This window comes from Nuphar pumila, chromosome 7 (genome assembly GCF_984573655.1).
Source record: "Nuphar pumila chromosome 7, dmNupPumi1.hap1.1, whole genome shotgun sequence".
NCBI lineage: Eukaryota > Viridiplantae > Streptophyta > Magnoliopsida > Nymphaeales > Nymphaeaceae > Nuphar > Nuphar pumila.
In genome coordinates, this window is record NC_143255.1 from 21357517 (window position 1) to 21429605 (window position 72089).

The 72089-nt window shown below is 37.2% G+C and overlaps 1 protein-coding gene across 2 annotated transcripts; it reads right to left on the reverse strand.

Moving 5' to 3' along the window:
- Positions 1-35351: 35351 nt before the first annotated feature.
- LOC149831470 (AMSH-like ubiquitin thioesterase 1) lies at positions 35352-55535 on the reverse strand. 2 transcript variants are annotated; one of them, XM_090012086.1, is made up of 14 exons: positions 55254-55535; positions 45139-45203; positions 44833-44908; positions 44568-44759; positions 43807-43916; positions 38589-38694; positions 38474-38520; positions 37720-38044; positions 37478-37567; positions 37325-37387; positions 37153-37227; positions 36027-36089; positions 35746-35798; positions 35352-35657 (listed from the first exon to the last, which is right to left on the reverse strand). In XM_090012086.1, the coding sequence occupies exons 1-14, from the start codon at positions 55365-55367 to the stop codon at positions 35483-35485; spliced, it is 1554 nt and encodes a 517-aa protein (XP_089868212.1). In that variant the 5' UTR covers positions 55368-55535; the 3' UTR covers positions 35352-35482. The 2 variants fall into 2 exon arrangements, with proteins under 2 accessions (XP_089868212.1, XP_089868213.1); XM_090012087.1 differs by lacking the exon at positions 36027-36089 and having other exon boundaries at positions 55254-55534.
- Positions 55536-72089: the final 16554 nt, after the last annotated feature.

Below are 72089 nucleotides of genomic sequence, written 5' to 3' on the forward strand. Positions count from 1 at the left end.
AGGATGACCAAGACGACGATGCCACTGAACAGGGCTGAATGAATGGTCCACTGTAGCATGAACAGAACCCATTGGATGATGTAGGTAGTAAATTCCATTTTCTTCATAGCCTCCACCAATCTTCTTCTCCGTCAGCAAATCCTGAAAATGACAACCCATTGGATCAAATATTACTCTACAATTTTGTTCTTTTATAAGGCAACTAACATAAAGTAAACTTTGAGGAAAGTTTGGAGCATGAAGAGCATTTTTCAACTGTAATGAGGATGATATAGAAATATTTCCCTGACCAACAACCGGGGAGGAGCTCCCATCGGCTAATGAGACTCCAAGTTGAGCCTTAATGACCTTTAGATCTGAAAAAACACGAGAATTTCCACACAAATGTCTGGATGCACCAGAGTCAATAACCCACTTACTATCATTCGGATGGAGATAATTCTCGGTTGAATAGGCAATACCAGCTACAGGAGAACTGGAACTCAAAGGTCGGAGAGCAATCAACTCATCATATTCCGCACGACTAAGGGTGATACTACTTTCATTTGCAGTGATATTCTCTTGTGCATTAGTTGCCTCAATAGTAGTAACATGAGCTTTAGGATTATATGACTTTGATGCAGAAGAGATTGGCCGACCATGCTTATCCCAACAACGATCTTCTAAATGTCCAGATTTTCCACAGAATGTACATTGAAGCTTTCCTCTGCCTCCCATACCACGTCCTCGTCCTCTGATATTCTGAATATTTCCATGGCCATAACTAGATGGGGCAACAAGAGCAGATGTCTCAGTCACAGGCTGAGATTGTGGCAGAGATATCGCAAGTCTACTCAGACGATTGTAAGCGTCAGCAAGAGTGGGAACATCTGAATCAGTCAACATTTGAACTTTTGCAACAAAAAAATCTGAAGAGAGACCTGTAAGAAAACGAGCAACCATGGTTTGTTCTTGATGATCCTTTTGCTTCGAGCAACACAAAGGCCGGTGAGCATTAAGTCTTTCAAACGCAGCTTTGACAGAGGCATAGTACTGGGCCAAGGTCTGATCTCCCTGTTGCAAGTTATATATTTCCTGTTCGACTTGTAGGACACGACTCACATTCATTTCTTGTGAGTATGTATCACGAAGATTGTCCCACATTAGTTTGGTTGTATTATAGTAGATCAATCCATCTGCAATATGGGGTTCGACACTGTTCATGATCCATGACATAACTATGTCATTATCTTCATCCCAAGTAACATATTTTCCCAATTTCTCAATGGGTTCGCCTTCCAACAAAATATGTTTTCGACGATGTCCAGATACCGACATCATAAAAGTTCTGGACCACCTGGCATAGTTGGTTTCATTCAACCTAACAGAAGAGCCATACGAGAAGGGGTTGGCAAACGCCTTATACTCCCCAATATGTTCCATTTTGGAATCACCTTTCGACGTTTCAGCCATACCAAAAAAAAACTCACTTGAACAACAAGTGTTCAAGGAAAAAAAAAATTCTTCAACTCAGCAGGAAACCACTCCTGCTGTTCCACAAAATAAAGATCAATCCAGCAGAAAATCACATTTGCTATTTTCCATGACAGAAGAGTAACTTCAACACTCGACACAACAGAAATCCCGATCCTTGCTGCACCCAAACACATCACCACACATGATAGAATGCAGTCGCAAGACACAATGTTAACTAAACCTGTTGTTCTCCAACATATACGACATGACATCCAGTAAATATCACACAAAATCAGCTTCTACAAGAACTCAACACTTACGGCCACACAAAAAAAAATTCTGTTGCTCCCAAACAGCAGGAACACACCTCGACGAGAATTCAGCACTCACGACAACAGAAAAAAAAATTCTGTTATTTCCACCCATCAGGAATATCCTTCGACAACTTATGAACCAAAACACAACTCGTCATAGCAGCAGCAAGACTCGGCACCACCAGGTCGCAGCAAACTCCCAACAGCGTAGGTAGTCACGAGGAGAGAAAACAAAAAAAACGAGGAGATACGACACCCACAACAGGCATCCATGACGAGCACGAGGAGATACGACCCCCACAGCAGGCATCCACGACCAGCAGATGATACGACACCCACAGCAGATGATACGACACCCACAGCAGGCATCCACGACCAACAGAATGCCAAAAAAAATATTTAAAGTGCTGACCTGATTAGAACATTACTCAGCGTGATCGAAGTTTGATCATGATCATGAAAGCCTCCATGAATCGACTGAGTTCTGGTAGAGCACGATCACACTCCCACGTCACAGTCGATATTTCAATCACGCTCCCACGTCACAGTCGATCACGTTCCCAAGATCGGCTGTAGCTTTGATACCATGTAGAAGATGAACCGAACCTGAGAGAGAGAGAGAGAGAGAGATACGGCTGAACAAAGAAAACAGAAAACTCGATACCTCATTAGGGCTTCTCTCTATATTAAATAGAGAGAGGCAAAACAAAGAAATTACATCTAAGACCTTATGAAAAAAGTATTTCAGAAAACCTCTAATAAAATGTTAAAATATATGTAATTCATATATATATATATATATATATATATATATATATATATATATATATATATATATATATATATATATATATATATATATATATATATATATATATATATATATATATATATATAATACCCGACAGGGGTATTTCTGTCATTTCACAAGTACCCGATAGGGGTACTTGTTTTTCTTTGTTTATTTTTCTCTTTATTTTTTGTAAAATGTATTTTTTATTTTTTTGTTTTTTGCTCACTCAAAAGGGGCCCCACCATGTAGTCGATGGGGCCTCCAACGGTCACATTAGTGACCGTTGGGGGCTCCCAACGACTACATGGGGAGCCCCCTAGGTGGCTCTCCTTTTAAGGCCTCTTGGCCCTCTCCCTCTCCTCCTCTTGTGTATAAATAGGGGTGCTCCCCTCTTGTATTTTTCACTCTTGAGAGCTCTCTCTCTCTTTCAATAAGAGGCATTTATATTTTTATGTTGTGTTGTCTCTTGTGGGTTTGGGTATTAGCCCCTCTTTGTTTGTTCATTAGTAGATGTTGTAAGTGCTTAGTGCACTCTTTGCTTTTCCGCATATTTCATTACATAAAGAACCACTTAACCTAAAAACCACCTATTCTCAACAATAATATTGTAACATATATAAATTTATGATATTTTCAAAATATCACGATATTTTGCCTATAATATCATTTTATGAATTTATAGCTATATTTTCAAAATATCTGTGACTATGGCCATTTATACCTCTAATATAGACAATAAGGTACCATTTGGATGACACCCAAAACCCACGTTTTGGCATGTTTGGGTGACACATTAAAACCTGGCTAACTAAAAAAGGCCCCCCCTCCCAGGTTTGCAACCTGGTTTATCTGAAGCCACCCCCCGCCCCCTCCCCAAGACCCTCTTTCTCTCACCCCTCCCCCCACCTCCTTACACATTGGTGTGAATCCGGCCCGGCTACTTTCCAACTAGTGACCGGCTGGAAAACTCTTTTTTTTCAGCAGTGGTTGTGGCTGTTCGGCCAATTCTCTGCCAGAAATGGTGGACCGGCCATTCTATTTATTTTTTATTTTTTGACCTGGCCAGCCATTTTCCAGCCAGCCATCGGCCGGGAAATGGCTGGCTTAGGGTCGCTCATGCTGAGCGACCCAAGGCCAGCCATTTCCTAGCAGGTGGCTAGCCAGAAAAATGGCTGTCCAACCATTCCCCTTCTTTTTTTTTGAGTTTTTCATGTTAATGGCTGGCCAGCCATTTTCCAGCCAGCCACCGGCCGGGAAATGGCCTCTCCGGTGTCGTCAGGCAAGGGAAACACCAGCCAAGTCATTTCCTGGACGGTGGCTGGCGGGAAATGGCAGGCATTAATTTTTTTGTTTTTTTGGGACCAAAAACCTGAAAACCACGTTTTTGGTCACCCAAACACCTATGTTGGGTTGGTTTTTGGCAAACCAGGTTTGCCAAAACCAAGTTTTGCCCTATGTCATCCAAATGGGGCCTAAGTGAGAATCGCTTCGGCCTTTTAATCCCATTGACAGTGTTAACACAACCTAATATGAGCTTCCTCTATGCAAAACTACCTTATATGGCCTACTATTCCTTACCACTTCAATGATGCTTCAAAAGAATCACCCACACTCACTTTCCAATGATCAACACTGCCTATTTCATTCTTAGTATGTACTTTCCCATATTGCATCTATGAATTACTCTAAGAAATGAGCCCATATGGCCCTTTGAGGGGGGAAAAAGTATTCTTCTCATAGATTTACATTAGATTAAATTATATCATTGATATCATATAATATTTTTATAACACACAACATTTTAAGTATTCTAGTGGATCTTTTGAGAATAGCATCATTTACCAATATAGTGCAATATTATCACAAAATTTGTTTCATTTAAATGGAAGGTTTTCCTAACTCCTTACTTTTCCTAAATCTTAATTTTTTCCTACTATTTATATGATGAGAAAGAACATCATTAATTCTTTCCTTTACTTTGAATTTTTTTTCTATTCTACTGGTGATATCTTCCTAAAAAAATTCCAATAAAATTGTTATTCTTCATTTTCTACACAAATTCCCAATGCCAGTATTGGTCACTATGATTTAACATTAAGATCATTTCATTTAGGCGTGTTTGGTTGAATTATGCTGGAACATTGGACAGTGTTTTAGTCCTAGAGCATCCAATTCCCTTGCCACAGTTTGATTCACAAATATGTCAAGAAGCCACAAGTTTAAGAGGGAACATTATGTCTCAGCAAAAAAGGGCATAGTTCAGGTGTACTTTCAGTTTTTGGCATAACACCCTTTTAAGCAATGCACTCTATTGATTTCCCAATATCCCTCCCAGTATGGTGGATCAAAATTCAGCATTACAGATGGCAGATCTCATGATATTATTATACTTCATCACAGAAAATATTACACAACTTTACTTTGTGCTTAAATATAAGATGTGAATATGCATAAAAAGCATCATCTTTGGTCAAATACCACAACCATAAGGACAGCAACAAAACGGCTTCCTGTGGACATCTAGGAAACACCATTAGACCGATTCCCACCATTAAAAGTCCATAGCAACCCAATGATATCAGAAAGTAGACTGGCAACTAACAATAAATAAAAGGAATTTATAAAATATCAGGTCACAGTTTCTTCAAAAAAGATATATGAGGATAAATAATGCAGTTCAAATCAATCAAGAATATGACACTCACCAAGCATGTATAGCTGTATGAGATAATTGATGATTTCAGTAAGGCAATCCAAATTGCAGATGTGGCCACAAGCAAGGCCATGATCCTAACAAAGAGCTTCATCAGATTAAATAAAAAGATTGCTCTTGTTGGTAACCTTTGGACTGTAAAGGAAAAGGTAAAATATGTTTTGGTTAAATCCAGTTGGAAATAAGATCATCATACACATTTTGCAAGCAAGAAGTAGGATGATAATATATTTTCTGTCATCAAAGAGTACATCAACAACACCATACAGCAGGAAGAGCTAAAGCATTTCACATGATTAAAACTCAAATACCTGATTCACCAAAGAAGTGGCATCAGTTTACTAAGGTCTTATCTTGCTAGAGGCATGTAGCTTGTTCAAACTTAAAATCAACCTGCCAAGATACATTACAGATATAAAGACTATGATTTGAAAATTTTAGTTTGTCAACATTCACAAGGTTCGAAGGACAGGTAACAGCACACATCTAAAGTTAATTCCTTTAGACTAACATTATCAAATGTGTATCCAACTTATTAGCTGGATTTCTATTTTATGGTAATGCTGTTTTTTTTTTCTCGGAAGAAAAGAAAATGGTAAAGCTGAAATCATCTTACAGAAACTCCAAACATTATTCCAAAATTGGACAGGTTTCCACATTACATAAACAAAAGTGTCTCTAAGAAACTTGCATTCTCAACTAAATTTTGATCACTTTCCAATATCTAGTCAGACCAGAACTTAGTGGGACTTCTGGTAAGCATTGTTCATCCAACTTACTAGATGGAATTTATTGTAATGCAATAAATTCTAAATAGAACTCCCTAATAGATTTGCAATTTTGCATGTGAAAATCTTGGCACGTTTCCGCCACCTTAAAAAGAAACATTTAATCGCAAAAAACATTTCACTGGGCCTGAATCCCAACTAAATTTGGGCCTCTTTCAGAATACATATAAATCATATATATCTCAGTGAAATCTATATGGTAGCTAAATTCTCATAATTATACAAGTTCAAAACTACCATGAAAATGAGATTCTCACTACATCAACTGGAATGTACAGAAGTTCAACATGGGCCTGAAGATCCAACCAAAATTTCTCTATTGGGCAGTTATGGTAGTCCAAAAGACCTCAAGAGTTCCAGGCAACACAAACCAATATCACCATTCAAGATATCAAGAGATAGCCAACACAGACGTAATATCCAGAAGGCACCCAAATCAGAGAATTGGCTTATGCCATTGTGTACAACTTTTGTGATCGCCCATATCATTGCATGGTTATTGAAATTCCTCTTTTCTAGTAATACTCAAGATCGGTCCTGCAAAGAAACTTTGTTTTACATCTAATTTATCACTCGACTACATAATACCCATCGTACAGACAAACCCACGAGAAAAAACGCAAAATCAACCATCCAAAAGATGAATCCTTCCCCACTTATTCACCTCGTCAACTACTTGAGAGAGAGAGAGAGAGAGAGAGAGAGATGGGACTTACCAGTCAGTTACCGCACCGCTGCCATCTCCCAACGGCTCACGGAGACGCTACACCGGAGAACGTCACCGCCAGCGGTTAAGATGAAAAAAAAAAGGAAACACAAAGCAAAAAAACAAAAGTTAATTTCGCAAGAAATTAAAAATACCTCGACATTTTGGAGATAAGTAGTCACAAAAGATAATGTCGCAAAAATAATGAAGTTTTTTGTATCGTTTCCTGAAATTCTCGCGATATTTGTCACACTGACCGCAAACTCGCAAAGGGTGTTTGGATTTGGAACTATGGATTGTGATCCATTTCTGGTGCAGCGGCCTAGTGGGTCCATTGACTCCATTCTAGGTAGGGGTGTGGTTTGGTTCGAACCCAGGTGGAACTAGACTTGGACCTGGTTTTCGGGTATAGTATCCAATTCAGACTTGGGTCTAATATGGTCTACTATAAGAAAAACCATACCCAGACTGATAAGAACTATATGAACCAGACCCGGACCATACCCGGTAAAACCATATTTTTTATCATTTGAAAATTTGCGGGTCTTAATAGGAACTCGGGTTGGGTCCGGGTCTGGTATAAAAATTTACAAACTATACCCGGCTCCATGTATTAGTCGGACCTTCGAGTCCAGACCCGGGTCTTAATCGGGTCCTATATTTATCACCATACCCAGACCCTATAGGGTTTGGTTCAGGTCGGGTCCGGGTAAACCCAACCCGTTGACGGGTCTAATTCTAGGCCTCAGTCTGATTTGGATCTAGAATGTGGTTTCTTGTGCAAGTTAGATCCACTGTCACAAATAACATTAGAAATTATTGTTTTTTTTGTCCTTCAATGATAAAATAACCCATTCTTAAGTTTCGATGCTTTTCCCTGCATTTGTTTGATTTTCTAAAGAAAGTGTAATTTTAGAAATTTCCGTATTAGCAATGAGACTTCCCACAGTCACCTAAAAAATTTTCCAAGTTCCCCAAAGGTATTCCACCTTGAATGGGATGGAATTCTCAGTCCTGGAATTTAATTACTTTAATCCATCTGCCTCATACAAGCCAGCCTAGCCAAAATCAACTAGCCCTCAGTGGTATATGCATCTCTTCTTTTAGGCCCTGTTTGGAAACTAGGAGCTGGGACAGGAGTTAATTGCATTTGGCAAAAACTTGGTCAAATGGTCGTTTGGAAACTGATAGTTGGGATGAGCGTTTATGCATTTGGGATGGGAAGTGAGGTCCTCTCACCTTTGTATTTACACTAAAGAATGGAATCCACATCTATCACCTTCAAGAGGTGGTAGCTGCCAAATCAAGAATTTGGCAGTTCCCACTTTCTCAAATGGCACTTCTTATCCCAGCTACTAGTTTCCAAACAGGGCTTTAACCAACTTATTAGGTTAAGGGCGTTTGCACTTCTTTCTAGATAGGGATGGTAAACAAGCCCAACGAATAAACATGCATTGACCCAGCTCGGTTCGATTACAGCCAGTCCTTGCTTGGGCTCAGCTTGTCTAGCTTGCGCAAACTGAGCCGAGCTCAAGCTCACACCAGACATGCCGAACATGAGTTGGCTTGTTAAGAAAAAAAATCCTCCTTATCTACATGAGACCACAGTGAGAATCTAACCTTTGACCATATTGTTACATGCAGACCTGTATAACCAGTTTTTTGACATATGAGATACATAAACCTTATATAAATTACATAAATGAACCACACGCTGAGCCGAGATGAATATCCATTGTTCATACTGGGCTCGCTTAGACTACAATCTGCTCGTAGCTGGGCATGCTGAGCTCTTAATTTTGATGAGTTCAAATGAGCTTTCTATGAACCGAACTAAGCCTAGTTTTGAGCTGCTCAGTTTGTTTACCAGCCTTATTTCTAGGGGTAAGGCTTTAGAATTGAAGTACGTGCCTTAATGTATTTTGAGTTGAGCCCCAACTGGTGCATTTCTATTTTAGCTTGAGTTGAAGAGATGAAACAAATTTTTTTTTTTTTGGAATGGGACATGAGGACACATAATTTTTAATTTTTTATCAATAAAAAACTAATTTTTGAATATTTTAACATTAAAAATGACTTTTTTAAAATAAAATTAAAATATAATACATGTTGGTGTCCGAGAGTGTCCGTTCATGTCACCAGGGACACAGTGAAAATGGCGTGTACCTGTGACATAGATGATAACCATGCACAAGTATCCAATGCTCAGAACAATACCACATCAAATTTTGAGTATTCCCAACGGATTGGGAATTCTATCTCCGATTTCATGTGAAAGCAAACAATGGAGCTGGAAATTCAAAATCCAGAATTCAATGTATTAGGAATTGCAACTCCTAGAAACAAAGTTGTGAATTGTTAATATGATAAACAAAAGGCTGCAAGTGGAAATCCAAGTTCCGTGATTATTTGGACTAGGAATTCCAACACCCATAGAATTTCAACAAGCAATGTATTCAAATGCTGACTTGCAATGTGTTTGGATTCAAGGAGTCTGGAAATGCCAAATTTCAATAGTAAGCTGTTTCGAGTTCCCATTTATTGCAAGCTAGGGATGGCCGCTCCAGCATTCACAGAATGGAATACCTCGTGTTATATTTAAAATTATGTTTTTTTTTAATATTAGAAAATTATGTGTATTTAGAATCTTAAAGTTTATAAAAGTATATTAAAAACAGATATAAAAATAGAATATAATTGAAAAACATTAAAATCATAACAAAAGCATGATATATTGAAAAAGGACCACTGCAGGGGTCGCTCGCTTGGCCAGCGGCATGGTTGTGAAGGTGCTGAAATGAAGACACCTGATCAAACACCCCCGCTGGTGCACAGGTGTGTCCATATCTTTGAGAAGTGGACCATGTAAGGCAGGGTGGTCATGGGGCCCTGTCCAGGGTTTTTCTTCGGCAAGGATTCCTTGTTGTAAAAAAAAAGATATATTTAAAAAATGTGATAGTTTTTAAGATTATCAAGAATTTAAAATTATCATAAATTCAAAACATGTCGGATATTTTTTTGAGAGAAAAAACATGCCAGATATTTCTGACTAAGGTTCCATTAAACCTAGTGTGGCTATCTTATTCAACTTGACTTTATAGGGCTTGGTATCTACACAAATAATTGATATTATGGCTGATCCTAAAACATTCTATACAAATATATATGGCAATTTATAGTCTCACAAATCTCAGAACGACCTACAGCCTTGAAAGACAAATGACTATCTAAATTTGGAGTTTGGGGCAGTAAATAATTAAGTTTTAAGATGATTCAGTCCTATCTGCCTCGCTGGAGACCAGTTGCACCAATTTTTGGGCTTTATCACAACTCACAAACCCTTTTGACGAGCGACAGTCATAAAGCTTGGACTAATTGGGCTGAGGTGGGGCAATTACTTTCAATTTACGGAGAATGATAAACAAGTTTATTTCAAAATTCTAAAGCTTGGCCACGAGTTCTATTTTATTTTGCTTTTCCTATATCACAAGCTTACTTTTTCTAATAAGCCAGTGTGACGCGACGGTCCTTTCTTACCATCGTAAGCCTTTCTATCGCTCTGTCACGAGCATAGAATGCTTCTCAAACCCGTGATGGGCCAAGCTGCCCAAGTTTGCCAGCCTAACGGTCAAAGACCACGTTCCAACACTTTTTTATATGATGAATCATTTTCATTGGCCCTGCACACCACCCCGTGCACAACTGCCTAACGAAAACTGATCAAGCGCATTTTCAAATGCACATTCCATATAGTTCATGCCGCTTAGTGCATAGCCGTCTCATACCAGCTATCACTTTCGAAAGAGGCACACACTTTGCCTTAGCCTTACGTGCCATGAAGCGTATTGCAGCTCCATGCACACGACATAGCAAAACCTTGCCACTAAAGGAACAAGACCTTACGACCCCCAGTCCAAAGACCAGTTGATGATTGAACATTATAACGAAGAGCATCACCCAAACTCATTCGCCGGTGCCTAGGCATTCACTCGCCTAGCCCCGAGTCACCATACTCGGTTGGAATCACCTAATGTGATTCCTGAAGAAACTAGTTGTAACCCACATGCACCCCTGTGCGTCCAATCACTACGCGTGGGAAACTCTTGCAAGCTGAGAGGTCCTTAACCAAATCTCCAAAGGCAACATCCTCTGATCTATTGACACTGCTTAACCAAACAACGCTCCATGTCTGTGCCACCATACAACGATGCACTAACGATGATACTGATGCTTATCACATGTTGTGCTACCACTGTACGTCACCGATCAAGCGAACACATACCATGCATTCCTACACTCGATGCATTTTCCACTCAGTAGAGTTCCACACTGCATATGCCATATTTCGAAAGATCGATCCGAGACATTCTCCCCCACCCAAAACCATTATCGTCCTCGACACTGCTGGTGAAGGTAAGAACACAGTCTTCACTGATATGTCAGTTTTCCTTTCTACTTATCTTTGGTTTACTCTTTTTCTTCAATCTACTCAACTTGTTCTAGTTTACATCTACCATCACAACAACCTTTAACACGACAAGTCCCATTCTTTAATGTACTTCTGATCACTTAGACAATGGTCTTCTGCTTTATCAACATTAAGCATTCTCTACTCATGAGACCCCAGTGCAGTCTCAAACATAAACGGGTCATCCTCGCTCGCACAACAAACTTGTCATCTTTATGCTCATGGCTGAGGTGCCTTTCAACCCCAGCAAGAACAATTCCAAGTCGTTTGTGGTCCTCATAGAGAAAGACGACCACCAATGCATGTCGCAGAGATATCAACTCCCTTAGGCACCAACTTGTGGTTTTCCAACGGTCCAAACTAGTTTTCAAGTGTTACACACAATAAACAATAAGGTCTCCATGAATCTTTCTGCTCTTATGCCAATTTATCACGAGCTTACTCTTTTCACCGTGCACCGATCAAGAAGTATGAGGAACCATTCACCATCACTAAGAGAGTAGGCAAGCTGACATACAAGCTGGACCTGCCCCCGAACTTCAAGGTACACCTGATATTTCATCTGTGCAACCTAAAACCGTTCTATGCAGACGAGGGGGATTCGAAACGTAGTGTGCCAAAACGCGCTCCTATTCTATAGAGGGCCCTAATAACACAACGAGGTGAGAAACGCCTCAACAAGATCTTTAGTCACAAGGTCAACTACTTAGGAGAAGCGAAGAAGTATTTTATGCAGTGAGAGGAGACAATAGAACCGACGTGGGAGCCAACATTCTAGATGAAGAGATGCTATCCATATAAAGTCAGGGCTTACCATGAAACAGATGGCACCGAGGGTGATGCATGTTTTGAAGGGGGGAGCATGTTCCCTTGTGACCTACTTTGTACAATTGTGTCTAGAGTCTGTTTTGCTTTGGTTGAGTTATGATGTAAGTGTTGAGCCACTTGTAACTTTCTTCGGGCCACCCTTGTATCTCGATTTAGGTTGATCAATACCCTAAAGGGTTAGCCTGTAGATCTGAACTGTAAGTTGCCCTCGAGCAAAATAGTGAATGAATGCAAATACGTTAAGCTTTCTTTGTTCACCCTCGTTGTGATTACCTTCAAGTGATTGTAATTTTTCTCCCTCTCTTCTCTTTTGCTCTTTTGCACTCTCTATACTCAAAGCTTCTGTAGTGGCAAGCGAGCGATCAGATAGGCTTGCGGTTGTAAGAAAAGGATCGTCGCGTCGCACTGGCCTGTTGAAAAAATAGGCCTGTGACAACCTAAATGGTTAGAAAAATAAAGATAAACTACCATCTCTGTTTGTTATGTTCATGACTATAATATTTTTTTTCTCTACTTGTTATGTTTATTAGAGAGGAGACTTTGGTTTTTATAAGATGCAGATTCAAGACTATTTGTGTCATAAGAAGTTGTGTCAGCTCCTTAGAACCAAGCAACATATATGAAACATGAAAATTAAGATCTATTGGATAGACTAGCACTGGGAGTTGCATGATTGACGTTGGCCTAAAACGTCGCGTTTAACATCAAGAATGAGAAGACCACAACTGTTCTGATGAAGGCACTTTTAAACATGTATGAGAAATCATCAATGCCGAATAAGATATTTTTAATGTGTCATTTGTTTAATATGAATATGGTTGAAGGTTCCTTTGTTGCAGACCATATCAACGAATTCAACATCATTATGAGCTAGTTGAGTTTAGTTGTATTAGGCCCTCCTCAAGGTTTGGTTAGATCGGTTAAGAGTTCAGACCTGAAGGGAATCTTGGACTAGCAACATATGTGTGCTCTAGTCTGAGCCTGACGAAAGCGAGATGATCGAACCTGAAGTTCTTAGCCCTCTGAGGCTGGGTTGAACGTGTTTGGGGTGCAGACCCCCACTGGACACGATGGGGTAGAGGTCATGGTGTAGGTTTTAGGTGGTTCTAAGAAAAGACCTAAAAGATAAGAAAATTGAGTAGGCTAAAAATGACTCTGGAGGCTAAACGTGAAAAGGTTTCAGTTTAAATTTGATATGAACTGAACTAAGGACTTACTGGATACTTAGGGACATGTGTCAGGGTTAGGATAGACTGTTGGAGGTCAGAGATCACTAAAATAGGTTGTTGGATAGCTGGAATGCTCAAACAGTAAAAATTACATGTTTTGTCAAATCGACTAGAGGGAAAAAGAGAGAGAGAGAGAGAGAGAGAGAGAGAGAGAGAGAGAGAGAGAGATTAAGAAACTTTAATATCATATTCAATTATGCATAAAGGGAAAACCCAGACCTCTATTTATCGATGAGAGGCATAAGATAGAGTCTCTATCCAATCAACTTATCCTAAAGCATAAAGACTTCTACTAGAAAATAAAGACTGAGTTAAAGACTATAGAGTCCTTCCTTTGACAAGACTCCTTCTCTAAAAAGGACTTCGCAAAAAAATAAATCAACTAAAGACTATTTTATAATTAATTAACTATTTAATTAACTTTGATCATCTTCTAGACTAGGGGACGCCCTTTAGAACTCTCCAGTATGACACACCTTCCTAGGTGGGCCTCACCGGGTAGCTCTACTTAGTTTTGGTGTAGATAAATGTTAGAGACTTTTTTTTTTGGTATGAACACGTGTTTTTTAACTTTTTTATATGTGAGGATGATACACCAGCTGCCATATAATCATAGACCCCATAGATAAGGTGAAATCACCCCTTATGGGCATAAGGTAGTGTTTGGGATTTAGAGCGCAGATCCTGGGGCCTCTCTTATAAAATCAGGCCATAACAGGTTGATATCAACTTTAAAGATGAGGTTCAAACATTGATTTTGTTGTCCTCTTTGCTGGATAGCTGGGCTGCGACTGTGACTATTGTGAACAGTTCTTCTAATTTAAACAAGTTAAAGTTAAATGAAGTCAAGGATCTGATTCTAAGTGAAGATATTCATAGAAGGGAATCAAGTGAATCATTGGGTTCTACCTTGAACATTGAAGGCAGAGGAAGTATAAATCAGTGAGGTCAAGATCGTGGTAGGTCTAAGTATGCAAGAAAGAATTGGTCTAGACCCTGAAGTAAGCAAGAGGGTCCTAGTTGTTGGAACTGCGAGAAGAAATGTTACTTAAAGAGAGATTGTAAGGTACCTAAAAACTAAAATTAGAACCAGAATGGAAATTTTGTTAATGCAACAATAGAGGCAGTTCTCGATGCCCTAATCCTGAGTGTTGACAACCTCATTAATTCTTGGATTATAGAGCATCCTTCTATTCGACCTCATACAGATAAGGTATAGATAGTTATGTTGCTGAAAATTTTAAAAAAATTTATCTTGCAGATAATGAACCTTTAAATATTGTGGAAAAGAGTGATGTCTGAATTAAGACTGCTAATGTCACCCTATGAAAGTTGCATAATGTCAGGCATGTTCTAGGCTTAAAGAAAAATTTAATCTATATGAGATAACCTGATGATGAATGGTACATTATAACCTTTACAGGTAGATCCTAAAAAATTATCAAAGGTGCTATGATTGTGTCAATAAACAACAAGATGGGTACCCTTTATACGACCACAAATATGAGATACATTGTGACAATCACTGATTTAACCTTTGATTTTAAAATTTTGGCATTGTAGACTTGAGCATATGAGTGAGAAAGGGATTAATATATTTTAATTAAAGGAGAAGTTATCTGTCTTAAAGTTTATGAATGCTTGTCTTCATGAGGATTGTATCTTCAGAAAGAAGAAAAGAGTCAGTTTCTCGAAGGCTTAAAGAAAACAAAAAATAGAAAAGCTAGAGCTTGTGCATATAGATATATGAGGTATTGCACTTGTACCATCCATTGAAGGATCACACTATTATGTAACCTTTATTGATAACTCTACTTGAAAGGTATATATTTATTTTTTCAAAAATAAATCTAATGTGTTCTTTACTTTTAAGAAATGAAAAAGTCAAGTTAAAAATGAGTTGGAGGTAAAAATAAAGTATTTGAGCTTTGATAATGTGGGTGAGTACAATAGCAAAGAATTTAAAAAGTTTTATGCAGTTAATGAGATTCGAATGAAAAAGACAATTACAGGAGCCCCACAGCATAATGAAGTTATTGAACGCATGAATAGAACCTTGAATGAACGTGTTAGAAGCTTGAGGACATATATTAGATTATCCAAAATATTTTGAGCTGAAGCAGTGAGCACAACAACTTATTTAATCAACTGAGGGCCTTCTATTCCTTTGGACTTTGAACAAGTAGAGGAGGCATGGACATGAAAATAGGTAAATTTGTCATACTTGAAAGTTTTTTGTTGTTTTTCACATGTGCATATAGATTCTAATGATAAAGATAAGCTGGATCCAAAGTTTTAGAAGTATTTTTTATTGGATATAATAATAAAAATTTTGGATATCAGTTATGGGATGATCAGAATAAAATGATTATAAGAAGAAGAAATTTTATATTCAATGAAAATGTCTTATGTAAAGATAGATTTATTGCAAAATCTAACAATGTAGAAAATGATGACCAAATTGAATTGGAGAGATGTGGCAAAGAGAGTTCAGGAGAATCCTGAAAATATTATGCCACAACTAGAACATAGCACACTTATGATGGAGCTAAGAAGATTATTTAGAGCATCTAAACATACTCAATGATATTCTCTTTCTTTGTATTACTTACTATTGACTGATGGTGGTGAGCCAAAATATTTTAGTAAAGCAATTCAAGTAAGTGATTATCTCTAGTGGGAGCTAATCATGGAAAGAGAGATGAACTCATTACATGCAAATTAGACATAGGTTATAATCCAACTGCCAAGGAAAAAAATGGTACTATATAATAAATGGATTTATCGAATCAAGAAAGGACATGATGACAACAAGAGATACAAAGTGAGGCTGGTTGTGAAAGGATTTCAATATAAAGAAGGTATTGACAATATTGAGATTTTCTCTTATGTGGTTAAATTAATTACAATCAAGCTTATATTGAGTATTGTTACAGTTGAAAACTTGCACTTAGAGTAGAATTAGATATGAAAACTACTTTTCTTTATGGTGATTTGGAAGAAGACATCTCCATGGTGTATCTAGAAGGGTTTATTGTGCAGAGTAAGGAAGATATTGTGTGCAAGCTAAAATAAAAGCTTGTACGACTTGAAGCAAGCCTCCAAACAATGGTATCAAAAGTTTGATGGATTCATGTGTAACCACGATTTCATGAGATGTCAGACGAACCATTGTTGCTACCTTAAGATGTTTGATGATTGCTAAATTATTATGCTCTTATATATAAATGATATGCTCATTGCAAGATTTAAAATTTAAGAGATCAATAAATTGATGCAGCAATTATCAAAGGAGTTTGCAATGAAGGATCTAAGAGTTGCAAAGAAAATACTTTGGATGAAAATTTTTTGAGATCAAGAAGTTGACTCTTTGAAGTTGTCTCAAGTAGATTATATTGAAAATGTGTTAAGCAGGTTTCGTATGTAGGATGTAAAACCCATGAGTACTTCTTTGGCAAGTCATTTCAAATTATCAAAAGAGCAATCACCTAAGTCAGATGAAGATTATGAGTATATATCCAAAGTTACATATGTTTCAGCAGTTGGCAACTTAATATATGCTATGGTTTGTACCTGGCCAGACATAGCTCAAGTAGTGAGAGTCATGAGCAGGTACATGACATCTCTAGATAAGCAACATTGTGAAGTGGATCCTTCAATACTTGAGGGGTACCACAAACATGACACTCTGTTTTGACAAAAGTGACATAATTTTGCAAGGCTTTGTTGATGCAAATTTAGGTAGTGATGATGACAATCATAAAAGCATCATAGGTTATGTTTACACTTTGGTTGACACTGTTATAAGCTGGGTCTTTCAGCTGCAGAAGATTATGATCTCTCCACCACTGAAGCTGAATATATTGTTGTTACTGAAGTCAACAAGGACATGGTCTGATTGAAAATTTTTCTGAAAGAGTTTGTCAAAAAGTAGAGCAGTAATGTCATTTTCTGCAATAGCCAAAGTGTGATTAATCTAACAAAGAATTTAGCATTCTATGCTAGAATAAAGCAGATAAAGTATCACTTTATTGATGATTTGTTGGTTGATGGGGCACTGACACTCGAGAAGGTCGTGGATGAGAAAATCTGACAGATATGTTGACCAAGATAATTACTGTAGAAAAGTTGAGGTTGTGTAAGTTGGCCTTCATGAATAGTAGTTGGAGGCATTTCATGAAAGAAAAAATAGTATTTTTTTTCTTTCCTGCCTTCACTTTTTCTGCCTTTTTCTTACTTCCAGACGTTCCCTAGGGGAGCATTTCACTCCCACTAAGGGAAGCCTCTTTCCTTTGAGGCACTTTATTATGAAGCTCATTTTAATAGAAAAGTTGCCCTTTTCATTTATTTTGTGGGGTCCCAACATATATATTTTTTATAAATACTTTTGTCTCTCTTTGTAGAAAAAAAGGCTCTATTTTTTATGCAATTAAGCTTCTTTGATAGGAAAGGACACATACAAATGCCTCCTAAGCTTAAAACATGTCTAACAAATGGTTAAAGAAGCAAACAGTCAATGGTTTAGATTCTAAGGAGCATTAAGGGCACATTTGAAAGTGAGAAAGATATAGGAAAAGTGAAGAGGGAAAGAAAAAAGGAACTTTTTTCACCGTTCCAAACACGTGAGAGAATTTTTCTCTGATAGAGTTTTTCTAAAAAGTATATTTTTTTTATAGGAAACATTCTTTTAAAGGGTAAAAGGATGTTTCCAAGAAAATTTTGTGGGCTCTTACTCTCCATCTCACCACCCACCACCATTCATCTTCACCACCACCACCACCACCTCTCGGTCATGGGAGGCCCGTGACCAACCACTGACAAAATCCCAACAGGTATTGGGTAGTAGTTGTTGCCATCCATGATGGACGGTAGAAGGGGTTGAAGATAAGGGAAGTGGACAGGGGTCGGGCGGTTCGTTAGCCGGCGGCCAGCCATTGCTGGTGGTAGGCCACTAGGATGGGTCTGACATGCAGCCGCCCATCCCGCACTCATGGGTGCCTAGGGTCACTTGGCTCATGTGGGTCTACCTCTTCAGCTTCATTGTCTTCGCTTTCGTGGTCACCAACAAGGGCACAAGAGAGGCGGTGTCCAGGCGTGGGTACAAGGAGTACCGACTGCGAGGCCACTCCAACTGGTTGCAGAAGAGGGTGAACGAGATCCAAGAACTTGAAGAAGATCACGAGCTGCCTGCAGGACAGCAAGGTCTGTGAGAGTATAGCAGGGTGAGTGAGCCCGATCTTGTCGCCTTGCAGCATCAACGCCTTTGGGAGAAGCTCCTTGGTATGCCGAATAGAGCGGTGGTGGAGAAACTTCACCACTACCCTCCTCTCTCTCATTTTTCAAGATTTTCTATTTTATTTTTCTCACGCTATACAAACAAGTAAAAGTTTTTCGTTTAGAAAAAATATCATATCAAAACTTCTTATAAGAAATTTTTTTTTTCTTATGAGAATTTTTCTCGCTTTCTAACGTAACCTGAGGTAAACAAAACTTGGTAACATAGACAGACAAACGTTATCAGAAAGCCTTTCTATTGATTCCAGTTTATTTTGCCAGTTTGTTTTTGCACTAAGGTAACATAGACAGACATACGACACTAAGGTAGAAAATTTATGCCAGTTTGTTTTTGCACTACGTGAGGCAGCCTAGAATGCATTTACAACTTATCCTTTAAACTCTGCAGCATGACAACAACCAGAAATACCCACAAAAGAAAGAAGAAAACAATAGATTCAGCGTTATAAAAAAGCCTTTCTATTCTTCTCCTTCCTGCAGAGGAAATACCCAAAACTGAACAAACTGCTCCTTCCTCTGGAAATGTAAGGTGATGGCACGTTCAAACCTGGATTGATCTTAACACCATTGTTGTATTCCTTCTGCTTCGATGTCCATGGTTTTTTCCCCTGCTTAGCCGGAGTTTCCGTTGGTGGTGCCTTCTTCGTGTTCGTTCCAACGGACTTGCTCCTTGTCAACCTGCTCAGAGAAGAGAGGAAACCAGACTTGCTGATTCTGCTGCAATCCAAGCTGCTGCTTCTGCTGAACCCCCAGAAGGATTTTGATGCCATCGGCGCCGTATCTGGCTTCTTCATGCTGCCGGGGACTTCTTTCGGGCTCTCCAGTCTCGAACTCGGCGGCAGGGATGACAGGGGAGGTGTGCAGAAGGGTGCAAGAGGAAGGATCTTCCCGTTGGAGAAGAGCTGATCGGCTGACGATGAGTAATTCTGATCGGGGATGCTAAAATGGAAGTCACTGGAAGGAGATTCTAAGAGGGAGGAGTCTTCCCGGGGTTCGCCGAAGCGGTCAGTCTGTGAGAGATCGCCGGAGAAGGAGATCCGGGGGCTGATGGTCCAGCCCGGATTATCAAAACGCTTCTCTAATGCCATCCAAAGATGTTGCAGACAACTCAGAAAAAGTTCAGCATAGAAACTTCAATATGGGTTAAAGTAAAGAAGTTTGAAGAGAATTATAAGCAAGATACCAGGAAGAGAATTTAATTAATCTTTTTCAAGAGAGGATGGAGAAGGTGAAAAATTGGAAGCAAAGGTTTGGATTAAATGAGAGTTGCAGAAGGTTATATATGTTTATCTGCACTTTTGGATATGAAAAGTGGAGAGTTGGAGGGAAAAACTCAAAAGATGGGAAGATTTTGTTTAGTGGGTGAAGATGCGAGAAACAAAAAGGAAGCACTGATGGTTGTTTTAACTAAATTGGCAAACATGGTAACTGGAAAAACAATCAGGAAAAAGGAAGAAGCAGATCTGAAGTTTCAGGAAAGAAGAGAACAGTAGCTTTGTTGCAGAGAAGGTGAAATCTCTCTCTCTCTCTCTCTCTCTCTCTCTCTCTCTCTCTCTCTCTCTCTCTCGTGTGAAGAACAACGTAAAATTAAAGATTAAAGAGTGTCCACGGAGTGCATGCCACAATCAATAAACAACTACGCTCTCTCTCTCTCTCTCTCTCTCTCTCTCTCTCTCTCTCTCTATATATATATATATATATATATATATATATATATATATATATATATATATAAGGAAATGAAAACTTACCGGCCCAATAGAAAACCTCCCAAACCTACCCAACAAAAAATATTTAATGAATTCTTGGTGTTTTTTTGAAATTCTGACCTGAAAATGCATTTGATTGATTTAGGAGAAATAAACACTTGGATCATGTATTTTGGATGAAAAAATGGTATTTGGACCCTAAAAATTTAAGAAATTGTAGGTCATTGACTTTTGAAACCTTATAAAAATATATTCATGCATCAGAATCAAATGCTTCAAGAACTGATTCCTATAAAAACAAGCTCATAGATCAAATCTGTAAGGTCAGAATTTAAAAAAACAAAAATCTGATAAATGTTTCTTATTTGGTTAGGTTTGGGAGGTTTTCATTCCCCTGTATATATGCACGTCTTAGTTTATTTCATGAATGTCTAACATATCCCTATCACTTGTATTTGGATGCCACTAACCGAATGACAAAATTGGGGGAGTTGATTGTATGCACACAAACTGTCCATGGAATTCTGTGTGTTTGTAAGCATTTGATACTACGCTTAGGTGCTGCAAAGCTGCTTTTTAAATGGCATCCAATCTCATCCCTAAGATCTCGCTTAAACTTTTAAAATTACACAGACAAGCACATTTACTTAAGAAAGGCCAAGCAGACGCAGATATTTATTGTAAAATAAAATTCAGTTAGAATGATTTGGAACACCCCTGAGTTTATCTTACTATCATTCAAGATAACAAAATTCAGGGGGTTCTTTATTTCAGACCAGCAAGCATAAAATTATGGACATTTTTTCTATGTGGTCACCATTCTAAGTCCATGTATGAAAACAAATATTAGGAAGTGAACATGAAGGATGAATATTTGCTACTAATGAAGGAAGAGAACTATTGATGTAGAAATGGTAGGTGCAGGTTGAATCGACTCAATCTGACTACATAGATGTATTCAACATGGTTTGTTCCTTAGACCATGTTTTTCTGATATACAAACAATACTATTTGGGCCATTAAATTTTTGTACATTGTGGGCCGTTGATTTTTTAAAAGCCTTGGAAAACCTACTTGCATTTCAGTCACATGATTAAAAAACCATGTGGAGTACATTTTTTAGGTTCTTATTTATAAAAAAATCTTAAAAAATATAATAATATAAGGTGATTTCTTCTCAATAGTTTCATACCTTCATTAGTTCTAAAGATTTACCTGAACATAACTATCTCTAATTTTTCATGTCCTGTTATGAATTCTTATTCTGTCAATTTGCACTTAAAAAGTAAGAAAAGATACATAAATGGGGGCTATCACACTCTCTTGGCAGGGTACTTTTGTTAGCTTAGATATTTAAAGTCCTTCAAGTCGACTGCACATTTGTACTTGCTTAGGGCATTTTGCAGACTTATGAAACCCATATTAGTTGGTTAACCAATCATTAGAAAATGAAGAACCCAACAAAGTCAACTCTCTAAAACTTAATTGTGATGCCTTATATTACCTACAGCTCTTAGATGGTGAACGAGTAGATCTGAAGCACTAATTTGTGCCCACAAGGGCTCAGCACACCTGGTTAGGTCGGTTGGTTTAAGGCTTTAAGTTGAAAGACGTTTGGAGTTTGATACCTCCCCAAGTGGACTAAAGGGAGAGTACTCATGGAGTTTAACACGGCAGATACTGAAACAATGATCAATGGGGGCTCCGTGTGGTTGGTAGGAGCTGTCAGTATACCTCTCTTTGTGGTGGGACGTTGCAAGTTCAAACCCCAGTGGTACGTGAGAGAAGATTGCAGGTTTCCTTTTTCGATGACGAGGCCACACTCCAGGCGGAACCTAGCAACCAGTACGGCGGTAGCACGCTGCACTCGATGGCACCCGGCAACCAGTCCAACTGCAGCACGCTGCACCAGATGAGATGATCGGCGGTCACCGCACGACCTCAGAGAACGAGGCCTCTGCGAGCAAGGTTTTGAGGGCTGAAAAAATTTGGCCAATCAATCCCTGGCAACAACGCCACTACCGGCACCTCCGGCGGCGAATCCGACCTCCGATCAAAAAAGATGAGCATGGTTTTGGGCCTCTATTTTTTTTTTCAATGGCTCAGCCGACGCCGATGCAGGTGATTTCTGGCAATGACCCATCGAAAATGGAGGACCCACTTGGTGCGTTGCTCTTCGCGTCAGGCAGCACCCCAACAACAATGATGAAGGGAACCACCATTTTTTTCACTGGCAACGCCACTCTTGCCGTGAAACTAGGCGGTCCGGGCTAGGAAGAATCCTGCCACCAATGCAGAGAGAGAGAGAGAGAGAGAGAGAGAGAGAGAGAGAGAGAGACGAAAAGCGATCAACGTTACTTAAAAGTGAAACTCAACAAAGCGTTGAGACCCACAAGCACAAACACAACAGCATAGCATGAGAACACAGAGAGAGAGAGAGAGAGAGAGAGAGGAAAAAATTGGGCCACCACCGGTGGTGGTGATTTCTTCTTCTCTACTAAAAAATCGAAGAGGATCGAACCTGCTTCTTTTACTTTTTTTTTTTTGTTAAGTTTTTGCAAATCGGGAACCCTTGCTCAAAATTGCCAGGGAGGCTCACACTCTCAACTCACTTACAATTTGAATGTCTTTCTTTTAACACGCTGTATATCTATATATTTTTCATATTCTTTCACTGTATTTTATAAATTTGTAAGAAGTTCATGTTTTGGGACATATCTCTTGAAGAAATCCCTTCATCCTTAAGAGACATGTCTCTTTGAATTTAAACATTGTAAGTGTAAATAGCCTCAAAAAGTCACCTTACGACCATATAAAGTGGTGGCTTTTCCTCATTGTTAATAGAAAAACATCAATTTTCAAGTAAAATCTATATATGACTTTTGTATTTTTGGCAGGTTCATGACCCTTTCATCATCAACGTACACTAATAGGTCTAAAGCTGGTAAAACCAATGTTATCATTATCGGTTTGTATAGGCAGAAAATCAATATGCTTCACCGGCCTGAATAGGTTATTTTTTAATACATATAAAAAATATTTAAAAATATTGCTTTTAATTATTTTAATAGCTTTAACGCGTGTCACATTTTGATTGACACTGTAATATTTTTTAAGTTATTTTTGGCTGATTCAGAATGATACACTATAATATCAGTATCGGAGTATTCACCTGAATCGTTGGCCAAAAGATACAGGACCGACCCCGATACTGACAACATTGGATAAAACCCTTGAGCTTTCCTCATCTGGTATACCAGGGAGCACACTCACCTTTGATCAGGCAACAAGAGGTGCCCCAAGTAGGGTTTCGAACCATGGTCATGCCATGTCAAATGACAAAGCATGGTCACCCCTAGCCAGAAAAAGCAGAGCCCCCCTTTTGAGCAGAGATGATATACAATTGTGTATGAGTGCAATAGCTGTTCTGACCTTGGAATTAGTTCTTCATATGTTGGATATATTCATGCAGCTCCACAACATGGACCAATCACCAGACGTCACAAATTGACTAATACTTGACAATTCATGCACTAAAATGCAGAATGTGTCATAGTCAAGTGCAGGTACCTCTTGGCTTTGAGAAATCAGTATATGGTTGCAAAGTTGTAATAAATATATTCGTTTTCTAGAAGATGCATGAATGGAGTGGTTTCTTCTATTGGCTTTGCAAAGTCTACAAGAGAAAATGTACAGCTTAGTAAGTAAGGTCAAGGCTTAATTACTACCTTTCATCTACAAGGAGGACTTAAACATGAAGCTTAATTATAAGCCATAACACCAATCAACATGGCATTGATTTGAGTAGGACCAACATTCATCCAATGCTTATCAGATTGCCGATGCATGATCGAGCCCTCAAGTGATCTGACCCATAACCCCCAATCACCTAATGAGCCAATCCTCTCCAAGAGTGTTGGGCCCACATGGTCACTCTCACATGGGATTGGTTCATTGGGTGATCAGATGTGAACCTAGACCAACCTGGATTTGACCCACTTTAAACCATTGACAGATCTGACCATAATTATTTATTACTTTTTTGGCTAAACCGAATCAATCTTAAGTGTGGCTTGTTGATAAGAATGCCAATGGGTCAGACATGACCAGATTTGATTGAATCGGTCATCGTAATAAAGAAAGAAGTTCGATTAGGAATTTTGGTTGGAACCATGCGATTTGATTAGTATATGGAGCTGGGTATAGTTTATGAAATTTCATACCAGATCTAGGTCCAGTACACTAGTTCCAATTAAGATCCACAATTTTCAATATGAAAACTATATATTATTTTTTCATGTATAATTCAGGTCTAGTTTATGCAATCCTTATAGGGTCAGTGTATGGTTTTTGTATGGTAGGTCTTGTAGAAACAGGGTCCAAACCCAGTACCAGCACCTAAAAGTCAGAAACTCATGGGCATCCCTATTTATTCGTCTCTAAATCTTGTAATGCTTTATTTTGAATGTCTTTCACAAGTTTATAATGGTGAGGGCTCCACACACGTGGTAGGTGGGCTGGCTTAAAGAGTTCAAGTTAAAAAACGTTGTAATTTAATACTTGGGTAGTTGTGAATCTTTTGTGATAAGAGCGAAGTTGGGAGTATTACTGGGAGGCACGGTGATCTCATGACTTTTAATTATGGAGGCCTCCACTAGATTCACACTCATCTTGATCTTGATCATGGCTGATGAGAACCCGGTTTTCCCTTGGCTTCCTTTTGCTCGTAGACTGACTACAAGGACTCCGCGCATCTTGATAGTTTCGACTCAAGAAAGTCATGGAGTTGAAGGGACATCATGAGTTTGAAACACAAGGGGGCCTTAGGGCAAATGAGCTCGGTGATAGGTGGTTGTCCTCGATTACAAAAAAAAAAAATTGCTGATAGACTTCTGCAAATTCTGCACGCATGTGTGTGTGCACACGCACGTAGCTGTTGCCTTTAGTGGCACTACAAGAAAAATGCGGATTAGCGACAGATGCTATCCATCGATAATCCTTCGCTAACGTGTTTAGCGATGGATTAACGACGAAAAATGTCCATTGCATAATCCTGGTCGCTAAAATGCGACAGAATTTATCTATCGCCAATCCGTCGTTAAATAATGATTGATTTGGTTTTGTGAAGGAATGTATTTTGTCGCTAAAATTTAATGACAAATACGTATCTGTCGCTAATGTTCTTCGCCAATTTAGTGAGGGATTAGTGACGGATTAAATTCAATCGCAAAATATCGACTGATTTAAATTTGTGAAGGATATTAGCGACAGATACTATCCGTTGCTAATCTGTCGTAAATTTTTAAAAAAAAAAAAAATTAAAAAGTATGAATATCAAGAAAAATTTCTCGTTATACAATTTATATAACCTGTGTATAAAAATAAAGTATACATAAAAAATACATATACAAAGCAGGTGAAACAAATTTAACACAAGTTTTAAGTTATACAAATTTAATAACCCAGTATAGTCCTTGCCAAGTTCTAATTAATTACAAGTACGTGAAATAAATTAAACAGATGAATCTAATCCTCGCCAAGATTCGGGGCATCATCCTCTTCATTGTCTCACTTTGCCCCTTCATCCATGCCTCCATCAGCTCCTCTATGTTGATCATCTCTAGCATCCTACAAGAGAACCAAAATGTTAGTGTTGATAAACAAAATATAATGAAATAAATTATATGCAATGCACCTAATCTAATGCAATTAAGGTAAATGGATGAATGACACATAGACTAGCAATAAAGTGAAGAGCAATAACAAAATTCAGATATGTGTTCTAAGACTGACAAAAAAAAAATCATAGTGATTCAATCATGCAGATATGTGTTCTAAGGTTGTCAAAAAAATGTCGTAGTGATTCACGCATGGATTAATGTTTATAAGGCTGTCAAATAAATGTGTTATGTATCACAATCATGCATATATGTGTTATAAGGCAGTCAAAAAACTTTCATAGTGATGAAATCAAGCTTATATGTGTTCTAAGGTTGTAAAAAAACTTTCATATTGATTCAATCATGCATATATGTGTTATAAGGCAATACAAAAACTTTCATATATGCTAATATCATGCTCATATGTGTTCTAAAGTTGTCATAGTGATGAAAGAATGCTTGTATGTGTTCTAAGGTTGTCCAACCACTTTCATAGTGATTCAATCATACATATATGTGTTATAAGACAATCAAAAAATCTTATAGTGATGAAATCATGCTTATATATGTTCAATCATACATATACTAGCTTGAAATCTAACGACATGAAACAAATTATATGAATCTTTTGAAGCTCATGTTGAATTCAGACGAAGTTCTCCTGTCCCAAAAAAAGTTGCACAACTCATTATGGACAAGGTTGGGAATGGCTACCAGTGAAATTAGTTAAATGATATACCTATCGAAGCAGCCCGTGAAGATGAAGGCTTAGACTGGGTGCTCGACCATTGTGACCTCCACGAACCATATTCTAACAAAAATAAATTTTATTTGGATCAGTTACACAATTCAATATTTTCATTGATACATAATTAAATAAAAAATAACTTCATATAATACATTCAAACATTGCAATACATTCAAATCATCGTAATACATTCAAATCATTCACATCAAACATTGCAATACATTCAAATGATTCACATCAAACATTGCAATACATTCAAATCATTGCAATACATTTCAATATATTCAAATCATTTAAATCATTTACATCAAACATTGCAATACATTCAAACATAATGTATATATTTCAAAATGTATTTCACTAGCTCGAGTATACTTCCTCATCACTTATTTAACTTTCATATTCTTCTTCTTTTTCCCCCTCCTCTTTGTCCTCTTCTTCTTCATTGGGCACTCATCCACTTAGTATATCATTTGGATCACAGTCTTCCATATGTGTGCCATCGAATAATGGAGATATGACATACATACCATGCGACATCGTGAACATAACAGAAGTCATACATATCATCTGATTGATAGTAATCACCCTCTTTAGCAATCTTGACTTCTTGTAACTGATCATACTCGGGGTATAGTTTAGACTTCACCTTGCAAACTGCCCACCATTCATTTCTATCTGACTTCTTTGTATGTTGTTGATCTACCACCAAATGGATTAAATTCATCCGTACATAAATCAAGCCTAACATTTGTCGCTTCCATTGCGAAGGTCTGATGAGTACGATCAAAGTGCTTTCAAGCTTCCGCGTCAACAGGATGTGTGAGCTTGCTTTCATCATGTCGAACTTTATTTGCATGACATCTCATGTGTGTAGCTATCCTCGAAGACATATACAATCGTTGCAATCTATGGGTGAGAGGAAAGTAGCGGAGCGACTTGTATGACACTTCTTTTGACCTCGTACTACCATTGTCCCTTGTCTTTGGCTTGAACTGAGGATGCCTACATGATAGACATGATCTGCTATTTTCTTGATCTTTAAAATACATGTAGTGATTTGGATAAACATCTATCTTTTTATACCCCATACCTAAAGTGTTGACCATAACCTTTGCACAATAGAAATTTTATGACAATTTCTCATCTTTGGGCAACATACACTCTTCACAATAGAGCACAGACGGTCAAAACATGATTGACTCAAATTATATTCAGACTTCAAATTCATTAATTGAAGAACTGCAAATAAGATAGTATGACTCTCACAACCATTCCAAAGTGTTTCATCAACATCTCTAAGTAAATCATAAAATCTACTAGCTGCATCGTTTGGTGCTTCTTCCTCTACCTCAGTTGGTACATCATTAGAACCCATAGCAGAACCCAGTTCTGGAACTACAGCATCAAATATCGAATCTATATATGGATTATTGTGCACCACATCCAATCGTGCATCCAAATTATTCCAAAAATTTTCACCATGAAGCGTCCAATTCTAATAATCACTCATAAAACAGTTACTGTATAGGTGATGTCTAACACCATGAGGTTCTACAAATCGATTGTTCTTACACATCGTGCAGGGGCACCTGATCCGACGTGTGAGATCCATTATACTGACATTTGCCATTGCAAATTCAATAAAACTATCAACACTATCCATATATTCAAGTGATGCATCATTGTCAACTATCATACGGTACATCAATTCACGGTTTGCAGTCATTTTATCCTATGATGTTACTGATATTATCCTAACCAGTTAAAAGATAATCATAAGAATGCTATAATGATGAAAATATCTAATTTATCATGCATTCATGGTGGATGTAATGATTTGATATCACACACACACACACACACACACATATATATATATATATATATATATATATATATATATATATATGATGTCATTCAATCACAAGAACTATGATGCATGCATTGATAACTTAATATTTTCATGTGCAAAACCATTCATTTAAAATATTGATAATTTATCATTCATTTTCATGTGCAAACTCATTCATAACATGATACATTCATTTGAAGTATATTTGCATGATTCAATTTCACATAGAAAGCATAATCAAATTGAAAATAACTTCATGCAAGTATGGATACAGTCACATCAATCATTGAAATATATTCAAATCATTCATATCAAAACAATGTCAAACATATACTTGCAACAAACACACTCTAATATCACGTTAACTACTACCATGACTAGCATGGAATCCGAACTCTAAAAATAAGAACACTTCTATTTTTATACATTAAAATCATGCTCAACATGATCTTCGTACTCCATCAAAGCAATCCTAGATATCCACAACTAAGTGAGTGTGTGAATAAAAAAGTGTTGCATCCAAGAAATTAAATAACATGTGATGTGTTTCCATCACTTACTCACCACGGGTATTTACCCGATTTGCATTGTTTTTTTCTTTGCATTTTTTTATTTCTTTTTTTATTGCATTTTTAACTGCATGCGATGCTTAGCACTAAGCATCGCGCAATTAACTCAGCTACGTACCTGCAAAGCACAAATATACAAAACAATACAATACAATATAAAACAATCTACTGGCGAGAGGGAGACTGTAAGACAGAGAGACAGAGAGGGAGCTCGGCCCCTCTCTGGTGAAAAAAAAACAGGGAGGGGCCGAGCCCCTCCCTCGCATCCCGTAAGATAGGAAAACAGTGAGGGGGGCCATCCTCTCCCTGGCAAAAAAAGAAAAGGGAGGGGGTCGAGCCCCTCCCTCGCATCCCGTAAGACAGGGAGACAAGTTGGGGGCTCGACCCCTTCCTGACAAAAAAAGTACAGGGAAGAAGCCAAACCCCTCTATCACATCTCGTAAGACAGGGAGACATGGAGAGGGCTCGTCTCCTCCCTGGCGAAAAAAGAACATGGAGGGGGTTGATCCCCTCCCTCACATCCTGTAAGACAGGGAGACAAAGAGGGGGGTCGGCCCCTCCCTGGCAAAAAAAGAACAGAGAGGGGGTTGAGCCCCTCCCTCGCATCCCGTAAGACTGAGAGACAAAAAGGGGGCTCAGCCTCTCCCTGGCGCAAAAGGAAATAGAGGGAAAAAGGGGCTCACCGGTCGGCGAAAAAGGAAAGAGAGAGAGAGGAGTCGGGGGTTACCTAAAAGGAGTCGACGTTAGTGTCGGCAGACGAGAGAGACCGGAGTCGGGAGAGGGATATGGGGTGAGGTTGGAAGGGGGTTGCCAGACGGGTCTCCCCGACTAGAAAAATGATGAGAGCGAAAGAGAAGGGAGCAGAGGTGAGAAGGGGACTCAGTCGAAGAGGGAGGTTGACGGGCGGCAGACGATGAGCGGTGGGTGACGAACGATGAACGATGGGTGACCGACGACGAGCGGGGGATGAAAAAGAAAGAAAGAAAAAGAAAGTTACTCGCATTAGAGTTTTACAGGGGAAATTAGCGACGGATTAGCGATAGAAAAATTCCGTTGTGAATCTGTCGCCAAGTAGCGACAGAAAATTCCTGTCGTTGATCCGTCGCTAAGTGGTGATGGAGTTTGAGACGAAAAGTTTTCGTTGTGAACCCATCGCGGATTAGTGACGAATTAGCGATGGAATTTTTTTCGTCCCTAATTCCGCAAATAATTTGGATGTTAATGACAGATAGTTTTCTATGGCTAATCCGTCACAAATTTGTGACAGAACAAATCCATCGCTAATTAGAGTTTTTCTTGTAGTGTGGGCAAATGTCAAGAATAACATGATCACATTTAGCAAATTGTAAAAACAATGTTGCAACTGGGGGTGTCAATGGGTTGGGTTCAGTTCATACCGAGACTTGGATCAAATTTTTTGGTATAGTATCAGGTTCGGACCCAGGTCTAATAACGTCCACTATAAAAAACCATACCTTAACCTGATAAGAACTACATGAACTAAAACTCGGACCATACTTGGTAAAACTATATTTTTTATCATTTTTACATTGAAAAATTGTTGGTCTTAATCGGAACTTGTGTCTGGTATAAAATTTCACAAACTATACTCGGGTGCATGTCTTAATCAGACTTTCGGGTTTGAACCCGGGTCTTTTTATTTATCACCATACCACCAGACCCTATAGGGTTTGGTTCGGGTCGGGTCCGAGTAAACTAGGCCCGTTGACACCCCTAGTTGCAAGGCATATTTGAAACATAAAAAGAAAGAGAAAATGTTTGCTACCCTCGCGGGCTCATGTTTGATATAGAAAATGACCTTTAGATTATGTTCCCGATGTGTATGTTAGATTTTTTGGGAGTTGAAAAATCAATGGTCTATAATGTATCAATTTTTTGTTGAAAAAAGTTTCTAAATATACCTTATTTTGTAAAGTTTTGGTGATTTAATGCTTTCACCAAAAGGGTTTTGAAAATGTTTAGTCTCATGTCTAAGTTTTGGTGCTTTATTTTGTAAAGTTTTAACCTAAACCTTTGACCAAGCTGTATTTGACTTTTCATTTTCTCGAATGGTCTGGCCGTTTGAAAGACTTTAAAAATGCATTTATATAGTGTTTATGGTGCGTTGTGACTATTGAACGGTTTTGAAGGTCCTTGATCGTTGGTTAAAGGCAGGTCACCATTTAAGGTCATTTTCATCCAATCTTCAAACCGTTGAATTTATGACCTTTAATTTTATTTATCACAAAATACTTGTTGGCCTTCCAAAAGTCTATAAATCTCTTCTTTTCGGTTTTTAGTTCATTAGATTTTTTTTATTCTCAAGTTTTGTCTCTTTTTATTTTTTGCTCTCGATTTAGTTTGCCAAGTTCACATGTGAGAGAGGTCACCTGATCTTGCAAAGCAGTGATGCAATTGAGGTCCAAGTCTAGTTGTATCTTGGTAACTCAGACACAAATAAACCCTTTTCACATGTTTGAAAATCCTGAAGTGAAGTGATTGAAGTTCTAAAGATAACAATCTTAAGAACGTGCCTCTAGGCTTAGGATCTCGGTTTTTCAAAAACTTATTTTTGGCCATATATTGTAACAACATTTTTTTTTACTCCAAATGAATACATAGACCGGTAACATTTGATAATGTCAAACTGACCATTCCAAAGAGCTAGAAATCATATGTGTGTGTTGTGTTGACCCAATCGCATCCCATGGATGGATTCGACACGATCCAAACATTAGGAATGAATAATGTATTTTTCAAGAAAAATTATGATTTTATAAGCCAATAAAATATTGTATATTATGGCCACTGATTTTTTAAGGCTTACATAGGGACACCGTTCAACCAAAGGAAGGCTAAAAATTTACATCCGATGTTAATTGACGACGTTCCTTCTCTAACAATCAAGTTTTTCATCGAGTGGACTTTACATATTGAATTTTTATCATTCATTTAGTAAGCGACATATTTTGGATTATGAATTTTTGATGTTTAGATGTGTTTTTGAAAGCGCTAAAGTCAATGGCCCATAATACTTTGTATTATAAAGTTTTAAATGCATTGTGAGTTGTTGATTTTTTACATTTCATAAAACATGCTTATATGTCGTAAAGTCTTCGTGCAAAGCATATTTATTACTAAATAAATTATAAAGAACAAATACATAAGGTCTAATTGATGAGATACTCAAGCATTGAATCTCACCATTGTTAGTTGTAGATTTTGGATCTTCCTTTGGTTGGATGGTCTCTCTCTCTCTCTCTCTCTCTCTCTATATATATATATATATATATATATATATATATATATATATATATATATATATATATATATATATATATATATATATATATATATATATATATAAAGAGTAATGAGTAGGTGCTTGAACGTTAGGCGCTTGATGAGTTTTCCAGCATTTTTTATTTTATTTTAAAATTATGACCATAAGATGTGATCTATGTACTTGATTTTATAGGGATCAGCTCTTGAAGTGTTAGATTCCGACACATGGGTGGGTTTTTATAAGGTTTGAAAAATCAACTGTTCAAAATCTTTGTAAGTTTTTGAGGCTCCAAACATCATTTTTTTTCATCGAAAACACATGATTCAGGTGTGGATTCTTACTAAATCAACCATGTCCAACACATTTATAGGGCTGAAACCACATAAAAAGCACTGGAGAACCACGTTCATCAAGCACCTAACGTTCAATCCCCTACCCATTACTCTATATACATGAGTAGTGAGTAGGTGCTTGAGGTTTTATTTGTGAAGCAAGAAAGAATATGCGGTATTATTTCTTTTATAAAATACTTAATGGCATGCACGTTTATTGTATCCCAAATAAGAAATGACTCATAGCCATAGTAGTCCATGTGAGTGGATCCCCACCTGCCGGGCAAACGTTCCAAGGTGAATTTCCATGTCCCCTCGTCAATGTTAAGCATTTGAGAAGTCTTATTCCAACATCTTCAATTGCAAAATGTAAAAATATCCACAAACATTCCACTATTATTTATTTATTTACTAAATTTTCTTTTGTTTCAATAAAATGGTTTTGGTTTTCCCCCTGGCTACAATTAAATTGTACAATGTTGACATTAACCTGAATTCGTGTCTGAATTTTGTAGCACAACAGGATATGGATATAATATCGGTACAAGCTTAGTGTTTGACTTTTGGGCCCGAACCCATAAACGACCCATATTTTTTCTTATGATCGTAGCTTACATTTTTGGCTGGTCCATGTGGGCCTCAATCACATGTTCTCAAACATGGTCAGTCCATTGGATGCAATTTAGATTGGCCTGAATCACATTTTCTAAGTATATTAGGATCCGTATACATGGATCCCGAACCGTGTTGGAGGTGGAACTGGTACCTTTTGGCTCCTGAAGTTAGTAGTACCCGGACTGGTACCTCTTGGTTTTTTGCTCACAGAGCTTCATATAGATCTCAATATATTTTTTATTTATTACTTGAAGAAACTGCATCTGGGATAAAAGACCTGGTCTCTAAGCCTGCCGTACCTCGTTCCAGAGGCGTAAAACTCGGAGGCTAGGACCCTTGCCCCCAGGTTCAAATTGATATTAGATCTGATTTTGGAACACATCAGTCTGGTATTACCATATTAAATCAGATCCAAATCTGAACTGGGATCTGGTTTCATTTTCATCAAGGTCATATTGGATTAATCTTGATCTAACTTGCAAACTAAGCAAATTAAATAAACATGCCAGGGCCTTTGACTGGCAGGCGGATCTGGATGCAGACCATTTAGGATCCACAAAGGTGGGTCCAAATCTAGATTTACTGGATCCATCCATTTTCAGCTTACTTAGAAGGTAAGTCAAACCAAAACTTTCTTATTAACTCATATTACAAATGCACGGACTGTTTGGCCAATCATGAAGAATAACTTTGAGATTTAATAAAACAAATCTAAATATATAAAAGCAGTTTTCTTTATCTCACATTAAAGTTTGTCTTACCGAACACAGCATTGGGAATGGAATTGGCAGCCCAAATATCCTCACCATTCACAAAAGAATGTTTTTAGCAACTCCATCCTCAACACCACATTTTGGGAACATATGAAAATGGTGTTCCAATCTCAATGCAAGTCTTCCACACAAACCTTGTTCTTATTCATTTGGAAACAGAAACAAGCAGGTTCTAGATTGACTCTAAATTCAATATTGACTAATTCAGAACATATGTTTTCCATACATATGTTTCCCATACCACGAGATGGCTGGATGGTTGGTTCACATCATCATAATCAAAGGGGTCTAGGGTTGGAATCCAACGAGGGTTATCCCCAAGCTTGGCTATCACAGCAGAGGGAAAAAAAAACCCACCCAAGATTTTCATGCCATTTGCACTTGGAAGGGGAAAAAAACTGATGCCAACTTCATTATCAATTATTAATAAACAAATATCAACGGGGGCTCAGCTTGTCTGGTAGGAGCAGCCAGTGCATGTCACCTTGTGTTGGGACATTGCAAGTTCAAATCCCAATGGTAACGTTGTATAACTGGTAGGGGTCTGCCTAACCCTAGCTTGACTTTCAAAAAAAAAACAATTATTAATAGGCAACGCAGCCTGCACACTGTAAGATCTTAATACCATTACACTTTATCCAAACTCTTGTCAACGCAAACGTAAATCCTGTATAGTTTTTTTAATCATCGATACACAGCAGGTAGGAGTCTGCCTAACCCCAGCAGTTTATATCCAAAAAAAAAACTCTTGTCAACTAAATTGTCGATTTACTAAAGGGAGACGAAAGAACACCAGAAAACTGGCATCCAAAGAAAGAAGGAAAAGGAAGAACAAGAAAAAGAGAGACAGGAGAGTGACGGATTTTTTATGGGAGGAAAAAAAAAAGGAGCTACCGTCTAATGCACCCAACCAACCAGAATGAATAACTATAGCAAATTATTTATTTATTTATTTTTGGTGTGGGGGGGGGGGGGATAGTCCAAGAGAACGCCACATTGGCTGCCCTCCAGTTGGTAAAACCCTTGATGTCCCCCCCACCCCCCCAGCCACTGGGGAGTATACCCAGCTTAGACCTTGCAGCAAGAGATGTCACCCGTGGGTTTCAAACTTGTGATGTCCCGTTAACTAGGTGACATTCCCGAGTTGCCCCTACCAGATGAGCAGAGCCCTTGTGGGCAGTTATAGCAAATTAGTAGGGTGAGAGAATGACAAAATTTCAAACCAGCAAAACACAACTCTTTTACTGTAAGTGGTTGCATGACAGTCATCAACATAGGACATATTCAGGGATCATATTACAAAAAATAATGAATAAATAAGGAGTATGTAAGTTATGAATATATGCTCAACGGAGATCAATAACATCATATTTTAAATGGGCATTCATATATACATGCATACAGTGCTCATAGATTGGACTCCCATCTGGTGCTTCATCATGAGGATGAAAGCCTCGCTGCTGGCAATTTCGGATGACTGTGATGCCTCCTGGATCTGACAGCCGAAATATGCCATGGGATCTGTATAACACAATCAAATTGTTATCTCAGAACCAACTGTATATGAAGAATAGAAAACAAGAAGAATGAAACAAAAAATGGTTACTGCCTTGTGGTATCTGTAGGCGCCATGACAATTGCAATTGCCTCTGGCAGCATAATCTGCAAAAAAAAATTGAAGTTTCATAATTGTTACAGTAAACAGGAACTAGCAATCAAGAAACAAGAAAGCAAATGTGTAGTGTGCATGAAAGCATTTTGCATTTAATCATGATTTTCCTACCCCCAGAGGTAATAAAGGCAAGAGGCCTTCCCCATGCGCATGAAGAAATAAAGGCACTAATAACTGCATTAGAATGAAAAATCCCCAGTTCAGGAATTTAGAGTTACCTGATATGAATAATGTGTGTGGAGATCTATTGACGACATAAAGCAGGTCTGTGTAGGATGTGTCTGAAACGCAGCGAAAAGTTAACCACTCAATATGTTCTAAAGAATAATGGTTTCAAATAATGTAACTGAACAAGACAAGGTTGGCAACCACCAACGGGGATGAATTGTCCAAGCAAAGAGAAGGCAAAAGAAGGTAAGGTCCCACAAAATGAAGTAACATATAAAATGTTTCACCTATATTCATCCTTGTAATCTTTGGTTATTAAAGAAGATAATAGATGCTCTAATGCAACAAAATGTAAAGGGTCCTGACAGAGTGCTGTTACAGGTCAATATTGTAGCAAGCTGCACTCCATTATCTCTTTTACAATTTTATTTTAAATATCATTCAAAAATGGTTGTATCTCCTGCATGTCCTATTTACATTTAAATGGGAGGTTGGCATTTAATGTGAACATGTCAGGTTGCACGGAAGGACCTCATGAGAATTATATATCTTCTTTATTGCTGTGAAACTGGAAGAGTTTTACAAATAGTCTTCTGACTGGTAGATTGAAAATTGTGGCAAAATGCACAGAAAATGGGCATCCAGTGAGCAATAACGCCATTACTGGAGTAACCCACATTCATCTTATTGCATTGTCAAGGAATATGCTCATGGCCATTGCTTTCTACTGAGAATTATCATTACCATGAATCTTCATGTGTGTTTCGGTATGTGCAGTTTCAAATGAACTACACCAGTGTCACCGGTCTTCAGTCATCTTGAGAACAGGTTCTTACAACTCTGACTCATGCCAATCCAACTAGGACACCAGTTGCATTACATGTGAATAATCTCTTTCATATGGTTACATTCATTAAAACTGTGCAGCTAAGATAAAATTACAAAAGAGAATAGTACATTAACAATGGTGGTTAGTCATTTTTTTTTCAGTTGCAAAGGCTCTTTGAAACATCCAAAAACATGCAGGTGATGAGATTTATTTTGTTTCAAGAAAGACAAGATTCAAGAGCCCACTATTAACTATGAAATTCATGTGTCCATTATTGCCCAATTAATTTTAGCTTTTATGGAAAAAAACAGAGAAAAAAATCAACTTATTACCATGAAAACACTTACATGAATCCAACCCAGTGGAAAAAGTGACCGCTTATCCTGAACATCATATATCTCCTCTTCATTCATAGTCTGACACTGATTAGTCAAATAATTACCTTATTATGGGGACCACGGCATTCAGAAATTGAGAGAAGCATTTAATGACTATTTAGCATGTTATAAAATGGCTTACTGAATCAGATGTTGACTCCTGCTTTGGAATGATGAGAGATGTAACACAAAATCTTCGGTTTTTCTGCAAAAGAATAAATGAAAGAGCTCTGACAAGTTAACCTAGACTTCTGAAGTCAAACTGTGCAGAAAGATAAATGAATAAACAACTTACAAGTGAACCAGCAAGAACACCACAGGTCTCTAAATTCTTTAAGGTATTTGACTTTGCCAGCCTCATGAAGTCTTCCATCATTTTAAATGACTGACATTTAAAAAAAAGCAGTATTAGAAAGACCAACTCAACCTTACCAAGCAAAAGCAACAAGTGAAAAGTCTACTTCCTAGGATGTGAAACTTGCTGAATCAAATTTTTCTAGTGAAAGATGTGCTTTACAGAAGAAGACAATATCTTACCACATGCAGTTGCAAAGGAGAGTCTGAATTAACTAAACCATCTTGCATTGATTTTGTAGGTCCTGATTGTGCATCACTTACTGGAGAAGAAGCTGGAACCAAGTCTTGAACATCAGCAAGAACAGGTGGAGGAGCAGGTTGCCTGTACATATCAAAATGAAGAGGTTCTTCTATTGAATTGGCAATAGTCATTGGACAAGATTCTTCTGGCACTGGTGTTCCTCGGCCATCATCCAAAGACAGAACTGACTCAAGAATAGACATATCAGTTGTTGAACTGCTTCCCTTCCCTACCAGAGGTCCATCTTGTGCAGGACGAGTGAGGCTGTTTAACCACAAACTTGTTTAAGTACAGGAAAAAGAAAGGTACAACACTTCAAAATGGCCCTGGTAATATAACCAAATGACAAATGCAAATGAACCTGCACCTGTTTGATGTAAGTAAAATAGCAAACATTACAAATGGAATATGACTAAGTAAACTGCATTTTGTTCTACAGACAGAAACCTAATTCCAATATAACATTTGGAGAAGTTCACGAGCTTAATGATAAATGCAATCCTATGATTAGTAAACCGCATGCTATACTCACAGGAAACAGATTAAAAATATTATAATCTTTTAACAGACAGCTTAACTACAAATGCAATCTTACAGAAAGTAAACCACATGCTAAACTCACAAGAGACACATTAAAAACACTTATAATCTTTTAATGGACAAATGACAATATAAAAGTTCAAAGACTCTAACCTTGGGAGCTCAATAGGAGTCAAGTCAAGATTGCTTGGATATTGAATCTGCAGCAATATGACAACTATTAGCACATCTATTGACAAGAGAAAATAAATGAAATTCAAAAGCTTACCCCTCTGTCCATTGTAGGAGCTTGCCATTGTCCACGAAGACCATTTGGTCCAAGGATAGAGTGCCTTGATAATGTCTCTTCCCTTGGCCTTGGCACACTCAATGACCTAGAATTTCAAAACAATTAAATACACAGTTAGGCAAAGGAGGCTTGTGGACAATTTCAGAAGCTACTGAAACTAAATTGAATGGTAATATTTTAGTGAGTCATTTAGGACTTTATAAAGGAATTGTATTCACCAAGCGTCAGATGTAACAATTGAAATTATTTCAAGACAGTAAAGGAAACACATATTATCTCCACATTGCCACTGCCTGGCATGTGCCGTCAAAATTGTACATTTTATTTGAACATGCATAACTTAGCCTTCAAAAGTAGTAATATTATATTTGTTATCACATTCAAACTTTGTCTTTTGATGCTTACATATTTCTTCATTCTCTTCAACCTCTACACCTCCACATAAAGTGTAATAGTCAATATGTATACATACAATGGAACACTGAATTTGCTATCAATAATTGCAACCTTAACGGGGTTAAGTGTATGCTAAAACTAAGCCCACATTGTTAATTGAAACCAATGCCTAGTCTAAACTCAGACATCCTCACACACATTTGACTTGCTTATGACTCTGTCAAGTCAAAATTCACTTATATATATATATATATATATATATATATATATATATTCTTCTAGGCAGAATTTATAAGTAAAGAAGAATAATATACATTTTATTTCACTCAACGTCAATCCAACTTCCACCCTTTGACCTAGACATAAATCAGCACTTGCACTACCTCGCAAATAAACAACAGGAATTCATGATCGGTTCTACCTTGTGACCTACAGATAAATCCTTTCCGACTTCCTTTTCAACTGCATGGTAAAGTTCTAGATGAACCTGTGCAGTTGCCACCTTGTATGTAGCATTTTATGGATATTACAGCCTGCTAAGTTCCTTGGTTCTTGAGTATCCAACTGGGATGTAGGTTCCACATGAAAAAAAAAACTGGGATGTAGGTTGATTTGCATATAAAATCAAAGAAGAGCTCAAATCACAGCCCCATATGTAGCAGATCACTTTTTTGGATAGGCTAGATGTTCCTCCATCCACAAAACAAGCTGCTATATCAGGCATCTTTTTGCCAATTTCAAATCTTAGGTTACTAAACACTACACATTTATGATATATATGTTGCCAAAACCCTCTCTGTAGCCAGTTGAAGGCTCTTCCTTAAAATTAATGTCATAAAGATTGGAACCATATTGAATATAGACATTCTAGTGATTGAGACAGCAATATCAATATTCCTTACAACTGTGCACGTCTCATGGGAGCACATACTCTACCTGGTGACCTAACTATCTTGACAGTATGATATTCAATTTACAGCATCAAGAAAACTCTACTTCATTGCAAGAAATCATCATAGGCAGAGGAAGTCTATTTTTTCTCAGAAGTCAAGCAAGATACAATTTATTATTAAACTAAAAGATGGGGATGGGTACTTCAGGAAAAAACAGAAAGAGCAAAGATCATCAAAGAATTAAGAAAGGTTATATAACTGTACTCAAGACCATTGACTTATGAGAAACTTCATTTGTAAGTGTGTGGCAAGAGTGTTTGAGATGACATTTTTGGTAGTCAGCCACAAACATGGCATAAACGAGAAACATTGGAAGAAGAAGAAAGCAATAAAGGTGACCAATATCTGAATTATGAAAAGGCAATTCTACATGTTTTGTTGTGTAATGCGAGTTACACCTACAACAAAGAAGAAATAATTTCTTGACCAGCAGTAGGCCTGAAAAAGTAAGAGCTGGAGTTGATTATGGACACATGTAATGAAAAGAAAGCGCTTGCTGAAATGAAATCCCTTCCATTTTTCATTAGCACCGCCACATTTTGTAACAGTGAAAACATGAACTGCTGGAGATTTGATGTTTGAGTTTTGTTTAGGAGTCATTATGTCACTACTCATGGATGCAGACCATGTTTGCATCGGATCTGACAATACCATGAAATGTACATCTGTGAGTCCCCAGGCAACATTGACATCGATACTTCAAGAGAACATACAAAGGTATGGAGCTTATTTGATGCATCATCAGAGGTTACTATAACCATATGCACCAAAGATTGAAATATTTACGATTTATCACATTTCAATCGCTTTTTTCTTAAAAATAAAAAGGAAAAATACAACAGCAAAAAAAAATTATTGCTAAAGTGTAATTATTATGATATCATCAAATTCAATTATTCAAATACATGTTCAGATTTTTCAAACCAAATTTTTCGATAATTGTACCAAGAAAAACATTATGTAATATCATCATGGAACAATAACCATCAAAAGAATGATTTTTATTACTTTATTCAACTTGCATTCATGTTTACATGTCCCTATACATCAAAAAAATATTTCTGCCATTTCTTTTTATCAAAACCAATGTCACATGGGGACAGGTGTGGAGGAGGGTACAACACGGCAATTCCAAAAAATGTGGGTATGGGGACACGGCTATATATGTATGTATATATAAGTGTGTGTGTGTGTGTGTATATATATCACATAAATAAAAAATAAATTCAAAATAAACTGAATATAATCTAAATATATATGCTATATCTAAAATATATTATATACTGAAAATATAAAGTTATAAACTGAAAATATAATTATAAATTATAAATTATAAATTAAATACAAACTTGTATGTACGACACGGGTACGGAGTTTCATGATATTAGTTACATTATGCACTTTACAACATTGAAAAACATATTAACATGACAATATGGCTAGTGAAATATATGCTTTTAAGTTGTCATAGGGACACACCATTTTGGTGGTGTGTCTCCCATGACACAAGCGGACACGTGGAAACTGACACGTACAGCCAATAATTTAATATTATTTTAATTTTTAATGTTTTAATATTATTTTAATAAAAAAACATTTTTAATATTAAAATATCAAAAATAGTTTTTATTGACTAAAAAATTTTAAAAATGTGTCCTTGTGTCCTATTTGTCAAAAAGTTCTCCAACTTTCGTGTCGAATCCGCGTCACGGGTCCTCATGTTGACATGTCTTTGTGACATAGATTTTAAGTTATGCAATTTTGATCTTTAAATAGGTTCTACATGAATGGCATAAAAAAATGGCACATATTGTACCAACATAACGTGACAAGAGAATTGGACTGTGCATCAACTCCAAAACATGCTTCACATTTATGAGCCATGATGGCAAAATCATACAAGGTATAGCACATGGATCTATGACTTCTTATCTATGTCACACGGATACGGATGCAGGAATGGGACATATTTGGATATGATTGGCATTATACAACAGTCACCATAAATCAGGACAAAGACATGGCCACACACATACACTATATATATATATATTCTTAATCTAAAGTAACAAAACATGAATGTCATCTCAAGTGCAAATTCTTGAACAGTAATTCTAAATTACTATAATTAAATATCAAATAATAAAACTAAGTTGAGATTGAAATGTAATATAATTGATGACAAATTTAAAAGAAAAAGAAATAGGTAAATACACCAGTAATAAAGATCATAAAAGGAAATAAAGTTAATGACATAATGTTGACTGTGTCCGTGATGCAGAGCAGGACCCGATTGGATAGATACCACGTGACCCAGGTGTGGCCCAGAAGCCCGATCCACCACAAAGGATGGGGACCCACGGGTCCGATCCGATCACAGGTACGGTGCCCCTGCGTACCTACTCCAGGCGTGGAACAGTCCGGACGTCACGGATCCAGCAGCAACATGAAGATGACCCGGATCACAACTCGGGTCCAAGACTGGACCCGCGACCCGGATCCAGCAGCAGACTTTAAAAACCCTCTCCTAGGGTTGCGTGGAGCAGAGAATATTCAACTTTTGCAGCAGCTTTTCTCCTTTTCCCTATTGCCTGTTTCCCTTTTCTTTACGGTTATTCATTTTATTGCTCAGTTCATTGTTTCATTTGAAGTTAAATTGAAATAAAAACAAGCCTCACTGATTTTCGGTGGGCATTCTTCTCAATTTCTGCACATCGCACGACCGTGAAGGTCGTGCCTTCGTCAGCCGCCGTCAACGAACGTGAAAGTCACTCCCCGCGCTGCATCAGTCCGACATTAATTTAACTGTATCCATGAAATGTCCTAGTGTGTCCGTTTGTCGTGTAGTGTCAACACGGGATACACATGTCAAGTGAAGCATCCGTGTGACATAGCTTCTTATAGATGGTATGGAAGCATCTCTTGTAACCATCCCTCCCCAAGCTAGCCCTTTGGTACTGAACTAGCTTACCTGTCTTGACTCCTGGTTACAAATATTCCCTTCAATGGTTTGAACTTCTAGAGAACAGTGAAGCTTAGCCAAGTCATTCATATAGCAGTCTCTTTTTCTTTAATATCGTAATATTACTTCAACTACTATTACTGTGCTACTACAGCATCTGCATCCAACCATGCTCTTGATAATTGTTTCAAGCCATGGATGCTCTTGCTCAACTTCTAAAAACAAAGCCTATTTCTCACTCATTCAAAAAAGCAGCAGATGGTGTCTTACAAATGCTCATACCTTTCTCAGCCTTTTGGCTAAGATCAAGTTTCTTACAAACGTTCCTTTTATTTTACAAAGATGAATCATGAAATGTATTCCTAAGGTTAAACCGATACAACAAGCAGGTAATTTGCAGCGAAAGAAATCACCACTAAAACTGAGATCACCTCAGAAAATAGTGAAAATGTGTCAGGGATTGAGTGCAATCCCTCATAACTAACCATGCCTTCTATTAGATGTCAATGCACAATTATATGCTTACAAAGGAATGATAAGGGCAGGTATGATTGGGGAATGCAGATCATGAGGGAGAGTGAGTGAATGGGATAGCAGAAGATAAATTCTAAACATGACCTAGAGCTTTTCAACTTTAGCAATCAACTCTACAAAAGAATTAGGCTTCCCAGTTGTCCAACCAAATTGCAAGATTTTTTTTGTAACAAGGGGCAATGGACAATTCATTGAACCTCCACGTGTATTCATTGATTTACATGATAAGCACAAGTTTCTGACATTCAAAGGAGAAGAAAGTGTTGAACAGAAACCAGAGAACTGCCACAAGTCACCTTTTCAAAGAACAATGACCGACCTAAATTTCAAAAGAAAGATATTAGGCACTTACATTTTGAGCAGTTGATTTTCTATTTGCTTGGGTTGCGAGAGCTTATCCCAAGTAGTCTCATAATGCTTCTGTGTAATCAGAGGTAGTTCAGGTTGCCAAGCTTGGCTTATCTGCAATCATACATAACATGGTGCTGATAAGCAAGGGCATATCTGAGATACTTCAGGTTGCCAAGCCCAGGATTTTATAATGCATTTGTTGTGTTCACTTTTTGACCTTTTTCTCAAGCAATTATGGGGTCACTAAGATTAAAGTCTCAACAACAATGCCACATCGTGGCGCAGCAATGACTAAAGTAAAAGAGAAGAAATAAAGGTTTTATTAATATTTTTTCTCAAAAATGTAAAGGATATATGGAAAAGTAAGTTAAATTTTGAAAAATATAAAGGATAAGAGAGAATATCAAATATAAAAAATAAGAAAAAATTAAAGATTAAAATATCATTATAAAATTGTGTGATTGTTGCCATAATATCTTGATATCTTCAAATTTCTGATATACTGAAAATGTCCTGATATTTTACCTTTTTAAGCTTTTTGTTATATTGTAAGAATAGTGTGATATTTTCAAAATATGGGCTATTTTCGTGAAAATGTTCAAAACTATGAGTAATGCAGGCTTTCTTGTTCATTATCCCTTTTTCTTTATTTATTTTTTGAACATTGAAAAAAAAAATCATTGTGCTCAAAGCAGTGACTCTAGTGGAGGACAATACAGGAAATTCAAGATATTTTATTTTTGTGATGAACACGGATTATACCTGTCTGGTTTCATAATTTGCAAGACCGTGCTTTGTCACTGGAGGCCACTCAAAAGAAGAATCCATAGAGACATTTTGTTGGACCTGACCCCAGCTATCAATCCGAGTGGTATGCTTTCTGTTCAGCTCCTCTATTTGACGCTGAACAACTGGTTTCAGTGTCTCCAGTTCATTCAATATATCCAGTAATTTCTACAATATACATGGGTTAGAACCAAAAAGCCCAGCTCAGCTGTGGATAGGAACATAACAAATCATAGCACACCTTTCTATATAAAGCCTTTTCCCTGGGCAGAGAACTCTGGTAATCTTGATGGCATGGTATGGTCTCAGTGATCAAACTAATATTACAATATGAATAAAATTAGACAGCGTGTAGAGTAAGAATCAAACAAATACAAAAAAGCACTGTCAATATATAATCATTTTCTCAGTATCAAATTATCAATCAAATACATCACTTTGGCCACTGCCATTAACTGCTCTTGAAGATTTCACAGGTTTGAAAGTTTTCATGACAGTGAAAAATAATAATTCCAGGTGACATGTAAGACAAAACAGTTGTCCACACCTTGAAAATCTAATAAGCAGTACATATAGATCAATCAGATTCTTCTCCTCTCGGTAAATATTAACCTGCAAAATATTGATAACACAATTGCTTCATCAGCAAAGAGAAATTGGCCATGATAAAAATATGTGCACGCACGTGTGGAATCACATAGTGAAGAAAAGAATGTCAGACAATAGACTGTAAGAATGATAAAGCAAAAAATACAATGGAAGCTTAGAATCACTCTTTGCAAGCAATATTTAGTACCATTACTAAAACTTCAGAAATGCTCTCTTTCAATTCCAACCTTCTAAAAGGCAACATAAAGGGTTAAAGAATCATTTTTCTGTACCGAGTACTAAGAGATTTCTAATGTCTAGAGGAAAAACATATTTTATAATCCAAATAGGATACATGACTAACACAAGCAATCAAACTTAAAATGAGAAAAGAGTAAGCTAGAAAGGATAAGATAACTGGACATTGGCAAATCTTATTGAACAAGTGTACGTGAAAAACAGAAATAGGTGAGTAAAATGTAGATGGAGAAGGCAAAACTAGATACTCATGGGATAAATTAAAAACATTGAGCATGACAAGTACAAAGTAAAATGATATAGAGATATGTCACATAGGTGCGGGTGTGGATACAGGTGCAGGTCGGCGATGCGGCACTTTAAAAAAACTTGGTGAGGGGGTGCGGAGAGGGTATATATATATATATATATATAATTTTTAACAGTTTAAAGTTAAAACTAATGAAATAACTAATAAAAGAAGCAAACAATGCTTAAACCAAAAGTATATCATATACAATGTCCGTGAGTCCTTTCAGTTTATCCACCATTTTCGTCCTTAAAACAAAAAATAAAAAATTTATTAAAATAAAATTCATAAAAAAACTGGCCAAACTCAAAACTCAACCCAAGCTTCGGTTCAGTTCTGGTGAACCCAGGCATGAGTTCACCAGAGCCGAACCCAGTCAGCCTGGGTTCACAAGAGTCGAATCCAACACGGTTGGGTTCAGATTTGTTGAACCTAGGGTTTGTTCCTTGCGCCAATGAGGGAAGGAGGAGGAGAAAGGTGGGGAAGGAAGAAGAAGAAAGAGAGGAGGAGGGAGGGGAAGAAGGAAGATGGGTCAAACAGAGCCAAACCCATCAAACCTGGGTTCGTCCCTTGAGCCAGCGAGGGGAGGAGGAGGAAGGAGGAGAAGGAAGAAGAAGAAAGACACAAGAGACTTACCGGAGAAGGAAGAAGAAGAAAGAGAGCAGGAGGAGGAGGCGGAGAAGGAAGAAGAAGAAAGAGGCAGCAGAGGGAGGAAAGGAAGAAGATGAGGAACAGAGAGAAAGATACTTATCGGAGAGGTCATCACCGCCATCCGCCATCGAAAGAGGAGGAGGAGGAGGAGGAGTAGTTCCCTAAACCCCAGTCCTCCAAAATTTTTTTTGTTTTAATGTGGACCAAAATTGACTCACTCAAAGTTGATCGAGTTCATTTTGGACAAAAATAACCCTGGGTGTAGGTTAATCGCACCCAAGGATTATTGACTGCACTGGGGTACCACACCTACACCCACACCTGCGTCGCATCACATCGCATCGACGTAGGTGCGAAAACCTATTTGGCAAGTCCCTATGACATAGATATAGAGCATATAATAGAAAATGTTTGCGAAGAGAAGAAAACAGAGTTATTGGAAGCTTCTTAGATAGGTGAGAAGCTTGCTTCCTGAAAACTCGCTTCAAAAGCGCGATACTCCTCGCTTCCGAAACTTGATGAGAATCTCGATTCTCCCATGCTTCTCCTATATTTTTCACACACTTCATGTATTCTTCTTATATGTTCTCTCAAGGTTGTATGTATCATACGATACAATCTATGTCACATGGGTGCGGGTGTGGGTGTGGGTGCGGGTGTTGGGATTCGGCACTTCCAAAAAACCCGGGTGCGGGGGTGCGGCAGGGGCAAAAATGTAAATATATATATATATATATAAATATATATATATATATATATAATTTTGAAGTTTTAACAGTTAACATTGTCATAATATCATTCATCATGTATGCAATATATCAACCTAAATATCAATCAAATAAGTAAAGCAATTACATAAATCAACCTAAATATCAATCAAATAAGTAAAGCAATTACATAAATCAACCTAAATATCAATCAAATAAGTAAAGCAGAAAGAACTAAATTACATACCAAAGTATATCCTGATGAAGTAATGGATCTTAATAATTTTCTTCTTCATCATCAAATGCATCATTAGAAGGAATATTGGGCTCAGCTAAATCTATGTTTGTTATGTTGAAATCATTTTCTTCCTCGAAGTCACACTCTTCTGGGTTTACATCCCAAAATTTGGATGTTCCTTGTCTGCGTTACAAACCCAATTTAAAAATGTTAAATACAATACAAGTATATTTAAATGAAAACTAAGAAATAATCAAATAACTAAGAGAGCAAATTAGTACCTGTATTCATTATTGCTTTGCGAAAGTAATCGAAGATTTGAATGAACATATACTAAATCCTCTGCACGCTTGCTGGTGAGTTTGTTTCTCTTCATGTTGTGGATTTGAAAATATGTGCTTCAATTTCTTTCACAACAAGATGAACTAGCAGACTGCGATAGCAATCTTAATGCAAGACGTTGGATAAGAGGTGTTTCTGATCCAAATGTTGACCACCATGTGATAGGATCTATATTATCTTCTTTTATCGGGGATAATGTCGGTCCATATAATCTCGAAGATGAAAATTTTTCAAACTCTTGTATGACTTGATGTAGAAGATATGCTTCTAGAAAAAGTCTTGTCATACACATGTTTTTATGTCTTGATAGCTCTGGGTCTAAATTTGGAGAGACATGACCAATACCACCAGCCCGCCACTTATTTGCATAATATTTTGAATTAAGAGAATGTGTCATGCAATGCAAATGAGTGTTGCTTTTATCCTATCTTCTGACTAAAAGTGAATGAATATGATTAAAAAAATTTGAATCATCCAATGCAGGATGTGAAGCATGGGATCATCCTTATCAACTTCTCTTAACATTTCCCAAATAGGTTGCGTAAATTGAAGGAAGTATACCACTCTGTCCCAAAACTCATCATCAAGAATGAATTTTTTAATTTCTTGAGCCTTGATATCATCATCAGCACGATAGAATGTCTAATTTTCATCAATCACCATGTTAATCAAAGCATTCTTCACTCTTTTAATCCTCTTCACCATCACAATGATGGACGCAAAACGTGTTTCAGCGACCTTCAATAATTTCAAGTCAGAATGCCTATTAAATATAGCATTAGCATGATGGTGGTTAACAACAAAATTCTTAATGCTTTTGACGTTTCTTTCTAAATCTTCAATCCATAAACATAAAACATATGCTTGTGAATTTTCTTCTTCATTGGGGTTGCAAATGCTCTTTAGGGTCAGATTTAAGTTGTGTGCCACACAGGAAGTCCAAAAAATATAAAGGTACTCACTTTCCAAACTCAACGCTGCACTTTTACAAACTGGAGTGTTGTCTGTAATGATTTGTACCACTTTCTGATCACCCACTTCTTTTATGACTTCTATAAACAATCCCTTCAAATACTCTGCATTTTTATATTCCCCAGATGCATCAACTGCTTTCAAGAATATTGGGCCACTAAGCGAACAAACAATGAAATTGATCAGTGGACGCCTTTGAATATTTGTCCATCCATCAGACACAATAGAAACTACATTTTGCTCCCATGAATATTTTTTAATCTCCAACAACCTATCCGCATTTGCCCTCTCTTCTGCAAGAAGTGTGGTTCGTATTTTTTCTGAACTTGGAGGCACATAACCACTCAAATTACAATTTGCCAAGGATGTTACTAAATCATTCCAATAAGGATTTCTAGCCGCATTAAATGGGAGTGAACCAGAATAAAAATACCTTGCAACTTTTCTATCTAATTCTTTTCTTTCATATGTATTGAATGTTGCTTGTATCGTTCCTCTACCTCCTACATTGACTTTTCTTTTTTTTCAGCATCTTCTTGGTGGCTTGCAAATGACACACTAACTGCACAAGAATCGGCCATTGCCTTTCTCTTCTCATATTCGTCTTGTATTTTTTTGTATTGTCTTTGCATTGCCTCATCAACTTTTCTGCATCCTGAGATGCCATGTCCTGGTATCTTCAACAAATGAGCATTCACTCTTGTGTAAGACCCAACAAAATTTCTTTCGCAGAGCTTGCATCGAAATCTCTTATTTCCACCACCTCCTTCTCCAGATTTTGCAAGTTTATCTACATGTACCCATAGTCGCCCCACATCATCAATCTCACAAGAACTATCAGCAAAACTCACATGTTGGGATGAGGATGACGCAAGTCCTCTCCCTTTATCCGTCATTTTTATCCTGAAAACACAAAAAAAAATACATTCAAAATTTCAAATCAATTATAGTCGACCCCCTCCCCTGCCGAAAACAGAGGGAGCAGGGGGGGCTCAGCCCCTCCCCTGCCGACACAACAAGAGAGCGAGAGGGGGGCTCGGCCCCTCCCCTGAAATCAAAGGGAGCAGGGTGGGCGGCCCTGCCGAAAACAGAGGGAGCAGGGGGTGCTCAGCCCCTCCCCTGCCAACCCAACAAGAGAGCGAGGGGGGGGGGGGGGGGCTCGGCCCCTCCCCTACCGAAATCAGAGAGAGCAGGGGGGGCTCGGCCCCTCCCCTGCCGACCCAACAAGAGAGCGAGAGGACGCAGGGGGGGGCTCGGACCCTCCCCTGCCGACACAAGAAGAGAGCGTGAGAGGGTACGTACCTGCGAAAGGAGAGGAGGAGCCTAGGAGGTGGCGTTGGGGCGTCGGTAGGAAAGAGCTCGAGCTGAGCGGGAGAGGAAAGATTAGGGCAAAAAAAATTGCCCTAATCCTCCTTTTCATCAGGGATTTTTTTTTAACGCCGAAAAGTGGACGAAAATGACCCTGAGTGCGTTGACCGCAGACGCACCCGCAGACGCACCCGCATCGCGTCGCATCGATGCGAGTGCGCACCTGTTTTGCTGAGTCCCTGTGACTTAGGATACAATACGATACGTATTGTAACTTTGGTAGAAATTGCGATACGAGAGTGTATAAATCTGTATTGGTTTATATCATATGATACATCCCTGTATCGAGGTATATCGTACAATACACCTTCAACGTGCTTTAAAAAAACCGAAAGTTATTTTTTTACTGTTTGGGTTTTAAATACCTCTTGAGGGTCGACTCTCTCATTTGTGTAGAGGTCATTAGTGGAGAACCCACACACCTTAAGAGTCGTGAGAGCGATTTGGGGGCCAATCTGTGAGCAAGGGAGAGGACTTTTGCGATTTTTTCAAATAAGAGTGCATTTCCACCCTTTTTCACTCAAGGAAGTGGGTTAAGGTAAAAAAACATATTCTACGAGTGTAAACTTGTTGTCGAATATTCGTATGCCTATATTTTTATTCGGTGGTTAATTGGTTATGTTTTATTTTAGATCTTTCGATGTCGTCTTCACATTCATCTTATAGAGATGATCCTGCATGACAATACTGCAGAAGCATGGATGATGTACCACGACCAGGGTCATCACCGAGATGTTTGTTTTGTAGTATTATTATTAGAGGTGGACTGCATAGATTTAAGTAACATATTGTAGGTCATTGTCAAAATGTATGTCAATGTGATTATCCATCTATTCTTGCCACTTTTCGTGCTGATGTTATTGTTGAACTAGAAGAAATTCAAAGAAGAAGAACTTTGCAAAAATGCAAAGGACTTCCAACCATTGTTCCAGATTTTGAAGATGATGATGATGATGACCCACTTGTCAAAAATGGCAAAAAATAAAGAGATTATTGCGTGGCAGTTGAATGCAACACTGAGGAATTATTGTCTTAATGTTTGGCAAATAGACTCTAGAAGATAATTTAGTTTTAGGATCTTTATCGTTTAGAACTTTAGATATAAAGATTGACATGTAAGACATTCGTTAAATATAATATTTTTAATTATCATGAACTCTTAATAGTTTAGTTATGGCTTATGACATTTTAGTATGACTTAGAAGTGAATTTAATATTGTTTGTTAAGACTTTTACAATGTTTAAAACTTAAACTATGTAGTTGCTTTTTATTTACATTGTCAGTTATCAATTGCATGGTTTGTTATTAATTTTAGGAGGAGGAGAAGAAGAAGAAAACGATGATGATGATGATTATGATTATTGAAGTTTTATATAATATTTTATTTTTGTTTTTATAATATGAAAGTATGAGTCTTGTGGTGTTTCTTAATTGCAAGAGTCTTATGTAGCTCATAGAGACATAAAAGCTTCATATGTGATTTTATGCTTGAATTTTGTGCAATTCATTATTGTTTCATGTGTTATGATTTTTTTAGAATTTTTGCTATTTTTTTTATTTTTCTTGATTTTTTTAGAATTTTGAAAAAAAAAATATAAAAAATTTATGATGTGTTTATGACACGATACGATACAATACATTGTTACTTTGGGCCCGACCGATATGGGTAACGATATGACACGTACAATTGTGTGTTCTCTCACTCTATTTTTCATGTTTTTTATGTGTTTTCTCTCACGCTTCTCAGTCGATTCTATGTGCTTTCTCTAAATTGATAGTCATCATTTTTAGATTTTGTTAAAAATTTAATTCTTACACTAAAAAATCATGACATTTAAGAATAGTCACTTTTATTTTAGTTTTTATTTGTATTCCATTTTGATTCCCATTCAATTATTATATTGCTTTTTTTATTCCTCACTTTCCGCTTCTTATACATTTTAAAATGCATAGCTTCTCGCTTTCGCTTCGTGTATCGTTTCTCATTTTCGCTTCCTAGTGTGGCAACCTTGGAAGAAACCAACAAAGAGAACTAAAACTAGTGTATTAGCAAAAGAAGCAACAGTACATTAACCACACAAAAGATCAAAAGCAAAGCATAAGAAATTAATTAGGCCTCAAAAACAATTTCCCAGCTGTTCCTTCATATCCACTCCATGACTGTAGTGTTACCATATAATACCATGATACCATATGATACACTAATTGTATCAGAAAGTAGGTTCCACCTCACTGCATCAATATTCATTACATGTCATGCAATACAAATTGCAATGTATGATGCCAAAAATATAGTGTTTTATTTTTTATTTCATTTTTCATTTGCATCCAATTTTGAATGGACTTTTTAGAATTAATAGTCATTTTGCCCTAATTCATACCCACCACATCAAAGGTGAGTTTCCCCCTTGCTTCTATGGTTATTTGACTTTTCAGAAATTAGAGATTTTGGATATTTTGCGCTAATTCAACCCTTGAGAGGCCTGATATGTACACGAAGGCTACAACGTATGCACAAAAAATTTAGCTAGCAGGGAAAAGAGGGGAGGGGAGAAAAGAAAAGGAAGAAAATGAAAGCAACCACCAGTGCCAAAAAAGATGAGAAAGATCAACTATCACAGCATAAGATGTACAATTGCCATTATCTCCAAAAAATAGGAAGAAGTTTTGAAGCATATGAAGTTCGAAGAAGCTCTCAATCATATGAAGCAATGAGTTGAATTAGTCAGATCTCTTAGAGAGTTCGAAGAAGCTCTCAAGCATATGAAGCAATGCATAGAATTAGTGACTTATTTGAGATTTACTTAAGAAAAGAGAAGTAAGTTAACTTTCAGATATTTGGAAGTTATATAATTATAATCAACAACTTTTCAGATTGGATATTATGTTTTCATAAACTTCACCAATCTTGAAAACCGTTGGATAAAGGGCCAATGCACATAATCTGGGAAGGATAGTCCATATTAATTTTCAGATCTTTGAATGTTTGCAACCTCAGGATTGGTGGCAGCTACTCTTAACTGCTTTTGGGGGATAAAATGGTTGCTTCACTCCCAAAGGTAGAAAACCAATGGATATTCTTAGACTATCAAAAAATCAGGTACAAATTCATTGCTCTTCCACTTTTTTGTATACTTACCTAACAAGGGACCTCTATTAGAAAATCCTTCAATGCATTAATCTATTCACTCAACCATATTAGTTCAACCCCAGACCTAAATTGAATGGGTCCGATTAACCACATTTTCCAAAAAATGAAGTAGCAGTTAAGCTATAGTGCTTGATACTTCCTACTAGAGTCTAGGGAACCACCTCCTGACCTACCACACCATCACCATCCGTTTTGACCACTCCCCAAAAATCACCAACTATCTCTCTCAACATGAAGCAGCTCCATGCATGCATCTTAAACCTAAGCACTAGAGTGAATATGCAGAAAAGGCTATTAAGAGAGATTGCTGTAAAAACAAAAATGGTGAGACACTAATATACTCAGAAGAAGCAGACAGCTGCAACACGTGCTACTGCCCCATTAGCTTCATATTGATTGCACACTGACATGCCTACTATAACACTAAGTCCAATTTCAGATAACGAACCCAAAATATCACTCTTCTTTTCACACAAGAATCTCAGAACTGTGCTGCCAAAATGAACAAGTTCAAATGATATGCCATAAGGAAAGAGACCTCCATTCACAGAGTAATTAAGGCTCTAGATGAGGTACTTCATTGATGGTTATTTAGGTCTTTGGCTTGTCACACTGATCTGGATAGGCCAGATATTTTTAACAGGTACCATGTCTTCAGAATTGTAACCTACCCATGGGATATAAGTGAAACCTTTTTCAAAAAGGAGAGTTTGCAACCAACTATAGCTGCACCATCTACCAAAAGATTGCCCCTTCAAAATCATTTATCCTAGTGAAACACTTCTTATTGCTACCACTCTGCACCTTAACAGAAGCTTGATCGCTTTATCCGAGTGCCAGTGCATCTGGAGCAGGAGGGCCTCTAAAGGCAAATCTTACAACACCCATCCACACTACTAATTATCCGAAAAAAAGAAGAATCTACCTAGGCCATCCATCCTATATTCTACCCCATCCCTTCCATATTCAATAAAGAGAAGAAGATGCATTACATATCCAAGGCACTACTGGCGCAGCGACACCTAACTTAAGGAGGAACACAAGCACTGGAAAAAACGGCTAGCAAGTAAATGCAGTGGAGGTAGAAGCCTCCAACTTTAAACCAAGAATTACTATGTTTCAGGATCATCTGTACTAAAATAACTCGAAAAGGAAGAAGGATGCATACATGCCTTACCTATAAATTCTCAAACACCTAAAATGAACAAGTTGCTGCCCCATGTCACGTCTTCAGATGCATAATACAATTAAGGATCCATCGATTGCACACCAAATTTAACCTCAAAACCAAAGGATGCAGCGTTCAACTTTCATGGTAAGACCAAACACCACCATCATAACAGAGTAATTAGGCTGCCAAAGAGACATGGAAAAAGACTGTACAATCCAGTACCACATCTAGCAAAAATACTCAAACCAGAATTGCATTAAGGACATCCGCGGATCGAACATATCATATGCATTCACTAAATCAAAATTCAAGCTCCACAAAAAAATATTGATTCAAATTAAAGCTAATGCCTTTGTAAGTTCACAACCACACTAACCCTCCATTTTCATTTACAATAGAAAACACACTAAACCAGCATACATCAAACACGAGATAACTTCTCTAGTTCTCCCACGCACAACGACAATTCTTAGCATACGCCAACATAGGCAAACAATTTCAAACGAACGTCAAAAGTATCACTCATATGTTACGGAATTATAAAACGCCCAATTCAAAGGCCAATCTAGCTACCCATAGCAGCAGAAACAACAACTAAACCTCCTTTTTCAAGAATAACTGTTCGACAATTCACTAGAAAATCATTAAGAAGGCAAACATTCAATCATTCCACCCCTAAAAAAAGTGCGATAAATCTACGAATCCCGCAGAATAATAACCAAAGTGCACGGCTTTCCCGCCAAATTCCTTCGCAATTGATCAGGTAAAGCAAGGGGTAGTCCAAAACTGGCTTCAAATTAGATCTCCAACGAAATCAAAGTCACTAAGAAAAGGGAAAAAAAAACTAACCTCATCGAAACCACAACACGAGTTCGTGATCAGAAGATCAAAAAACAAAACTTATGAATGGTTTTGAAGAATCTTACTTGCTTGAGGAGGTTCCCCGCGATCCGATAATAGTAGGCGAGGGAGATCCGACTGTCGACCTCGAGCTTGCGGGTGCTCGCCGCGATGCTGATCGGCCTAGACGATGGCTTCATCTTCGAGGGTTTGGTTGGTATAGAGAGAGAGAGAGAGAGAGAGAGGTTGCTATGATTCTTCAGAGAGAGAAAGGGGCGGAGTCGTCGTCGTCGTTCTTCATGGCCCTCTCTGCACAAACGAGGAAGAGTCGAGAAGGATGGCGGAAAAGTGCGCTTCCCAAGAAAACGCGATCTGTTAAAAATTTGCTTATTTTAAATTTATCGCCTTAATATCACGATATAATACTTCTATTTTATAATTTATATTTTTCTTCACAGTTTATATAATTAGAGTAATGGGTACATGCTAAATGAAATGCGCTAAATGGGGTTTCCTGCTCTTTTGGTGTTTTTTTCGTAGTTCTGACACTATAAATGTGTTGTAGTACGAGGAATTCACACATGGATCATGTGTTTCCGATGAAAAAATGATACGAGGAACCTCGAAAATTTATAAAGATTTTTTACCATTGATTTTTTGAACCTTAAAAAAACCTACCTATGTAAGAGAATCGAACACAGGAGCTCATCCCTATAAAACCAAGTACATGGATCACATGTGTATGTAGGGGTGGCAATCATGTCGGGTTGGCGGGTCAGCATACCTCAACCCGAACCCGACCTGTTTATTAAACGGGTCGGCTGTGGCAAACATCAACCCGTCCCGTTTAATAAACGGGTAACCCGACACGACCCGCCAACCCATTTAATAAATGGGTTGGGTTGGGTAAACGCGTTCTCAGGTTGACGGGTCGGGTTGGTAGACGGGTTGGTGGGTCGGGTTGGCGGGTTGACCCACCCGCCTAACCCGTTTATTAAACGGGTCAGCCGGGTTGGCGGGTTGGCAAACCCCCAACCTGAACCCGACCCATTTAATAAATGAGTTACGCGGGTCGACCCATTTATTAAACAGGTTGGCTTAAGCCCAACCTGAACCTGCCTAAGAGGCGGGTTGGCGGGTCGGGTTGGCGGGTCGTGTCAGGTTTTGCCACCCCTATGTGTATGGTCAAAATTTAAATATAAAACAAAAAAAACCTGAAAAACCTACTTAGCACGTTTCATTTAGCATATTTTATTTAACATGTAACCATTACTTCATATAATTATATATATGAAATATATTTGTTACCCTCGTGGTGGGTAGTGTCAATGGGTCAGGTTTGACACAGGCTTGACCCATACCAAATCCTATAAGGTCAGGGTTTGGTGATAAATAAAAATGCTTGATTAGAATTCAGGTCGGACCTAATGTGTAAAGCCCCAAAATCTAAAACTCAAAAATTTAACAAGAATTTAAAATTTTTCTCGTAATCATCGAAAAATGATATTTATCATGCAAGGATTTAAACAACTTTGGAGTGAGTTACGGGTGTGAATCCACATAAGATCAGAGTATCTATTTATAAAACCCAAAACTAATTATATTACCTACAAAAATTCTTTTCACAAATTAAAAAAAAAATTAACAAGTGCTTAGAATTAAAATACATAAAATCTTAAGTTTGGCCCTTGACCTTCTAGAAGTGTTAGTCCCTAACGCTATCACTGCATCCCGTCATTCACTATCCAGCGTGTCAATCACCTACAATCTCCTAAAAAGGTCATACTCGTGAAAGCCTAGTAGATGCATACCACTTTACGAGAATTATAACATTAAAATATCATGACATCATACAGTTATTCAAAAACAGTAAAACATGTCATACAGTTCATGCAACATATAGAATAGCATTTACATCATGGTCATTAATCATTTTGAATAAATAAGACATATCTACAGTACCGAATCTGTAAGAATAAAGGGAATGATGTTTCACTTATTAGTATTCACCGAGGCACATGGGAAAAATCCAACGTCACAGTCCAGAACATTTTGTAGGTATATTATTCAAGAATTGTATTTTTATCTGAATAACTGACTGAAACTGACCCAAAGTTGGCAATCAATGATCGAGAGAAAATATTGTTAAGGCATACAAAAAAAGGTAGGATGCATCTAAGACAAGTTGTAGTAGTTGAAAATCTATTACTTAGGACACATTTGATAGTCTCGATCTCCTAACCTACGAGTGATTGTAGACTAATGGGATGTCATTGCCTTCAAAAAAGTAATAGAAGGTTACTCGAGGTTGTACCCCTTACCCTCTCTAAAGTAAGTAAAACACTAAACGAGTTATCAAGGTCTTGTTAAGTTAAGGCTTGTTCTTTGATATACTAATACCTAGGCATATCAGGGCTTATTAGCCCAAGTACCTCTCTGAGATACGAACAAGTCACAAGTTTTTGTAATTCATTTATTATGCTCGAGTGTCAAAACCAAACAAGCATCTTGCTTGTGAAAGTGATCCCAATATTAGTTGTGTGTGTGTGTACATTTTTGGTTCATAAACAAGAGTGTCTTGCACCTCCAACTGGTCAGTGACCCCTTGCTCATTCAGAGCGATAATTGTACATGCATACAGTGCACGTCTTATAATACCCAAAACACATTCCCATAAATAATACATAGCCAGTTCCTTAAACCATTGGCTCCAATATGAGCCACAAACATTTCATGATATTATTCATCCTTTTAAAAGGTCACATCATTCATCATTTTATGTATGTAAAACCCATAAGTAAGCACATGTTTACGATCATGCTGGTATATTTTTTTAAGTACTATTATGCATGAGTTATTTCACACATATCATAGCTAGTGATGCATGCAAATCATTATACGTAAAGACAACATGTATAAGCATGCATGCAAATTATCACATGTGAAACTAGCATTGAAACTAGCATGCATGTGAGTTGTTGTATATGAAAATATCATGATAAATGCACAAGAGTAAGCATACATACTTATTTGGAACATGAAAAATACTCATAAGTATATTTTAATATTAAAATCCCACGTAGAGAGGTATAGGAATTCCCTACCTCAAAATTCATGAAATCCTACAACTAGTGATTTCTCGAACTTTGTGCGATACATGGTTATGACAATGAAGGTGGCTCAGTCGATGATGATGACAATAAGGGAGTTGACTCCATCACAGGAGGGTCGGCCCTACGAAAAAATAGAGAGTAAGGAGGGTCAACTCAATTTGCAAGAAGAGTTGACTTAATTTGTAGGAAGAGTCGACTCAATCAGTTGGGAGAGAGCATGAAGGGTCGACTCAATTATAGGGAGAGTCGACTCAACAGTAGGAGAGAGGGTCAACTCATCTGCAGGGTGAGTCTATTCAACCAAGAGAGGGTCGAATCACCCGTGGGGTGAGTCGACTCAACAACCAAATGAGTGGGTCGACTCTTCTCTACTAAACTACAGAGATGGTTGACTCTCAACCTGAAGAGTCGACTCAAACGACAAGAGAGAGAGAGAGAGAGAGAGGAGAAGCGTGGCTTCAGGGGCTTCCTAAGCAAGAAAGACACATAGAAAAGGGAGGTGGCGGTGTCCAGCCGCCTGAGGCCAGGGTTGGAGACATGGGTGTCACAGACTGTAACACCTCAAAATATTTAACTCAAAAATTTAAGATTTTTTTTATTACAGCGGAATTTATTATTTAAACTTTAGTTAAATAGCTCAGGCGAGTTACAGGCAATTACTAAAAACTTTCATTCCATTTGACAAAAATAAAATCATTGACTGGCATTATTACATGAAAATTATAATTAATACCAAACAAAATTCATCAGAGTTCCGCAAGACATTGTTGTCTCTGTCCCAAATGTGAGGTAAACTATTCCACGTACTTATGTATTATTATTATTATTATTATTATTATTATTATTATTATTATTATGATGTTTAACAACCATACTGTAGCAAGTCCGTGACGGGCCTGCGGTCCACTGCAGCCATACAAAGTGTACCAACCAGCTGCTCCACTACTAGGAGGGAGTGGTGGCAATAGCATCAGCAACCAACCCGTTTGCCAACTTTTTTTTTTTGGTATATCATGATCCATATATATATATATATATATTGAATGACACTCTCGGGTTAGGCAGACCCCAACTCGTATTAATTATACCTCTGGTTTTGAGCCTGCATGTCTCACACTAAGGAGACTAGCTCAGACAATACTTACCCACCTCGGCATACTCAGTGCACTCACAGTGCCAACCATTGGCCGCACCGACGTTGTATGCAGCTGGTGTGGCTCCTGTTCCTCACAACAACACGAGTCTGCTGTGAGCAAAAGGGCATGGTCAGGAGTGCATGGCCAAGAGTGCAACAGGCCTAGTCGGTCAGCCTTAAGTATATATATATATATATATATATATATATATATATATATATATATATATATATATATATATATATATATATATATATTATTGAAATCAGTTTTGAAAGGCAAACTGGGACTGCGGCCGACCCCAATTGAGACAACATATAGTATTATTCAGGTATGCAGTGCCCAACCAAAAATACCCAACACTGGTTGTGAGTCAGTGGCACTGCAGCGCATAGCCCGTGTAGGGTCCACAGACCCTAGTCGGGTTGGGCCAGGCTAACCAATCATGGCTGGAGAGTCAAGAACGAAATTGTAATGCTGTCGAGCCTGCAGCCCTCTACAACTGTGTTCCCAATTAGCAATATATATATATATATATATATATATATATATATATATATATATATATATATATATATATATATATATATATATATATAAAGTAAACCCTTTATTTAAACCTCATACCGATCACGACTATGGTTGTAATTGAATACTTACATCAGATCTAGATAACCACACTTCATAACGATGATGATAACCTTCACACGTAATAATCCATTAAATAAACCAGGTATATAATTATTTCAAAGGAATTGGACCAATTTTTTAATATGAAAATTTTATCTTTGTGCATAACAATGACCTCATGATGTTGATTCGTATGTGCTCAAATAAAACAGCATAACAACCCTATCAAACCTATCTCTCAACCCTACATGACAACCTTGCTAACCATCATAAATAAAAATCCATTGAATAAATTAAGTGCATTTGATTCGTATATGCACAAATAAAACAACATATAGCCCTGTATTGTATCACGAAAATGTTGGTACCTTTTTCAAAAGAACATAACATGCACACGAGTCTTTCAGAAGCGTTAATTCCAAATTGTTTTTTTGCTTTGAAAACCTGTCATCAAATTATTTTTTTTTTATCTCAAATCGGCCATGACTAACCTACAACTGAGTGCACATGTACAAGTCTGAAAAGTGTGTCAAGAACCCCAAATTAACAAGTATACTACATGATCGTGTAAGACCTATATATATATTTGATTCATAACCAAATACTTTATATCTAATATATCTAGATGTATATCTTCTTTTTTTTTTAGAGAACTCAAATTTTAAATCACGCGTACCAGATTCACTCTTGAACAAAAACATATGCCTCACCGAATTTTTTCTTTTTGACAAATCTAAAATCTATAGGTACTTATAAAAATTCAATTCTTATTCCATCTTATAATACATACATATTTGCGTGAATTCGCTATAGGGCTTATGCTATTGGTCTCAGTATTTAGAGTGGATTGATGCACCTACTAAAACATGTATCGACATCAACTCATATGCTACACGTTAATCACATACCAAGGATATGTTTGATCTTTAATCTGCCATGATTAAAACCCATGGTTGAGTATATTGTATTTTCATACATGTATTCAGATAGTATGATGAATACGTGTACTGCACGTCACTAGGCATACACATAAGGATAAAATGTACTTACCTTTCTTCGATGAATTAAGCCATCAAACGAATCCCAGGGTATGGCCTGATCAAGAGAGCATCATCCCTTCTCAAAACAACCTGTCGCCCAACACCTCCAAAGTGTGTAGTTGAAATGCAAAGGTTGAGGAAGAAGAGAATAGAGAGGAATAAAGGTTTTGAGAGAGGGTTAGGTGTGTGATAGGGTTTCCCTAGTATAATATGAAAACCCATTTAAAAAAACTTTTGAAAGTTTTTCTTTACTTTTGAAACTTTCTATTAAATTTTTGTTGCCTAATTTGCTTAAAACCACCCCCTAATATGCATGTGAGAGGCTGGCCTCTCTTACACACACTCTCTCTCTCTCTCTCTCTCTCTCTCTCTCTCTCTCTCTCTCTATATATATATATATATATATATATATATATATATATATATATATATATATATATATATATATATATTTTAAAACATGCCTTAATTTTTTGTTTAGCCTTTCAACCTTCCTTATATATATATATTTTTTCAGCCAGGCATGGTAGCCATTTATAAAAAATGTGTGTATGAAAAAGAGAGTCAATATTTACCATAGTGGGACTTTGATTCCCTTATTTCTTCTTTCCTCTTTGATTTCCTTTCATTATTTTTGACTTAGAGTCAACTAAGAAGACGTGTGGGTATTGGGAGAAGGTCACATTGCCTTAATGGAAATTGGATTCTCCTATTCCTTTTTCTTTATTTGAAGCATAGTCATCTCAAATAAAACATGTGGATCATTCTTTGATTTCAAAAATCCCCTTTTAAGGCTACTTGAATACTTTCTCTTTTTTAAGTTCTTTCTTTATTACAATTTTTTTCATCTGTTAAAACAAAAGAGAAGGGGACAGTCAATTCTTTTCCTTTTATTTTGTTAGGTGGGTCCCTCTAGGGGCGTGTCACCCTATCCACATAATTATAACAGCAAATATTTTTTTATTATAATATGATTTTTTTATCGATGTGGACCAAAAAATTTTATTATAAAAAATTTTATGGTATTTTTTTATGAAAAAATATGATTTTTAAGGGTTGAAAATTTGGTATATTGTAAGTTATTGATTTTTCAACCTCCAAAACATCTGACATATACGTTGGAAAAGCATGATCGAAAGGTTGGTTTCTACTAAATCAAACATGTAGAACCCATTTGAAGGGTGAGATGTGCAAAACAAAAATAAAAAAAACAAAGTTTTTCAATATAAAGTTCCTTACTATATATATTAATTTTGATTGACTCAGTATACTCAAGTATACAAATGTTTGTGATTTTTTTTATAGAGAGGAACCTTCGCCGAAGCAAGAAAAACCTCGAGTGGGGCCGATGACCACCTTGCCTTAGGTAGCTCACCTTGAAAGCTACAGATACACCCATACGCATACGCTAATGGTGTTTTGATCTGGTGTCTTCATCTCAGCACCCTCACAAACACCCCACTGGCCATGTAGGCGACTCCAAGGTAGTAAAAATATATTTGTTATTAGTTAACTAGTCCATACGAGCCGAGCTGAGCTACAAGCAGCTCATCTCATTTCCTAGCCTACCCCTAGATTGCGTATTCAAAAAAGAGAAAAAAAAGAAAAAAAATGTCTAAGCATCAACAAATAGCAATCTTAGGCATTTATTGACTTGAATTTTATCTTCCTACAAAAAAGGGTGGTGACACTTTCACCTTCTATAAGTTTTGTAAAACAAGCCTTCACTTTGTATAAATTTAAAAAAAAAAGAAGCCATTGATCACAAGTTTGAAACTTACTGGTGATGTCCCTTGCCACATGGTCGAAGCTGGGTGTAATCTCTGCTAGGCAGGGAGAGGGTATTACCAGCCGGAGGCCAGCCGTGGTGATGGGTGGTTCCCCTTGGACAATAAAAAAAAAAGTCATTTAGGGCAGAATTGTGAGCCTCATTTTCCAAAATAAGAATTCAAAATTGTTAGATATGGGTCATACTATATCCTTTTTTTGCAAACACTGGATCAAGATCCAACTTGAATGGCACGATAAAATCCTAGACCTGGTCAGATACGAGTCGTCATGGTTCTAGATCCACAGATAATGGATAAACGATAGTTCTTTTCTTTGTGAAGGTAAAATGGATCAGGTTAAACCTGACTCTGACCCAAATCCAACTAAATGATTTTACTCAATTAAAACCTAGATCCCACAATAATCGACTCCATTTATCTTAATCTAACTCAGATGCATGTATATGCAACCAACTTAATTTCAAGCCATATGCATCCATTAGTTTTTCTTTTCTTTTTTTCCAGAGTAGAGCTGGGTGTATAAGGGCCCCCTCCCTTGACAAAAGAAAATCAATAGACCCAATTGATCTGGTGGCCTCTGACGTCAAATTACATGGTCCCTTTGAAAAGGAGCATGGTAAAGCAAGAGAGAGACTGCTATACAAAGATTACAACCAGTTACAAAACAAACATGATGCAAGGCAGCAAGTCTAGGACAACTGAAACTAATATGCCGATGACCTTCTAGATCATGTAGTCATGTAGGTTATTTGTAGAGATAGATATATTGTTTGGCGAGTTTCAAGGCCTCTTCAATTACCTGCAGCTAATGGAAGAGAAAATCTGATATTCCCCTCTAATGCACCATTCCATTTATGAATTGCTAAGGCAATAGCAGACCCATTAGACCTAAAGGTTGAAGCTATTTGAATATCAGTGTCTTTAATGCCTAATGGGTTTAGTTCAGAATTTGACAACTTCAACTTCTGAAAGTTATCGCAACAAAGAAACCAAAGGCTATGTATGTCTTCTAGTATAAGTACCTTGATCATGTTTCAATTTTTTTTTTCAAAGGAATAGGCTGGGCCGGGGTTACCCCGAATTGCTATTAATGAATGAATAAATCATTTTTTTACATCTGATTACCCAATGAGCGAAGCCAATCCAGTGACTTTTCCTTTCAATACAAAGAATTACAAGAATGCAAAGAAAGAAGGATATAGCCCATAGACAACCAGGGGAGTTGATAAGAAATATCGTCTAACAAAAGAGATTCTGCCAACGAGGGAGTGGAGGACAAATACCCACGACCATTCAAGCACAATGCACCAGCGCTTGCTAATTGAAAGCACTTGAATATGAGTATTTGGAATCTCATCGAAAAATTGGCAGCATACATCTTCAATTGGCCTGCTGTTATGCAGAAGCCTTCTGGCACCACCAATAAAAATAAACTTATGCTGGTCATACTCTGCAAACGATACCATATCCCAATCTCCAAACTTATCAGACACAAAACTGAATGTGACCAGGTCTGGTGCACTCATAACTTGTGGAACTGTGATAATTCCACTTCTTCAATACGACTTTACCTATAAAACATGATCAGCGGGCTATTTCGTTGCAGCAAAGTGCTCTACACAAGCCGCCCACATGTTATTGACCGATGCCTCTATTATCATATCCAGATTCATTATCCAACAACAACCTGGTCGACCTCTCAAGGATAAAGATAAACACGATTATCACATTTGCCAAGGAGATAGAACAGATATGAGAGAAATTAAAGATCTTGATAAAAAGGAAGAGGTTAGAAAAGATTAAAAGCATATCTTATCTTATAAAGAGCCTTATCAGGATCAAAATGTAAGATATATAAAACAATGTAAAAACGTTGAGAAAAAGTAGTGAAGGAACATTTGTCAGCCCGTGAACATAGGCACAATTGCCGAACCATGTACATCTCTTGTATTCATTTCTCTCTCTCTCTTCTTACTTTATCATATCATGATTCATTTTATCGTTAGCCTTGAAATTTATTTATGGTATCAGATCTAGAACCATGAGTCCATACAGTTCATCTTGATGGCTGCTACTTCTTCCTCAATGAAGTTTTCATATCCAGCAACATTGAATGTTGCCAATTTCGTGTCACTAAAATTGACAAACACTAACTATCTACTATGGAGAACGCAACTATTGGAGCTGATAGAAAGTCAAGACCTCCAAGGATTCATTAGCCATGAATCTCACATCCCAGAGCAGTTTTTAATTAATGCCAATGGAGTTCGCACTGAAAATCCAGATTTCATCGTGTGGAGGAACTCATATTGGCTTGTACGTGGTTGGATAATCCGCACCTTATCCGAGAAAGTTTTTGAATTTATCATTGGGCTTGACACTGTTGCACAAGTGTGACCGACCCATGAAGAGACATTTGCTCTTGATTCTCAAGAGCATGAATGCTATCTACTACAGAAGCTTTAACCATTTAAGAAAGGTAGTCTTTCTCTCTCCGAATATATAGCTTCCTTCAAGAATACCTATGATGAGCTTGCCACTATTAGCAAATCTGTCGATGATAGGAACAAGGTGTTCTCACTTTTGAATGGTCTTGGACATGAATATGAAGCATTTGTCATATTAATGATGAAGCCACCAATTCCTATATACAAAAAACTATTTTCCTTGCTTCAGTCCCATGAGACCTTTAAAACTCTTCAAACGCTTGATCAGAACCATCACCTTAATCAAAATATGGCATTTATAAACCAACATAAAGATAAAAATCAAAACAAGAGAGGAGGTTTTTAAAATCGATTTTCGTCTCAAGGTCGAGGTTTCTTTCAAATGAGAAATTAATCATCACGCCAAATGAATCAACAATTCCAGAATAATCAAAACCTACAAAATAAGCAAGGCAACTAGTAGACGGATAAGCATGTAGTCTACCAAATTTATTCAAAACCAAATCACACTGCCTTAAAGTGTTACCATAGGTTCAACCAAATGTACCAAGTTAGCAACATTCCTCATGCATTGGCGTCATGTCAGTTTCAGATAATCAAGAATATGCTTGGTTCCCTGACATGGGTGCAAGCTTTCAAGTCACAACTGGCCTAGGTATGCTTCATAAGCTTAATCCCTAATTTGGTTAAGAAAAAATAATGGTGGGAAATAAAAAAAAACTCCCTATAACTCATGTTGGCTGGGTCAACCTTCAAATAAGTCAGAAAAAAACTTAGACTTGATAATGTTCTAGTTGTTTCTGATATGAAAAAAAAATTGTTTTCAGTTAGCCAATTAATATATGATTAACCCTTATTTTTTGAGTTATATAATGATCAGTCTCCTGTAAAGGACAAGAAGACCAAGAGATAGATAGCTTTGGGGCATAAGAGCAGCAACCTCTACATGCTGGAACCTATAAAGAAAGTGACTTTCTTTTCAAATAGACATTGCAATGTGAGCAAGGAAGATTGGCATCACCGGTTGGGACATAGTATATTTTTTGTAAAATAAAATATTGATTTGTTTCTGGAAATAAAAATAAAACCTTTTGTGAAAGTTGCATCATGGCAAAGTCAAGTCGACTCCCATTTAATAGTTCTGAAGTATCTCGTAGTGAACTCTTCAAAAAGATTCATTGCGACATTTGGGGAGTAGCTCCCAATGTTTCTCATTGAGGTTTCAAATATTATGTCACTATGGTTGAAGACTTTTCAAGATATATTTGAATATACCTATTAAAATTGAAATATAATTTTCTTAATCGATTTTATGAGTTTCATAAATTGATTTCAAATAGATTTAATGCCTTCATTAAAATCTTTCAATCTGATGGTGGAGGAGAGTTCATGGGGCATGAATTTTAACAATACTTGAGAGACAATAGAATTCATCACAATGTTTCCTGTCCCCACATGCCCAAACAAAAAAAACTTGCAGAAAGGAAACATCGTGGTATTATTGAACTCAGTCTTGCCATAATGTTTTATGAAACTTTACCTACAAAATTTTGGGTGGAGGCATTTTCACGATAGTTTGGTTAATCAATGATTTACCTAGCTCGGCATTGAAGATGGCATCTCCGTATGAGAGGTTATTTCGTAAGAAATCTGAATATGGATACCTTCGTGTTTTCAGGTCAAGGTGCTTTTCATATTTGCGTGATTATGCTAAGAATAAATTCTCTTTGAGCTATTTACCATGTGTGTTTTTAGGCTATAGCGATAATTACAAGGGATATCATTGTCTTTATGTTGATACTGGTCAAGTTTACATCAGTCGTCATGTGATTTTTGATGAAAGTTGCTTACCCTTCAAAGACAATTTGTATAATGGCCATGATCTTTCTCGTTGGCAGCAAGTTAAACAAAGTACAACAATGCATATTGACAACCGAAGTTAAAGCAGCGTTATTGACTCACTAATAGCTACAACACAACATATTGCCAATGCGGATCACCCGGATAACACTACTACTGGTCTCAATCCAAATGAATCCTAGCAGTAGCTGCCCATGGCTTTTATCCACACTGATTCCTCTAATAACTCAACCGCACTCATCACCCCTCATCGATCCCATCTTTTGTTTCCTCTCATTCTGTCGTCCCCTCTAGTAATGTTCATCCCATGTTGACTCTCGCAAAGGCCAGCGTCATCAAACTCAACTCAGAATCTTTTTTGGCTGAGTTAGATATCCCTCTTGAGCCCAAAACCATTAAAGCAACTCTCCCTTACCTTGGCTGGCTTTGTGCCATGAAGGAAGAAATGAATGCTCTTTCCCACACCAAAACTTAGAAACTTGTTACTAAGAGCCCCAACATGAACATCATAGGTTAAAAATGGATCTTCTAGAATAAGCTTTATGCCAACAACTTCTTAGATCAATTGAAAGCTCGCTTAGTCACCAAGGGCTTCACACAACTTTCCAGAGTCAATTTTATTGAGACCTTCTCACCTGTTATCAAACCTACTACCATTCGTATTGTCCTGTCCGTTGCCTTAGCTTCCTCTTGGCCCATTCACCAATTTGTCATAAAAAAATGCCTTCCTTCACAACTCTCTTGATGAGCCAGTCTTCATGGACCAACTATCGATTTTTCGTAACCCTTCCAAACCCACTCACATGTATAAACTTTACCATGCATTATATGGGTTGTGTCAATCCTCTTGCACGTGGTTTGATTGATTCAACATTTTTTTGTTGGGCATGGGTTTCTTTTGCAGTGTTGCTGACTCGTCTCTTTTTATATGTCGACATTCTTGCGGGTCTATCTTTTTATTATTATATGTTGATGATACCATTATCACTGGGAGTAATACAACCTTCTTGACCGATGTTATTCACCAGTTGAGTAAAGAGTTTTCCATGACAAATCTTAAGGATCTTCACCATTTTTTGAGAGTTCAAGTCCAACGATTTGTTGCAGGCCTTTTCCTTAACCAAACTCGCTATGCCTACAAGATTCTCGATAAAGCTCAAATGAAGAATTGCTGCCCCATTTCCACCCCCATGGTCAGCTGACCATCATCGCCACCTACTTTCCCTCCCTATGGAGATGTTCGCTATTACCAGAGCTTAGTTGGGAGCCTCCTATCTTACTTTCACTTGGCTAGACTTCTCTTACAACGTTATTTATGTTTGTCAATATATGCATGCTCCTACTCAGTTCCATTGTCAGCTCATCAAGTGAATTCTTTGGTACATCAAAGGCACCATCCACTTTGGCATTTGCCTCCTTGCTTATAATCCTTTCATTCTCTATGGGTTTTTGGATGTTGATTGGGCCGAATATCCCACCACTCGTTGGTCCACCTTTGGCTATTGTGAATATCTTGGAGGCAACAATATCTCCTAGAGCACTAAGAAGCAACCCATGGTCACTCGCTCTAGCACTGAAGTTGAATATCGCTCTTTAGCCTCCATCACTGCTGAACTCAATTAGATCACGTTCATACTTTGTGATCTTGGCATTTATATCTTTCAAGCTCCTACCATTTTTTGCGATAATCTCTCTGTATGACCATGAACCCAATGTTCCACAATCGCTCTAAGCATATTGAGATTGACTACCACTTCATTCGTGAAAAGGTGGCTCAATGTCATCTTATTACTGCCTTTATTCCTTCAAATCTCCAAGTTGCTGATATATTTACCAAGCCACTAACGAAGGCAGCCTTTTATTCTCTCAGACCCAAACTCAGCCTGTGGACAATACCATTGCCTAGTTTGAGGGTTGGGGGGGGGGGGGGGTGTATATTATTGGATTCAGATCCATTATCCAACAACAACCTAGTCGATCTCTCAAGGATAAAGATAAACACGATACATGATAACTATATTTGCCATGTGCATCAAATGAAATAACAACCTGGTCGACCTCTCAAGGATACAGATAAACACGATAACCACATTTGCTAAGGAGATAAAACATATAAGAGCGAGATTAAAGATCTCGATAAAAAGGAAGAGGTTAGAAAAGATAAGAAGTATATCTTATCTTATAAAGAGCCTTATCAAGATCAAAATGTAAGATATATAAAATAATGTAAAAATGTTGAGAAAAAGTAGTGAAGAAGCATTTGTCAGCCCATGGACATAGGCACAATTGCCGAACCATGTCCATCTCATGTATTTATTTTTCTCTCTCGTCTTACTTTATCATATCATATTTCATTTTATCGTTAGCCTTGAAATTTGTTTAGCCTCCAATTCAATAGATTCACTTTCATGGTAACCATTATTCCTTAGCTTGCATATCTTCCAAAAATTGATGTAGAATACCACATCCCAACACCCTTTAAGCCAACCAATGGTAAACTGAATAGAATCCCACCATAACAGCTCTGGGATAATTTCTGAAAAGACATTCTCTATCTTCCAAATTTCCTATAAATAACCTTTCAAATATTTTGTGAGATTGGGCAAGAAAATAAATAAATGTGTATGGTTCTCCTCATGCCTACAACACATAGGACATCTATTCGGTGAAGCCACCCCATAACTTTGAAGCCTATCAAGCGTAAGAAGTCTCCTGTACCATGCGCAATACACTACCCATGTGCAGCTCTTGGGGACACCTTCTTGTCCTATACAAGTTTATGCCATAAGTGGGGGCAACTTCTTTCCTAATAGGCTGCCATATCTCCTTCACGGGGACTGATTCAACACTTCAAGTATCCATTGCACATCATTCATCTCTGCCTTCCAACATATGAAATGCATAAAACTTGTGCCATATATCCTCCAACACAGAAAAAGAAGCATAAACACACTATAAGGATGCAACTCAATAGCGGTGACATATCTCGCCTCTATTGACCTATTTTTTACAACTATAGGCCTATAACAATGAGAATTTTTGCCGATAAGTTTTAAAAAAAAAAATTGGCCTTTGTTGAGTAATAACAATGATATTTATAGCTCCCTGTTAAAGGCGAACCAACACCAGTGAAGAATCTGGCCAGAACTGAGAACACTAATAATGTTGTGACAATCTTTAATGGCGAGGTTGGTTTAACGGTGATATAGGATATAACAACGAGATCCGTTATAGGATATCTGTAAGTTATAAAGCGAGATACTCTCACCATTATAGGCTATAAACTTGCAAACAAAAAATCAAAAAATAGTTTTCAAAATTTTTACATTCTAATATTCACAAACACACTTCAAATACAAATCTTCTATACCCCATACATCCTCTCCAAGCCTGCAACAAACATATACACTTCTAATATTCACATAAATAAGTAAATAAAGAGTTTAATTTTTTTTAAAATAAACACTACACCCGCCTACATCCTCTCCAATTTTGCAATAAATATATATACTTTTAATATTCACATAAACAAGTAAACAAATAGAGTTAAAAATTCTAAAAGCCTATCATAGGAGAATCAAAACAATTAGATCATAAATAAGTAAACAAAAATAGTTTAGAAATTATAAACAAAGAGTGCTTAGATATGGATACACACATGCATGCACATGAAAGACAAAAAAACCAAAAAAATAAAGATATAAGAAATGATTTGAAAATACAATAAATCTAGATGAGAACTATATAATTTAAAAACAATTAAAGCCTTAACAATATTAAATTCACATCCAAGTCATATTAAAATGTCATAAGTCATAACTAAACTACTAAGAGTTCATGATAACTAAAAAATTATATTTAACCAACGTCTTATATGCCAATCTTCAGCTCTAAACTATAAAGATCCTAAAACTAAACTATTTTGTAGAGTCTATTTGCCAAATATTAAGAATGTATTTCCTCAACGTTGCATCCAACCATTGCATGGTGGTCTCTTTATCTTGAGTCATTATCTTGGCAAGTGGGTCATCATCTTCAGAATATAGAACAATGGTTGAAAGTCCTTCTTCTTTGCATTGTTGCAATATTCTTCTTCTTCTTCTTCTTCTAATTGCTTCTAATTCAACAATAACATTATCACGAAAATTGGTAGGAATGGATGGAGAAGGACATGGACATACATCTTGATAAAGACTTGTAATATGTTCCTTAAATCTATGCAGTCCACCTCTAAGAATATGACCACATAATACACAACTCAATCCTAACCCTAGTAGTGGTACATTATCTACCCTTGTATAGTATTGCCATGCAAGATCATCTCATGAAAGTGACATCAAAAAATCTAAAAAACAACACAAAAAAAATTGTCATTTGAAAACAGATCAGAGTTATCTATCACATCACAAACATCATCCACATCATTGGTATATTGAACACATCAAAACCTTAATTACATATTCATGTTATTTGAAAAATCAAAACAAATAACCTAAATCTGAAAAAAAATTATAGATTTTTGGAAAAAAATAAAATAAACCATAAATTATATATTTATGTATATGCAAATGGACCATGATAAATACATTTGTAGGGTTGAATTTTGAAAAAATATGTTAGAATGCCTAGTTTACAATCTAGTTCACATATTTCCAGTTAACATATTCTAATGGCCATATAAGAGAGAGAGAGTAGGAGGAGTGTCCAAGCCAAAGAAGATCCACACTCTCCAACCTTAGTGATAAAATAGGTTGCTTATCCTCCTTCCTAGTCTCAGCAACCAACTTCTATTATTTGGCTAGAGTTTCTTAATTTATATTCCCTTCCTCAACTGCATATGGTACATGAGCATATATCTAAATACTTTGAAAAAGAAATGTAAAATGTCTAAAATTTTAAACAACAC

Excerpts from the sequence above, each read along its gene's own strand:
- LOC149831470 (XM_090012086.1), bottom strand. The coding sequence starts at position 55,367 with ATGAAGCCATCGTCTAGGCCGATCAGCATCGCGGCGAGCACCCGCAAG. Across the intron at positions 38,045-38,473 it reads ACTCCTATTGAGCTCCCAAG|CCTCACTCGTCCTGCACAAG; the intron begins GTTAGAGTCTTT and ends GTGGTTAAACAG. Across the intron at positions 35,799-36,026 it reads ACACACATTATTCATATCAG|ATTATGCTGCCAGAGGCAAT; the intron begins GTAACTCTAAAT and ends TTTTTTTTGCAG.